We start from the raw sequence: 72,089 nt of genomic DNA on the forward strand, positions 1-72,089 counted from the left end.
TGGGAGCTGGTGATGGACAGGGAGGCCTGGCGTGCTGCAGTCCATGGGGTCACAAAGAGTCAGACACGACTGAGCGACTGGACTGAACTGAACTGGCCTGGGACCCAGGGTGTGCTCTGGCCGTGACTTCTTATGCCTTTTACTTGGTCTTCCCTCTGGAGGCTCCCTGGGGTCTCAGTTCACACAGCCCTCTCGCTCCCGTTCACTGCGTATGTGTTGTCCAGGATACTCGGCCTCCTCGGTGGCTCCAAGGTGGGCGTGATCACTGAGGTGCCCTTAGAGATGCCCCCGATCCGGTCGAACCAAGTCCCACTCACTCCACAGCACTCCAAGCTCAGCTTCACCAGGACGCTCATGCAAGCAGGCTAAGTGCCGTGCCAGGAGGGCTGGGCACTGAGCAGGGTGCAGCTGGGGATTGTACCAGGCTCAGTGGTGCTTACCAGGCTTTCTCTGGGGCCATGGTCTGGATCCCAGCAAGCCACTAGAGCATCTGCTCTCATCTCAGCTTCTGCTCAGAGCTCTCCCCCACAGAATTTAGGCTTCTAAACAGAAGAGAGTAGCTTCTTACTAGAAGCACATGTCTTTGCTAAAAGTGGTCCTGCCTGTAGAGAACCTTGCGTGGTCCCTTGTCTGTGCTCACATGAGAGATCCTGGGCGGGATCTCCGGTATATCACTTCTCACACTACGCTGTAATTAAGAGTGTGTGAGCTGTGTGGGAACAGAAGCTGCTTTGTAACTATCATTCATTTGTTCCTTTGTTCATTCAACAAACATTGAGCCAGCCACTACAGAGTTGTACCTGGAGATACATTGGAGAACAGGACTGAAAAGGAGGCATAGATGGTTGGATGGATAGATGAATGGGAGGAAGAGTGGGAGGATGGGTAGCTGGAAGGATGGATACACAGATGAACGGATGGATGGATGGGTGGTGAGTGGATGGATGGATGGATGGATGGATATAATTGTGACTGATTCGTGTTGATGTATGGCAGAGATCACCACAATATTGTAAAACAATTAACCTCCAATTAAAAAAAATGAGCAAACATAAAAAAAAAAAGATCAGTGTAAAAGACACCACCCGTTTATGAGGTGCCAGGAGCCCTGCTGGTGAGGTGGTCAAATGTCCTCTAGCCCACCTCTTTCTTTCACTTATTGCACAGCGACTCCATTTTATGTATTATACATGAGAGGCACAGAGATGTTATGTAAATTAGACAAGGTCACACAGCCAGGAAGTAGTGGTACAGGGAGCCAAGTGATCTCGTGTTTTTAATGTTGTTGTGATTTGAGTTAGAATCACTGTGGATGGTGACTGCAGCCATGAAATTAAAAGGCACTTGCTCCTTGGAAGGAAAGCTATGACAAACCTAGACAGTGTTTTACAAAGCAGAGATATCATGTTGCTGACAAAGGTCCATATAGTCAAAGCTCTGGTTTTTCCAGTAGTCATGTATGGATGTGAGAATTGGACCACAGAGAAAGCTGAGAGCCAAAGAACTGATGCTTTTGAACTGTGGTGTTGGAGAAGACTCTGGAGAGCCCCTTGGGCTGCAAGATCAAACCAGTCAATCCTAAAAGAAATCAACCCTGAATATTCATCGGGAGGACTGATGCTGAAGCTGAAGCTCCAACACTTTGGCTATCTGATGTGAAGAGCTGATTTGTTAGAAAAGACCCTGCTGCTGGGAAAGATTGAAGGCAAAAGGAGAAGGGGGATGACAAAGGTTGAGATTGTTAGATGGCATCACTGACTCAATGGACATGAGTTTAAGCAAACTCTGAGAGATAGTGGAGGATGGTGGAACCTGGTGTGCTGCAGTCCCTGGGATCGAAAGAGTTGGACACGACTGAGTGACTGAACAACAACAAAACTGAGTTAATATATGCCAAGTACTCATATTGCTTATATGTTAAGTACTCATATTACAAGTACTCCAAGTCCCTGGAGTGGAAGAAACATTTGTAACCAGCAAGCTATAACTGCTGTTATTTCAAATGCCCTATTCCCCTCCCCAGCCAGCTCTCTGCAGTCATAGAAGTCATGCTCAGACAGATCCTGCCCAGCTGTCTACCCAATATGGTGAGTTTGCCCAAGTGGGCCCTGGGCAGACCCTAGAGATTCCCTGGAGAGGCTTTGCAGCTGGAAGCACAGAGAGGCAGCCAGGGCAGGCAGTTTTATCTTCAGACTCCCCAGCCTCTCCAGGCTTTGTTGTCCTGCCCTTTGTCCAGGCCCCTGTGGTGGGGGAAGGGACATTTACTCTAGGATTGACGTGTGCTAAGCAGTTTACACCTGCAGAAGAGGAAGATTAGTTTTGTGTTTATAAAAACTCTGATAGAACCACTCACTTCTACACAACCAGTCAGAGGCTGGGCTGTGCTGGGCTGGAAGGAGGCCCAAGTGTCCTGTCACACAGGCCTCTGCTCATGTGTATTTCAGCTGTGCCCAGTGGTCCGATTCTGGATGCACATCATCAATCAACAGTTGAGCTTCCTAAAACGTAAGTTGTGTTATGGACCTGAGACCTGCTCTCTGGCTTGGACTATTGCAGTAGCCAGCTACCCACTCCTGTTTTCTCCCTTTCGTGGCTTCCAGAGAGGTTTTTCTGAATCACATCTCTCTGCTCAGTCTTCCCTAGGAGGATCAAGTTCAAACCCCTCAGGCTGGGAGTCAGGTCTTTCCTTATTCTCCTATGTGCCCCTCAGGCTGCTTCAGCCTATAGATCTCAGCCATCGCATACCCTCCATGCCCTTTTGAGATGTTACAGCTTTGCTCCCGATGTCTTCCCACGCCCTTCTTCTACACCTGGAAAATTCCTGCAGCCCTTCAAGGTGTGACTCTGATGCTTTGTTCTCCAGGTAGAATGACTCCCTCCTCAGGACTCCCACGCTCACCTACCCATCACTTGTGCCAGACTGTTTAGTAATTGTCTGCTTCTTTGCTTCCACTAGAACAGTAGATCCCTGAGATCAGGGACCTCTGCATTATATTCTTTCTGGTGTTGTTTCATAGTTCCTAGTTAGGCACAGAGGAGGCACTCTATATTTATTGACACTTTGTTGGAATATGAACTGGAAATGAAAGGGAAGAACATTGATGAATGGAACAAAGGACAAAAGCAGAAACATGTATGGAAGAATAAGTGGAGCGATGGATGGATCGGTGGACAGATACATATAAGGAAATGTGGACAGAATATGATGGAGGGAAAATGGAAAAAGGGGAATATAAGTGGATAGATGAATAGATGGAAAGGAAATAGAAGGAAAGAGAGAGAAAATAATTGATGGATATAAGAGAAACTGGAAAGATGAAAGATGATGGAGGGATGGAGGGATAGATGGATGAATGGATGGAAAGAAAATGGATAAAATAATGAAAGAAGGAAGAGAGGATGGTTGGATAGAAGGATGAATGGGTGAAAGGGTTCGTGTGTGGACAGGAGGGTGAGTGGATGAATGGAAGGAAAGAAGGGTCTCTTACTATTGTGTGGGAAGATGAATGGTGGAGAGGTGTGTATAGATGATATATAGATAACAGAATGGGAGAAGGAAAGAAAAAGAAAACTATAAATATGGATGGAGGATGAATGGATACAAGGAAGGGAGAGGGGAACATTAGGTGGGTAGATGGAAAGACGAGGAGAAAGATAACGGTAAGGGAGATAAGGACATATGAATGGACGGATGGATGGGTGGATTACCACCTGCCAAGGTGAGAATGCTGTACCCTCTTGTGCTAGAAGATGGTAGGACATTGGGGTTACAATGTATCTTCCAGCAGTTTTTTTGAATAATCTTCTTCCAGATAAGTCTGTGTATGACAGGGACAAATGAATGAGTTTTATAAGTCTGTGTTTCAGTCAACTTAACCTCTTGTCCTGCCTTCTCATCGCCACCACTCTCCCTCTCTCTTGATCAGATGTCCAGTCCTTTGGCTTGTTTAGGAACCTCCACTCTCCTTTCTCCAGGCTGCCCACATCATCTGAGCCGTATTACTGCCTGGACTTTCAGGTATGAGCATCAAATGGTGGCCCCACAAGTCCCCCTTCCTCTCCACGTTTGTTCTCTCATCTGTCAGATCAGGGTGATTATCATACCCATATAAAGTTATCCTAGGGGCTCCCCAGGGGCGCTAGTGGTAAGGAACCACCTGCCAACACAGGAGATGTAAGAGACTGCGGTTCAGTCCCTGAGCCGGGAAGATCCCCTGGAGGAGGGCGTGGCAACCCACTCAGTATTCTTGCCTGGACAATCCGTGGACAGGGAGCCTGACAGGCTGCAGTCCGTAGGTCTGCCAAGAGTTAGACACGACTGATGTGACTTAGCATGTACAACATAAAGTTATCACAGATATCACTTCCAAGACACACATTTTCCCCACATTGTAACATTTCTAAACTTGGCGTGTGTCCCATATTCAATGGTATGCCACAGTCAATTAAAAAATTTTCTTGCTGGCACATTGAATAATCATCAATGATATTCTGGCGTGCATGAAATATAGTACAATGACTAGATGAGAAGATATCTGTGATTTGTCCAGTGCAGAGGAGGAACTAAAACACTAGTGGTTTACTCCTCTTTGCCCTTGACCTAACTGTTTAAAACCATCAGGTTAGTTACTTGGCATGACAATATGTGGGGACCCGAGGATGGAGAAGCGGCCCATGGGGGCCTCAAATGCATTCTTCCCCTCTGAGCTTCTTTTAAGCATTAACATGATACTGCCAACTCCCCTTCCCCGACTAATGGGAAGTCCTGAATTATGGGAAATGTGCTTTGTTTCACAAGTAGAAATTTCAGGGGTCTTGGGATCAATAGCCCCTGTGCCTGCCAGCGCTCAGCTGTTCAGGAGAAGAGTCAAAAGTCCAGATTTTAGGAAGAGTTCTGCCACCCCGTCTAACCTGGGCAAATCCATTCACACCACTGAGCCTTCTCTTCTCTATCTGTGGTCCTTATATTGCAAGGTTGTTGTGAGAATTAAATGAGAGATGCAGCTCTTTGGCACAGTAGGTGCTCGGTTAATGTGGGCTTTCTGGTTTTTCCCAGGACAAACACTTCCCGGCCTCTTACATTAGCTGGCTCATTGAACCTAACTTTTTTTCTTCTCATATCTAGCCCTACTACTATCTCCCAATCCCCCCACCCCTCCTCCATCTTTACGTTGAACTGTTCTTTCTCAAGAATCCTGAAAGCAAGTGTAAAATATTGGGACCATGGACAGCCCACTGGGCATAGATTCTGTGCTTTGATCAACACTGAGCACTAAGCTGGCTTCCTGGGTGGCAAATCCCCAGGGACCAGTGTCATGGTAGGGATCCCGAAACCGCCCACTGCAGTGATGGTGGTGGTGGGAGTCCAGGCTGCCATGTGCCACAGTGACTCTTGCTAGAGACAGGTGTGTGGAGCGGCCCATGCTATAGTGATGAGTGTGAGTGGGTCCCGGGGGCAGCCCACATCAGAGTCACCAGTGTCAGCCCGGGGCTCCTTAACTCCATGGTGAAGAGATTTGTCCTGAGATTCCCGGAGTCACCTGCTCCATAATGATAAATCTTTTAGTGAAATTTCTGATTATTTTTTTTTTACTCCATGATGATCAGTATTATAGGATTCCTAGGCTATGTCACCAAATAGGGAAGACTACTATGATGGATTCCTAAAATATTTCGCTCCGGTGGTCAGTTCATTGAACTATCTCATTCCATTAGTTTTCTAGGCCAGACCCTTTCCTTGGAGGCTGTTCTTTGTATTGTGGTCCAGTCCCCACCCTATCCCACTTAATGGTAAAGGACACTGAGGTGAGAATCTTAGGATATTTCACTTATGTATTGTGAGAAGCTTTCCAGTAGAGCCAACTGGTTTCTGAGTCTTAAAGGAATTTGTTGGACTTCTCTGGTAGTCCAGAGGTTAAGAATCCGCCTTCCAAAGCGGGGGACATGGGTTCGCTCCCTGGTGGGAGAACTAAGAGCTCACAGGTCCCAGGACAGCTAAGCCCATGTGTCGGAACTAGAGGGCCCCGGCACCACAACTAGGAGCCGACGTGCTATAGAGCCCGTGCTCTACAACAGTTCCCAGATCACGCCACAAGGGGGAGCCATGATGCTGCAAATTCATGTTTCTTACACTGACGGTCATTTGCATAAAGCAGCATATTCTTTTATGCCGGGCTCTATTCTGGGCAGAGGAGCCTGGCCGGCTCATGGGGTCCATTGGGGTTCATAGCGGTTCATGGGGTCGCTAAGAGTTGGACAGCACTGAGACTAAACAGCACAGCCCTGTTCTGGGCACTTGGTCTTCTTGATCTTGTTTCATTTTCAAAGTTTGACTTCAAGTTCAATATCCTTAGCTCCATCTTAAAGATGGGAAACACAGTCTCAGAGAAGTGATGTAATTAAACGTGTGGCTGGGAGTCAGAAATCTTGGGCTCAGACCCCAATTCTTCAGCCTAGGGGACACAACCTCAGTCTCCCCCTTTGAAAGACAAGGATAATAATAGCAACATTATGATAGTTAATTGACCTTGTGTGCATGCTAAGTCTCTCAGACGTGTCCCACCCTTTGCGACCCTATGGACCATAGCCCACAAGGCTCCTCTGTCTGTAGGATTCTCCAGGCAAGCATCCTGGAGTGGATTGCCATCCCCTCTCCAGGTGATCTTCCTGACCCAGGGATCGAACCTGTATCTCTTATGTTTCCTACATTGGCAGATGGGTTCTTTACTGATAGACCTTGGCTGTTTATTTTATGCCCAGTCCTGTGCTGTGCTCCTTACACGGACCATTCCATGTATTCCTCACAACCATCCTAGGAAGTGGCTGTTAGGATCCCTGTTTTGCAGATGAGGAAACGGAGTCTTAGAGAGACTGCCTGGCCCACTCCCACACAGCTAGAAGGAGGCAGAGTAAGTTCGAACCCAGGTCTTCCAGTGAGAGCAAGAGGAGCTGGAGGACAGGTGTGTTAGGGCCTCAGGGAGGAGAGGTGCCCTGAAGGTTCTCCTTCCTGCCACGTCCATGCTGAGTCCCCCATGTTGCTCTGGCCTTTTCCCCACTGGTGCTGCAGGGAATTGGGATTCATGAAGCTGGGCCCCTTCACCACCCCCTGGTTCTACAACTCCCCCTGGGAGGAGGGACTCATAGGGTGGCAGCCAGCAGACCACGTCCTGGAGGTGTCAGGCTGGGGCATTGAGACCCGCAGTGACGGGAGGGTCCCAAGCCCCCAAGGGTCTCCCCACACCCAGCACACCGTGCATAAAGTGATCTCAGAGCCCAGGCCTCTCTCTTCTCCTTCGTGCCCCTGGGGCGCCTGCCTGAAGACACTCTGACTGTGATGGCTCTCAGGGCCCTTCTGGCCCAGGGATACACGTGACAGCCTTTGTTTTGTCAATCTCCTTTTGCCAGCACATCTCTGTGAACAACCCGAGAATCCCCGTGGGCGCGGAGGAGAGTCACATGGAGCCAGATGGGGTTACAAAGAAGGAAGAGCAAAGGGGTCAGAGCAGCCTTCGGTTCTTGCGGAAGTATCTGCGGGGCCCTCAACACCCGACGCCCCTGGCCCAGAATCAGTGATCCCGGGAGGCCTCCAGATGCCAAAGGACCCACAGTGGGAGGCTCTCAGGAGAGAACCCCACCACGACTTTCCTTCCTTCAGGCAGCGAATAGATTCAGCTCACATCTACGTGAATCTGATTTATGCAAATCTGAAACAGTGTCCTGCAAAATACGAATGAAGTTTCACGTTGTGAACAGAAAGTTAATTTTTCTCATTGTTAAGAATGCACAATGGAACACGCTCCAGGCCCTCCTTTATGGAAAAATCAAGGTCCCTCCCTCAAGTCCACAATCCCTCCAGTTTTCTCCTCCCCTCCCTCTACAGCTTCACAGCCAGTTTCCCCAGAGCGGGGGTTTCTCAGCCTGGAACAGCCTTCTCAGCCCCCGACTCTTGTAAAAATGCAGCGTCTGGTCAGTTGGTCCGGGCCGCCGCCTAAGATTCAACGTTTCCTCAAAACTTCCTGGAGAAGCTGATACTGCTAGTCCACAGGTTACCCCTCAAGCAACACATTTGTTTGGGACACGTTCACACCTCCACCCACCCATTTTCACTGGTCACCCTACCAACTCAGCGCTCATCAGGCACTCAACAATCTCCACGTGGAGGAAACCACGTGTCAGCCTCATCTTACTTGATTGCACTACAGACATCACTTCCTCCTCCTTGAAATCAGTCCTTCCCTTGGCCATGCTCCCTTGCCTGTTATCCCACCCTGCTAAGCATTCTACCTCTGCCCCTTTGCAGGCATAATGTTTTCATATTGGCCAATCAGTGTATTTCTTCACCCCCACCACTGTGATTGGCTCAGAGCTCGGCATGTGATCCCAGCTGGACCAATGGGGATCAGACCTAGACTTTTGAAGGGATAATAGGAAAGAGATAGTGCTCTTTCTGCCAGGGTTGTTAAGAGAGAAAGTGAGCCTGATGGCCTCTCTACTACCCTTTGGGGAGGGTCAGTTTGAGAATGAAGCCACTGAAGAAGAAAGGAGATCCAAGTCACAGAGAGAAACCATCCAGAAACTTTCCTTTGAGCATTTGGATTCAGCCATGTCTGAAACCCTTTGACCTTTGAGTTAACATGAGTCAATGACTCCCTTTCACACTTAAGTCCGGGTTGTGTTTTCCGTTACAAATAACCCAATAATCCTGACAGATGCCATTGGCGAGCAAATTTCAGCTCATTCTGTGTAAGCCATCCTGGGAAACAAGAGATGAATCTCAGACTTTGACCTCCCAGAATCGAAAGTTGTGTGCGTGTGTGTGTGTGTGTGTGTGTGTGTGTGTGTGTGTGTGTAGAAAAGGAAGAGACCTATTGAAAAGCTATAAGGTAGAAAATTAAGAAGGGCCATCTGGGTGGATCAATGAGGATTTCATACGGGACGTGTCGTGAAGGATCGGGGAGATTTGCAGGGTGTGACATCCTTAGACCTGGGACTGGGAATGGGGAGCAGTTGATGGAAAGCAGGGCCGGGAAGGCAGAGAGGAGGCCCCGGCGGGGCGGGGGCGGGGGGCGGGAGTGGTCCAGAGAGATGAGAGGCCTGAGAGCGACAATGAGAGAGACCCCCGCAGACCGAGAGTTCTATTTTCTCTGCATTTTCCTCCCTTTTAGTTCAGAAGGGGCCACCACATAAGGCTCCAGGACGATGTATTCTCTTTTTAATTCAATGCATTTCCAGTGCCTCCCAACCAGGATCAGCATCTGATGTTAGAGAGGAGGTTCAGAGAGCCGACTTGCCTAAAATCACCACCTCTAAGAAGCAGGGTCAGGAAAGAGACCCTGTCCTGGTTCTCAGTCTCAACCCTCCCCCCTCAGCAGAGTTAGCTTTTCTGAGCACTCACCATGTACCAGGCACAGGATTCACGGCTTTCAGACTTAAGTCTTACCTAATCCTCACACCAGTTTTAGCAAATGCACTATCATGAGCTCTCACTTTGCAAATGAGGAATGGATGCTCAGAAAGTCCATGTAACTTGTGCAAGGTCACGCAGCTAGTCAGCAGCAGGGCTAGGATTCCAGCTGAGGTCTGGCTAATTGTCAAAAGCCCCTGGGAGACAAATATACTCACAGATGCCCCAAGTTTGGGGATTCTGCCAACATCGGTCTTTTGTATTATCTGTACTATCTCCAACTACATCATAATGTTGTATGGTTTCTTCTTTCAAGTCCCAAACTGCTCAGTTAAACTCAATTCAGTGTTTCTGAAAGGCTGTCCTCAGGCCCAGGCTCTGCCAGGGACAGCAGCTAAGGCAGCAAGAGGGAAAATTCTGACCATTTGCATCAGGTTTTCAACGTACAGAACATGTTCAAGAACGTTACCTGCTTTGGGGAAAATAGTTGTCATGTTTGCCTGCACCTGGTGAAAGAGGAGAGTGAAAAAGTTGGCTTAAAACTCAACATTCAGAAAACTAAGATCATGGCATCTGGTCCCATCACTTCATGGAAAATAGACGGGGAAACAATGGAAACAGTGACAGACTTTATTTCCTTGGGCTCCAAAACCACTGCAGATGGTGACTGCAGCCATGAAAGTAAAAGATGCTTGCTCCTTGGAAGAAAAACCATGACCAACCTTGATAGCATATTGAAAAGCAGAGACATCATTTTGCTGACTAAGGTCCATGTAGTCAAAGCTATGATTTTTTCAGTAGTCATGTATGAATGTGAGAGTTGGACTATAAAGAAAGCTGAGCGCTGAAGAATTGATGCTTTTGAACTGTGGTGTTGAAGAAGACTCTTGAGAGTCCTTTGGACAGCAAGGAGATCAAACCAGTCAATCCTAAAGGAAATCCATTTCCTTCTCCAGGGAATCTTCCCAACCCAGGGATCGAACCCAGGTCTCCCACATTGTAGACAGACACTTTACCATCTGAGCCACCAGGGAAGTCCTAAAAGGAAATCAGTCCTGAATATTCATTGGAAGGACTGATGCTGATGCTGAAACTCCAATACTTTGGCCACCTGGTGTGAAGAACTGGCTCATTTGAAAAGACCCTGATGCTGGGAAAGATTTCAGGCAGGAGGAGAAGGGGATGACAGAGGATGAGATGGTTGGATGGTGTCACCGACTGGATGGACATGAGTTTGAACAAGCTCTGGGAGTTGGTGAAGGACAGAGAAACCTGGCATGCTGCAGTCCATGGGATCACAAAGAGTCAGATGCGACTGAGTGACTGAAAGGACTGACTGCTGATGGGTGCTGAGGGCTGGGACACAGATGAGTGCTCTTTGGGACCCCAGAGCCTGGCTTGGGGCAGGGCCAGAACAGAAGTTCCAAAAATATATGATGAGTGGATGGATGATAGGATGAGTGGATGGATGGAAGGGTGGGAGGAAGGATGGATGGATGGAATTCTGGATCTTTCCTCTACATTCTCTAGTCAGCCAATTGGTCTGTTGATTAGCTTACTCTTTTCATTTTAATTCAATGTGGTGTTCATTGGGACCTGGACTGAAGACAATAAGAGAAGAAGGGGCAGAGGATGAGATGTTTAGATAGCATCGCCAATTTAATGGACATGAATTTGAACCAACTCTGGGAGATAGTGGAGGACACAGGAGTCTGGCAGGCTACAGTCCATAGGGTTGCATACAGCTGGACACGACTCAGTGACTGAACAAAAACCACCACAAACTAGGCCCTAGGTGGCTGCCGGGGACACAAAGATGGCAGAACTAGGGTCCCTGACCTGAAGGAGCCTAGCAGGGGGGAAAGGGCTAATACACATTCTTTCAACCGACAAACTCTTATGGAGTGCCTCCCCTGAACAAAACTTGGGCTGAGTGATGCCAAGGAAACAAAAAAATGAATGAATCAGAGTGCTTCCTATCCTTTGAGGGCTCAGACAGTCCAAGACAGATGCCAATCATTAAGGTGACAATGACAGTCACCTTACAAACAATGTGTTGTAAATGTCTCAGAGCATGGACTCTGGGACCAGGCTACCTAGGTTCAAATCCCAGCCACTTACTGGGTGGGTGGCCTTGAGCAATTTACTTTACCTTTCTGTGCCTCAGTTTCCTTGTCTATAAAATGGGGACAAACTATTACCTGCCTCTGGTGGTTTGGAGGAGTAAACAATGAGATCACACTTTCCTACCAGTTATGAGCTGACCTCAATGACTCCTCTGTTGCCCTGGAGGCTGGCCCATCTCTGGGACGAGGACCAAGATTCATTCATCTTTGATGAATGGGCTTGATGCAGGAGGTGCTCAATAAACAGTTATTGAGTGGATGAGTGGTCCCAGCACAAAACTATTAACATTTGTTAAGTGAATGAGTGACTAGATAGATGGACGTGGGATCCAGTTCTCTTTAGTAGGAGGCATCTGGAAGATGATGCAGGGAGAAGACAGACAAGAGGTCCAATTCTGGGAGGTCAGGGGGCTGTTGCCCTCATTCTCTCGTCCATTCATTCATTCACACATTGAGACCGTCAGTGCTGGTTAGCCAAGCCAGGTCCTCTGCGGTCTCTGCCCTCAATGATCTGGTCAGACGGGGCATGGCTGATGCCCTTTTCCCACACCCTCTCTCTTTCCTTTGCTCTTTCTTCCTTTCCTTCCTCTCACTGTTTCCATCCTCTCTTTCTTCTTTCCTCCCCCAAACATCATTTGGTTCCTACTCTGAGTCAGATCCTATGCCAGATCTGAGGGACCCAAGAGTGGAAGAGAAAAGGTGTTTGGGCTTCACGGGACTTGGGAAGGAGCCAGACCCATTGAACTTTCCTTTCAACTGTGTAGTGACTCTTCTCTGGGAGGTTTGGGCAAAGTGCTCAAGGGGCTTTTCACAGAGCAGGGGGAAGAAGAGCCTGGGGGTGGGGGATGAGACCTCCTTGTCCATCCATCAGTCCATGAGAAGCAGTTGTGCATTTTCTAGGGCCCGACACCTGGGAGAGCTGTTTAACCCAATAGGTGTTCCAGACACAGAGCCCAGGGTTTAGGAAAATGTTTGCAAGCTGAAAAAACAAAATGTGTTACCTTCAAAACCAGAAAAATGTCAAAACAGCTCAAAGTTTAAATTAAAGGTCTTCAGACTGTAACATTATGACAGCTTTATTAATTGTTATATTTAGCAGTCATGAAAATTACAATACATTTGAAAATAGTTGTTACTTTGATTTCTGTATTTGTCAAGAATTCCTGCGGAGGCAATTCAAGTGTGAGAAATGGAGTCTTTTATAAATTGGATGAATTGTTCCTGTCTGGTTGATTTCAAAAGCAAAATGATAGTTCTTTCAGCTTTTTTTCATAGCAAAGTGAAGAAATTACATTTGGTGGATGGGAGGAGGGTACACTTCTGTAAGTCTACCTCAGTGTTAGTCAGGGTTTGGGGAGGGGGTCCCTGGGGGTGAAACCTGGGAGCTGAGTGGGAACCCTGAGCCTCAGCCAGCCCTGCCTCTGCCTCTGTGAAGCCTCAACCCCACGCTTGCCCTCTCTGGTCTCGGTAGCCTGGATGACCTTCTAGAATCTTTCTTGCCAGGAAGCTGAGCTGTGTTCAGAAAAAGATACCAGCTCAGAGCTTAAGGGCTGAGTCAGTGGGATGAGGAAGCTGCCCTGGCTGAGGATTAGCTGTCATGCCAGGGGTAGGATGTCCTAGTCCTAGGACAGCTAATCCTTCATGCTTCATTGGAAAATTTCAATGAGAAATTCATCTCACGACCCTCGTGGCTGGCGCTTTTGGCCCTGAAAAGCAAATATCTTCCGTGCAAGGAAATTCCTTGTTCCCGGAGAGGGATGAAGAGACAGGATGCACGGGAGGAGCTGTCATCACTTCTGTCTCCAGGATGGCCTGGATGAACCTGCCTGGACTTCAGATGGCCTCTGAGGGAACCAGCCTCCCTGCCCACCTGTGCCCTTTGCTCTCCAGGGTATGGAGAGTGGGCAGAAATGGGCACCGATGTATCCCGCATTGTGCTGGCCCTGGACTGGTATCTTCTTGTTGCACAGACACAGCAGCCTGGAGAAATACTGAGCCTGGTGTTAGCTCCCAGAGCAGATGCAACAGGCTCAGAGGAGCCCATCAATGAGGAGACAAGCCCCTGGCCAGCCAAGTCCATGTTCTTACCACTATACATACCAGTGGTCACTGGAACAGGGAGGGACCAGAGAGAAAGGAGGGGTGGGTTCTAATGCAGCAGAAGTGCCCAGTGTCTGGGGAGAGGTAGATAGGCCCGGAAAGTACTTGAAAACAGAGCAACGTGCTCTCCCTCAGGGAAGTCACCCATGGGCAGGGTCAATGATCTCTGTGTTATGATAACAGCAACAACACATCAGGGAACATGTGTTCATCAGCCATGATCAAAAGGCATTGTGATCACAAGGGGACACATCAGGCAACAAAACAGATGAGATCCCTGCCTTGTGGGGCTCCCACTCCAGCAAGTGAAGAAGAAAGCACATCTTTAGGGACTCTGTGTCCAGGTTTAGACATGTTAACTGTGTATCTTTCAGACCAGTTCAATTATGTAGGTATACCCATTGTGCCCACTTTACAGGTAAGTAAGTTAAGTCCCTGAAAGAGAAAGATAATAAGGCTAGTAAGTAGCAGAGCCAGGATCTGAGCCCAGGCCTATCATACTCTTAAGAACTGCACACACTGCCCCTTGTTGCCCTCACTGTTCTCTTGGGCTCCTGAATGCTGCATCAGGTCATCACTCACTACTGTTAATTGCAGTAATAGTAATGATGACGGGCTTCCCTGGTGGCTGAGTGGTAAAGAATCCCCCTGACAATGCAGCAGATGCGGATTCGATCCTGGGGTCGGGAGAAGGAAATGGCAACCCATTCCAGTATTCTTGTCTGGGAAATCCTATGGACAGAGGAGCCTGGCAGGCTACAGTCCGTGGGGTTGCAAAAGAATTGGACATGACTTAGGAATTAAACAACAACAAAGTAATGGTGATGTTCACTATTATTCATGGAGTATCTTCTCTAGTCAGGACTGGGCTGGGTTCTCTACTGACCTGTCCTCACTTAGTTCCCCTGCAGCCCTACTAAGGTAGAGGATATTCCTATTCTTGTTTTACAGTTAAACAAACAAACAAACCCAGAGCTACCAACAGCTCATGCAACTCAATATCAAAGCAACAAACAATCCAATCAAAAAACGGGCAGGGCACCTAAATAGACATTTCTCCAAAGAAGACATATGGATGGCCACAAGGCATGTGAAAAGATATTTGATATCACTAATTATTAGAGAACTACAAACCAAGATTGCAATGAGGTAACACCTCACACTGGTTAGGATGAGCACCATCAAAAAATCTACAAACAATAATCGCTGGAGAGGGAGTGCAGCAAAGGATATTCTCCTACACTCTTGGTGGGATGTAAGTTGGTAGTTAGTACAGCCTCTATGGAGTACGGTATGGCGATTCCTTAAAAAACTAAGAATAGAGTTACCATAAGACCTAGAAACCCCACTCTCGGGCACACACCTGGAGAAAACCACAATTCCAAAAGATACATACACCCCAGTGTTCCCTGCAGCACTATTTACAATAACCAGGACATGGAAACAACCTCAGTGTCAATCAACAGAGGAATGGACAAAGAATACGCAGTACATAAATACAATGGAATATTACTCAGGCCAAAAAGGAAGGAAACTGTGCCATTTGCAGAGACCTGGATGGACTTAGAGATTGTCATGCAGAGTGAAGTAAGTCAGAAAGAGAAAAACAAACATTGTGTATAGGTTCATGCATGTGGACGCTAGGAAAACGGTGCTGATGAACCTATTTGCAAAGCAGAGATAGAGACACAGATGCAGGGGACAAACTGTGGTTACCAAGAGTGGAAGAGGTGGGTGGGATGGACTCAGTCAGTTCAGTTCAGTCGCTCAGTCGTGTCCGACTCTTTGCAACCCCATGAATCGCAGCACGCCAGGCCTCGCTGTCCATCACCATCTCCCGGAGTTCACTCAAACTCACGTCCATTGAGTCGGTGATGCCATCCAGCCATCTCATCCTCTGTCATCCCCTTTTCCTCCTGCCCCCAGTCCCTCCCAGTATCAGAGTCTTTTCCAGTGAGTCAACTCTTCCCATGAGGTGGCCAAAGTACTGGAGCGATGGACTAGGAGATTGGAATTGACATATGTACAATTCGAGGTATATAAAACTAATGAGGGACTTCCCTGGTGGTCAGGTAGTTAAGACTCCATGCTTCCAATGCAGGGGGTGAGGGTTCAATATCTGATCCAGGAACTAAACTGCAGCAAAAATAAATAAATAAAATTAAATAGATAACTAATGAGAACCTATTGTATAGCACAGGGGATAAAAAGAAGAAGGTACAATCTACTTGTAAGACATATACTGCTAAGTCGCTTCAGTCGCTTCAGTCGTGTCCGACTCTGTGCGACCCCCCGGCAGCCCACCAGGCTCTTCCGTCCATGGGATTTTCCAGGCAAGAGTACCGGAGTGGGGTGCCATTGCCTTCTCCGAGACATATACTAAGCTAATCTGAAAATGGCATTCCAATATATGTTAGGTGCAGACAAATACTATTTGATCCCACTTATACAAGGTACCTAGAATAGTCAAATTCATAGAGTTAGAAGATACATAGGTAGATGCCAGGAGTAAGACTGTGGGCAGGAGGAGAAAGGGGAAACAGAGGATGAGATGGTTGGATGGCATCACCAACTCAATGGACATGAATCTGAGCAAACTTGGGGGAGATAACAAAGGATAGGGAAGCCTGGTGTGCTGCAGTCTATGGGGTCACAAATAGTCAGATAAGACTGAACTGAATGGAGGGGCTGGGAGAAGGAATAGGGAGTTGGTGCTTAATGGGGACAGAGTGTCAGTTTAGGAAGGTGAAAAATTCAGGAGACAAATGATGGTGAGAGTTGTACAATAATGTGAATGTAGTTAGTGCCACTGAACTGTACAGTTAAATGTGTTTAAAATATTATGTTTTATATTCTAGTCAAAGCTATGGCTTTTCCAGTAGTCACGTATGGATGTGAGAGTTAGACTATGAAGAAAGCTGAGCACCAAAGAATTGATGCTTTTGAACTGTGGTGTTGGAGAAGACTCTTGAGAGTCTCTTGGACTGCAAGGAGATCCAATCAGTCCATCCTAAAGGAGATCAGTCCTGAATATTCATTGGAAGGACTGATGCTGAAGCTGAAACTCTGGTACTTTGGCCACCTGATGTGAAGAACTGACTCATTTGAAAAGACCCTGATGGTGGGAAAGATTTCAGGCAGGAGGAGAAGGGGATGACAGAGGATGAGATGGTTGGATGGCATCACCGACTTGATGAACATCACTTTGAGTGAACTCTGGGAGTTGGTGATGGACAGGGAAGCCTGGTGCAGCCCATGGGGTCACAAAGAGTCAGATACAACTGAGCGACTGAACTAAACTGAACTGATATTATGTGACTTTTCCTACAGTAAAAATTTTTTAAAAAGAATTATAGTTTATATCTACCACCACCAGCAACAACAAAAACAGAGCTCAGAGACGTTAGGGCCCTTGTCTTCTGTCACACAACCAGCAAGGGAAGACTGGGAGGCACACCCAAGGATGACTCTAAAAGCAAGCTTATTGTGCTGTTATAAATGAAATGCATGCATTTCTAAATATGTACACCTTAATCAGCAATAAAGAAAAATGCTTCTGCAGGCTGTAATAGAATTGTTGAGCATCTGCGTGTCAGGTCCTGGGGGTGATGCCCTATGGTCCTGGTCCTCATGGCCTCAGAGAGTGGGCAGTTATCACTGTGCCCAAGGAGCGGATGGGATTCCTGCAAAGCAAGAGTGCCAGGTGCGCCATCTGGTGGGAATGGGGCAAAGTAGCCCCAGATGTGCCTGGTCACCTCTCAGAGCCCTGAAGTGGCAGCTGTCTAGCAGAGAACCACTGCTCATTTTGCAGTTAGAGGAAATGGAGATCATGGGAGAAAATGAATGTCTTGGTCAGAGTCACAAAGCGGGTTATTGACAGAACCAAGAGTGGAACTCAGACCAGGGTCTCCTTCTTCCTCCAGCACCAGGCAAGTCCCAGGGTCCCACCCTCCAGGAGCATGTGGTGACACCGGCTGCAGGCACCTTAAACATGACCTGGTCCTACACTGGCCAACATGCAGTGTCTCCACTCTCTCCTCCTGAATTTATGGAAGGCATTGCCAATCAGTCCTCCTCTCCAAGCCCAGGAGCTTCCTGGCAGGGCATCTTGGCAGAAAGCTCCATCCAGGCCCTACAGTCAATCAGGGTCCTACTTAAGACTCCCTAACTTGACCTCAGAAGGGAAATGGGCAGAGTGAGAAACCAACTGTGCCAAGGGCTATATATTAGCACCCAAGGGTGCCAGAATTTGCGGACATAGGTATACTGTAGATCTGAGCCCATTTAAGCTCACTTAGTCTTTAGTGAATGCAAAAATAGGAAAAGCAGTTGAGATAGATTAAGCATGATGGCTACTTAATCTATCCACTACAGCCTCTCCATAACCCTGTGCAGTGGGGTCATAAACAGACGAGAAACTGGAGGCAGAGGGGAGTGAGGTGACCAGACACCAGCAACAATTGTTATCACCACCATCACTGTAGCAACTGTGTTGCCAGGGGCCTACACACATTACCCCACCACTTCTCGCAGCATCCCTGGGAGGAGAGGCCCATAGTTAGTCCCATTTCACACTTAGGGGACCTGAGGCTCGGGGAGATGAAGCTCCTTGTCCCGGCCACACAGCTAGCAACAGGCAAAAAGAGGATTCCAACCCAGTCTGCCCAACCCCAGATTTGGGGTATTGTAATTCCCATTTTTCTTTTGAACTATGATGTTGGAGAAGATGCTTGAGAGTCCCTTGGACTGCAAGGAGATCATACTAGTCAATCCTAAAGGAAATCAACCCTGAATATTCATTGGAAAGGCCAATGCTAAGGCTGAAGCTCCAACACTTTGTCCATCTGATGCGAAGAATTGGCTCATTGGAAAAGACCTTGATGCTGGGAAAGATTGAGGGCAGGAGGAGAGGGGGAATCAGAGGATGAAACAGTTGGATGGACATTAGTTTGAGCAAGCTCTGGGAGTTGGTGATGGACAGGAAGCCTGGCGTGCTGCAGTCTATGGGGTCACAAACAGTCAGACACAACTGAGTGACTGAACTGAACTGAATTTCCATTTTGCCACTCGGCATGGAGTTGTTTTGCCATTTTACAATGAGGCAGCTGAAGCCTGGGGCCGACATCAGGTCCGAGCTCACTACATCACACTTGGTCCCTTGGGCTGTGGTCCTGAGTCGGGAACTCTCTCTTCACAAGATTTCAGCACAGCCCCCAGCTCTGTGTCCACAACAAGCAAAAGAGGAACCCGGTGTTTGCAGAACTGAGCACAGACAACCTGCGAGTCTGCTGACCAGTCCAAGGCTTGGCTGGATGGGGTCCACTATGTCCCAGGTCCAGGCTTGGGCACCTGCCCTGTGCTCTGATGATGGGACCACAGTCAGTATGAGGAACACTAGCTCCCCAAGCCTCTGGCCCTATCCCTACTTTGTCCTGGCTGCAGTCATGTCAAGGACAGGGTTACAGGTCCCTGCTGAGGTGCAGGTGGGTAAACGGAGGAGGCTGACTCTGGGTGACCCAAAGCTCTCTACTGGTGCCCCCAGCCTAATGCCACGTGGGCACCCATCTGTGCTTCCTGGACTGGGAGTTCTGGGTTGACATAGGCCCAGTGCACCAGGCATTACAACCAACTCAGTCAGAGTCAAGGAATAAACACGGTATTCAAGTACGACTTTCCTGCCCCACCAGCTGGCCTCGACGTGATCTGAGTGAAAGTCCTTCCCTGAGAATGCAAACGCTAGGTTCCTGTTCTTGTGAAACCCGGGCCAGTCACCTTTCTTTCCTAAACCTCAGTTTCCTCAGCTGGAAAACGGGGCTTCCAAACCTCCGTAGGGGGTTGCCATGAGCGCCAATTGTGATAGTACACCTGCAGTGCCTGCCCCTACTGGGTTCTGGATTCTGGGGCCAAAGAGTGCGACTCGCTGCTGCCCCCAGAGGCTGAGAGTAGGAACAGCCAATCTCAGTGGTAGAGGATGCAGAACTGGGTGAACTCCCCAGCTCTGATCCTTCCTGTCGAGAAAGTCATCTTCCCCTATGAATCTCATGTTCCTCGGTCAAGAAATGAGTGCAGTAACACCCCTGCCTGGTTGCTGACGAGGTGAAACAAGATGAAGCAGGATAAGCACCTAGGGTTGTGTCATGTCTAGGCAGTGGTGGGTTCCAGAGGATGGCGTGGGGGTCACAGCTCTTAGAACTCAAGGTTAAAAGTACCTTTGAGCCACACTAGTCCAGTTGCTTCCTTTTTTGGCCACCTGTACTTATACTTCCGTACTTGTGTTAGTCACTCAGTCATGTCCAACTCTTTTTGACGCCATGGGGTGTAGCCCAGAAGACTCCTCTGTCCATGGAATTCTCCAAGCAAGAATGCTGGAGTGGGTTGCCATTTCCTTCTCCAGGGAAACTTCCCAACCTAGGGATAGAATCTGGGTCTCCTGCATGGCAGGCGGATTCTTTATCATGAGAGCCACCTAGGAAGTCCTGGGAAGGGTGGTGAGGGTCATGTCTAGGCAAAGTGGGTTTCCAGAAGATGGCGTGGGGGTCACAACAGTTAGAACCAAAGGTCAAAAGTACCTTTGAGCCACCCTAGTTCAGTTGCTTCCTTTTCTGGCCAGCCATCCCAGAGCCCCTGACCCTGAATATCTAGAGAGGAGCTCAGGCATCTGTAGTTTAAACCAACTTTAGATAATTTTATTTAATCTTTGTTTTAAAATAATTGACCTCCAATTGAAATAAATAGATTTATTTTAAAAAGAAAAAATAAAAATAAAAAGTTATTACCAAGCAGAAAATTTCAACAAGCCTAAAAGATGTCCAATGGAAGAGGAGAATAAGTTTCGTTAATTCACATGGAGTTTTGGATGCGTCCTTCTCCTTCTCTGGACCATAAGCTCCCTAGTCTTCCCAGCTAGGAGGTTAAGTGGAACTCCAAGATCTCCTGTGGCTTTGATGTCTTTTATGTTTCCGATGTGGTTAGTTGACCCTGGGGTTGTCGTCTAAAGGGAGGAGGTGATGTAAGTCTTAATGTGTTGTGTCAGGACTTAAATGTTAAGTCAGGACTTACTGTGAGTTTGAATGGCAGGACCAAACTCACACTGGCTTCAAGAGCAGAGTTCTATAAAGAGGGAATGGTCTGTGCAGAGGGCAAAGCCAGCAATGATGTTGGTATTCTTCTGGAAAAGAAGGAAGACAGTAGGGCTATGGAGAGAGAGGTAGGTGAGTTTGGGGTGGCAGTGAGTAGATGACACAGGGGCCATGATGGGAACTTTGGTTTAAGGTGAGAGTTTTAACTTCTGGCAGCTGCACTGAGAGTAGAGGGGCTGGGGGCAGGTGTGCAGAGAGATACCGCATATATGAGGATATATACGGAGGCAGACCATATTCACTCTCAGGAGAAACTCTACTGACTAAATGGAGTGGGCAGATGGGGAGGGTGAAGCAACCTGTTATTGCAAACATTTGTCCCGAGACTGGTTTCACTGGGAGGGATATTATGGAGAGCACTCAGACATAAAAGGAGGTCTGGGAAGAATGACTTCACTCATCACTCATCCTGATGCTATGGACCACAAGCCTAGCCCCATCTCTGTCTCTGTCTTACGGGCTGGCTGCTTTCCCTCTCTAAGCTGAGTTTCCAAATGCTGATAAAATTAAGCTGGATGATCACTATGGATCCTTCTACCAGAATATTCTCCAATTCATCCATTCTCAGTTTTTACCCCAGCCCTCTACCCACATAGCCACCATCTTGGTAGCTGGAAGCTCCATGGGAACCTGCTCTTAGTCTTGGCAAAAAGTCCTCTCCATAGCAATCCAGTTCAAGTATCTTGGGTGACCTTTGCTTTGGAAGTCTCTCTGTTCACTCTAGATGGCTCTGGATCCACCCACAGCTTGATTCTGGGGGCAGCTTCTCACCCCATTGGCACCAATATAAGTTAAGGGCCCTCAGCACCCAGCAGAATTCCAGGAGGCCATGTAGAGAAGCAAGGATTTTTAAATATTTTTCTTCAAACCTGTGACTGGTGGGTTTCCCTGTTAATGTCACTCGACATAGAGGCCTACAGAAGGTTTTGGGGACGAGAGGCATAGGGATGAAAATGAAAGCGTTAGTCCCTCAATCATGCTCTACTCTGGGACCCCATGGCCAGTAGCCCACCAGGCTCATCTATCCATGGATTTATCCAGGCAAGAATACTGCAGAGGTTTTCCATTTCCTTCTCCAGGGGATCTTCCTGACCCAGGGATCAAATCCAGGTCTCCTGCATGGCAGTCTGCCATCTGAGCCTCCAGGGAAGCCCTTTAGAAGGCCCTGGGGGCAGGAGGCAGAGGGGTGGGCCACTTGAATTAGCTAAATATTTTGAATAGAGCAAATTAAGAAATAGATTTAATTAGGAGAAATGTCAACTTGATGACGAATGCAGCATCATGATGAGGTGCCCATTTATCTGTTCATACTTTTATTCAGCTAACTATTTTGTTTACTGTATTAGGTACAGGTTTTCTACTAAGAGTTGGGAATTCAACCATGAAATAAGTCACAGTCCCTCCTCTAAAGAATTCACATCCTGGTGGGAAAGGGAGCAAAGCTGTCACTAATTGGTACCCAGGGCTGTGAACAGTGAATGAAGGCAGCAAGATGGTGGAGAGGGGCCCCCTAACTTAGACTCTGGGGAGAGGTCTAGAGGACATGATGTCTTACTGAAGCTGGAAAATCAGTAAGAAGGCACTCAGCTAAAAATGGAAAGAAGAGGAAAATGTTCCAGGCAGAGGAACCAGCATGTGCAAAGGACGTTTAGTAAAGAGAACTGACCTGGAGTCAAGTGTGACTTATCACATGGTAGCTCCTTCATCCACCGGTTGTTTGTCTCTGGGCAAGTAAGTTTCTCTGGCTTCCTGACCTGGGCTGCCCGTCTGTAAGAGAGGAGATAACCACGTCTATCTTCAAGGACTGCTGAGTGTAAGAGTGATAGGTGCTCATCCGAGATCCCATTTCCCTGTGGGTAATTCTTACTCCTGATCCTCCCATGACTGTCCAGGTATCAGGACGAGATGTTTCAGCTTTGGAAACTTGTTCTCTTGTGTGGCCTGCTTGCCGGGACCTCAGCATCTCTTCTTGACAGTCTTGGAAAGGATGTTCTGAGGAAGCTGAAATCTGGTGTTGAGAAAGGACTTGACAACCTTGACAGCGCAACAATGTGATGATCAACAATGGATGATCAGTGGCACCTAGGAGCTTGCTTCCTAAATACTATGCCTGTATTACCCAAGGCTGCCAGCAGGGGCTGTTACTTATGTTCAGTTCAGTTCAGGCGCTCAGTCGTGTCCGACTCTTTGCAACCCCATGAATTGCAGCACTCCAGGCCTCCCTGTCCATCACCAACTCCCGGAGTTCACTCAAACTCATCTCCATCAAGTCAGTGATGCCATCTAGCCATCTCATCCTCTGTCGTCCGCTTCTCCTCCTGCCCCCAATCCCTCTCAGCATCAGAGTCTTTTCCAATGAGTCAACTCTTCTCATGAGGTGGCCACAGTACTGGAGTTTCAGTTTTAGCATCATTCCTTGCAAAGAACATGCAGGACTGATCTTTAGAATGGACTGGTTGGATCTCCTTGCAGTCCAAGGGACTCTCAAGAGTCTTCTCCAACACCACAGTTCAAAAGCATCAATTCTTCAGTGCTCAGCTTTCTTCACAGTCCAACTCTCACATCCATACATGACCACTGGAAAGACCATAGCCTTGACTAGACGGACCTTTGTTGGCAAAGTAATGTCTCTGCTTTTCAATATGCTATCTAGGTTGGTCATAACTTTCCTTCCAAGGAGTAAGCGTCTTTTAATTTCATGGCTGCAATCACCATCTGCAGTGATTTTGGAGCCCAAAAAAGTAGTCTGCCACTGTTTCCACTGTTTCCCCTTCTAAGAGAGGTGACTAACTGGTTCCTGGTTCATTTGTTCATTACTTTTCCGGAAACAGGTATTTCTTAACTGAATATAAATTTGCATCTTATATTGTGGTAAACTTTCCTAATATATTCATAGGATAAATTCCTAAAAGTGACATTTCAAAAGTTCAAAAGTTATGCATATTTTAAGTTACAGCACATATTGACAAATAATCCCGTATGTTAATAGTTTCTCCAATCATCTGTGAGAGTATCTTTTTTTCTACTTCCCTGGCAGCACTGGTTTGGTCAACTGAAATTTTTTCCGGTCTCACAGATGTAAGGTTATAATTCATCTCAGCATTTCTCTAACTATGAAAGAATTCACCCATGTTTTTCATATTTTCTTAGCCATTTATGCATTGTAACTTAAATATTTATTTAATTTGTATCACATTTTCTGCTGCATCATTCAATTTTCTTAGTAATTTGTATTAACTAATTGGAAAGGGATTCCCACCTAGCCTAGGTAGCTTTAAAATTACCTGCCTTTTTAGTTAATCGTATTTCCTTGTAATTCTGATTTTGTGAAAGAACTTGGTCTTCTTTTCACTTTTTGGAAACATTACTACACATTGCTAAGCATTCTTTATAGGAGAAACTCACTTCTGAAAATGACTCCCCTTCAAAACTTACCAGGGCTTGAGAGTGACTGAGTGATAGTCGCTCAGTCATGTCTGGATCTATGCGATCCCATGGAGTGTAGCCTGCTGGGCTCCTCTGTCCATGGAATTTCCAGGCAAGAGTGCTGGAGTGGGTTGCCATTTCCTTCTCCAGGGGATCTTCCCAACCCAGAGATTGAACACAGGTCTTCTGAATTGCAGGCAGATTCTTTACCATCTGAGCCACCAGGGAAGTCTGGCAATTTTAAAGACACAGGAGGGACCCACATTCCAATTTCATTGCTGATAAAACTGAGCTCAGAAGCAGAAATATCTGCATCAAAGCCACCTAATAAGTTAAGGGACCAGATGTAGTTTCCATCTCTGCATCATTTTAACTAAGTACTGTCCATTGCAGAGCCACATTACAGTACTTTGATTGCATACTTTTCTTGCAGCCTTTTATTATTCTTTGAGCTACTTGTTTCCTTGTTGTTTCTCACTCAAAGTATTTTCTACAGAGGTTTTCTTAATACTTTTCTTTTTTTTTTTACCTTTTAATTTATATTTATTTATTTATTTATTTTTAAATTTTAAAATCTTTAATTCTTACATGCATTCCCAAACATGAACCCCCTCCCACCTCCCTCCCCATAACATCTCTCTGGGTCATCCCCATGCACCAGCCCCAAGCATGCTGCATCCTGCGTCAGACATAGACTGGCGATTCAATTCACATGATAGTATACATGTTAGAATGTCATTCTCCCAAATCATCCCACCTCTCCCTCTCCCTCTGAGTCCAAAAGTCCATTATACACATTTGTGTCTCTTTCCCTGTCTTGCATACAGGGTCGTCATTGCCATCTTCCTAAATTCCATATATATGTGTTAGTATACTGTATTGGTGTTTTTCTTTCTGGCTTACTTCACTCTGTATAATCGGCTCCAGTTTCATCCATCTCATCAGAACTGATTCAAATGAATTCTTTTAACGGCTGAGTAATACTCCATTGTGTATATGTACCACAGCTTTCTTATCCATTCATCTGCTGATGGACATCTAGGTTGTTTCCATGTCCTGGCTATTATAAACAGTGCTGCGATGAACATTGGGGTACATGTGTCTCTTTCAATTCTGGTTTCTCGGTGTGTATGCCCAGCAGTGGGATTGCTGGGTCATAAGGTAGTTCTGTTTGCAATTTTTAAGGAATCTCCACACTGTTCTCCATAGTGGCTGTACTAGTTTGCATTCCCACCAACAGTGTAGGAGGGTTCCCTTTTCTCCACACCCTCTCCAGCATTTATTGCTTGCAGATTTTTGGATCGCAGCCATTCTGACTGGTGTGAAGTGGTACCTCATTGTGGTTTTGATTTGCATTTCTCTAATAATGAGTGATGTTGAGCATCTTTTCATGTGTTTGTTAGCCATCCGTATGTCTTCTTTGGAGAAATGTCTATTTAGTTCTTTGGCCCATTTTTTGATTGGGTCGTTTATTTTTCTGGAGTTGAGCTGCATAAGTTGCTTGTATATTTTTGAGATTAGTTGTGTGTCAGTTGCCTCATTTGCTATTATTTTCTCCCATTCAGAAGGCTGTCTTTCACCTTGCTTATATTCAAATGTGCCTTTCTACCTTGGCCAAGTCACTTCCTCTATCAAATTCCTCTTTTCTCTGTCCATTAGGACTCTCTGTCCTTGTTTGTTCTCCTCTATGAGTCATCTCTTTCGAGGCTTTATGCAAAGCTGTCATCCAGGGACCCCAATTTACCACTTTCATAATTTAGATCCATATATTTTCTTTGGTTCTTGATTTTCCATTTCTTGTTCTATTCTAAGTTTACTTAGTTTGTATGACCAGCTCATTAGTGCTTCATTACTAAAGCCAATGTGCAATCAATACCTATTGCCTGCTCAGTTGGTTGATTGCTTTGTTGATAAATACTGAGTATGTATTAGCGTGAAGGCAGTGTAAAGAGAACAAGGTCTCCTATCTGTGTGATTTTGATCCATTTCTTAAACTTTTGATCTTTTATTTCCTCATCTGAAAGTGCAGATAATAGTAATACCTATTCTGTGGAGTTATTACAAAGATTAAATGAAATGACATAGGCAAATAGTCTCATTTAGTACCTGGTGCCTAGGAGCTGCTTCATAATTTGTGTTCCACACTAAATGGAGACTGTTTTTGCAGCTATCTTTCAGCAATTGAAGACTGATTTCATGTTGCCCCAGGAATCCAATACTGCTGAGGAGGCCCAGGAGATGACTGAGGATACTAAGAACTTGTTGGAAGAATTCATTTCTGGAATTTTAAAAGTAGCGAACAGGCTTATAGGGTGAGTTGATTGTTCATTTGGAGATTTTTGTCCCAGAAAATAGAATTCATCTCTTTGGGGACATAATTTTAATGTCAAAGACAGAAAGATGAATCAATCTTGTGTGTTCTTGCAGAGGGCTTCCCTGGTAGTCCAGCTGGTTGAGAATCCACCAGCAATGCAGGAGACCCCAGTTCGATTCTTTGGTAGAGATCTGCTGGAGAAGGGATAGGCTAAATATATACACACTGCTATATATACAATAGAGAACTAACAAGGACCTACTCTATAGCACAGGGAACTGTACTCAATATTTTGTAATAACCGATAAGGGAAAAGAATCTGAAATAAAAATACCTCTGTACCTATATCGATGTATCTGAGTCACTTTGCTGCACACCTGAACCTAATGAGAAGTGAAAGTGTTAGTCGCTCAGTCGTGTCTAAGTCTTTGTGACGCCACGGACTGTAGCCCACCAGGCTCCTCTGTCCATGAAATCTCTAGGAAAGAATACTGGAGTGGGCTGCTATTTCTTTATCCAGGGAGTCTTCCTGACCCAGGGATCAAACCCAGGTCTCTGGCATTGCAAGCAGATTCTTTACTCTCTGAGCCAGCAAGGAAGCCCCACACCTGAACCTAACACAACTTTGTAAAGCACCTATGTATCAATTTTAAATAAACATGCTGGCTCTGGCACATATTCACCCTTGGAGTCTTGAGGGAAATCACAGCTGTCTGATCCTCAGTCTGCCATACCATCCAATGGAGAGAATGCAACCCCTGAGCAGGGTTCTCATGAGACAGAAGCAGGCAAGGTCCATGAGGCTCAAATGCTCAGCACAACACTGGCATAGAGAAGAGCCCAGCAATGGCTGTCAGGAGGAATGACAGGGTGAATGTGGTTTATGCACAGGGTGAATGTCAGTAACCTTCATATCCTGGATATCACATTAGAAGTGACTTCTGAAAACACCACCGAAGTGATCATCCCCATCATTGCTGAAGTCAATGTGAAACCGTGAGTATGCCTTAGAATCCGAGGTTTGGGATGGCCAATAGATCTCCAACCTGGAATCAGGCACTTTTCAGCTGCTGCCTTAGTCTCCAAATCAGTAAAATAAGGAGGTCTTTGCAACTCCTAAATCCAACCTTTAAAATGTTCTCAGAAACTTTGCCCATAACTAAATCTCTGTTTAAAAAAATCCTCCATGAAATATATTTCCAAAGTTATAACACTTATCTAATAAAGTTTGAGAATTGAGACAATGTGAACATGTAACTCTTTGGCAAATTTCCTCCAGGATCATTTTGTCTCTCAAGATTCTCTTTAAATAGCAGTGACTAGTATGGGCCATATAGCAGTGTACATTATGTAATGAAGATCATCTGAAAATTACATATAAAATATGATTTCTAAGTATTTTAATTACTTTGAAGATCCAAAGAGATAGGAAAATGAGGATGTGTAAAAGTACGCTATGACTTCATCATTCATTAGTGATGAGATCTTGAGATAGTTCCTAAACTTTTCTATACCACATGTTTCCTCATTCTGAAAACAGAGATAATGACAGTGCTTTTTTTCATGGTATTGCTGTCCAGATTAAATGGATTAACACAGGTAAAATGCTTTTTGTGAATATATAATGTAACATTTTGCTTAAGAAGTGTTAACTCTTATTTTTTTTAATTCATTGGTGTGATACTCTACAGAAATTTCACATGAGCCAAAACTTTATAACCTGGAGAAGAAACTCCTAATGTAAGAATGTTGATTCCATAAAGAATACAGACAATATTGACATTGTCCATTTGTTGTTCAGTCACTAAGTCCTGTCAGACTCTTTGTGACCCCGTGGACAGGCTTCCCTGTCCTTGTCAATAGACATCCCATATAATGTCCATACAAGAGAGAGACTAAAGTGGGCAACATGAAGGGACTTCTCCATCTCTGTTCACTGTAAATCTTACTTCCTATAGGCATCTTTTGGGTGAGATAGTCCACTTGGGCCTCAACTTGGTCCTCCAGGTTACTGTCAGCATTAAAACTGATGATATTGGTGTCTCTACAGTGGTCATGGCAGAATGCAGAAATGACCAACGCATCATCTCGCTCACCGTGCTGGGCAGGTCAGGTCCACAAATCTCAGCAGAGTGGGGAGCTCAGAGGAGTTGGGACCCTTAATTTCAGCCCTATTCCTTACCTGGGAGGGAGCAGAGTATGGTAAAGAAGAGGTCAGACTCTGGAGTCAACCTAGCTTTGCCACTAACTTGTGGTTTTGGAATCAATTTAGCCTCTAGAAGCTTCAGTTTTCACATCTGTAAACTGAGGATGGTAATAATACCTAACTCATAGCCTCCTGCTTATTTAGCTTATATGCAGAGTACATGATGGGAAACGCTGGGCTAGATGAAGCACAAGCTGGAATCAAGATTGCCGGGAGAAATATCAGTAACTTCAGATATGCCACCCTTATGGCAGAAAGTGAAGGAGAACTAAAGAGCCTCTTGATGAAAGTGAAAGAGGAGAGTGAAGAAGTTGGTTTAAAGCTCAACATTCAGAAAACTAAGATCATGGCATCTGGTCCCATCACTTCATGGGAAATAGATGGGGAAACAGTGGCTGACTTTATTATTTTGGGCTCCAAAATCACTGCAGGTGGTGACTGCAGCCATGAAATTAAAAGACGCTTACTTTTAAGGAAGGAAAGGTATGACAATCTAGACAGCATATTATAAAGGAGAGACATTACTTTGCCAACAAAGGTCTGTCTAGTCAAGGCTATGGTTTTTCCAGTAGTCATGTATGGAAGTGAGAGTTGGACCATAAAGAAAGCTGAGTGTCCAAGAATTGATGCTTTTGAACTGTGGTGTTGGAGAAGACTCTTGAGAGTCCCTTGGACTACAGGAAGATCCAACCAGTCCATTCTAAAGGAGATCAGTCCTGGGTGTTCATTGGAAGGACTGATGTTGAAGCTGAAACTCCAATACTTTTGCCACCTGATGTGAAGAACTGACTCATTTGAAAATGAGAAAGATTGCTGGGAAAGATTGCAGACAGGAGGAGGGGACAACAGAGGATGAGATGGTTGGATGGCATCACCAACTCAATGGACATGAGTTTGGGTAAACTCCAGGAGCTGATGATGGACAGGGAGGCCTGGCATGCTGCAGTCCATGGGATTGCAAAGAGTCAGACACAACTGAGTGACTGAACTGAACTGAACTGAACATAGCCTCCTGTGTTGTCCAAATGATAAAATGCGAGTGTTTAGCATGCAGCTGGACACATACTAAGCTCTCAGTAATAATAATATCCATGCTGTCTTTCTGTGTCTTTCTTCCCCTTACTGAGACAGGAGTGTTGACCTCTCTAACCATAACTGAGAATTGGTGTATTTCACCTTTCAACATTATCTGTTTTTGCTTCATGCTTTTTGAAGCTCTGTTGTTAGATGCCTGCACATTTAACATTGTTTTGTCTACTTGAAGAACTGACTCTTCTCGTAAATACATAATGTCCCTCAATAATCATAATGATAATAATAATAATTCACTGTGTTTAGCTTCTTGCCTCTAGTTAGGAAGGGAAAGAGAAGTAGTAAATGCCTACTATGGGCTCTAATTCAGATTGTCTCCAAATTATCCTCCACACACTGGGAAATTCCCAAAATGAGATCTTGAAAACTGAATCATCTTCATTTAAATCACCGATCTCCGGTATCCTATCAAATCTACATCTTAAACTGTGCGCTTGATAGAGCATGTTTAGCCCAGGGAAGAGGGTGGAAAGAGAAAGGCTGATCCTGGTCTTGGCTGGGAGAGAAGAAATGGTCTGGAAACTGAAGGCTAGAATAGATTGTCCTTGTCAGAGAACAATGCCGAGCCATGAGCAGAGGTCAGTTCATCCTGCCTGAACAAGGGATCCGATCACTGGTTGCCTACAGACCCCCAGAACCACAGACAGGCTCTGCAGCCTACCATCATTTGGAAAGACTGAGACGTAAGTCCAAATGCCTGAGCCCTGTTGGACACTGCCTAGTCTATCATGGCAGGGAAACCATTCTGCCTTCCGGGTATCAGTGTCCGTATCTGCGAAATGGCATTCCACTCTGCTGCTCCAAACCTTCTGGGGGCTTTTCTCCCTACTTTGGGTGGAATCTCAGGTCCTCCCAGGGTCATCTGGGTTCTGCCTGGTCTAGATCCACACCTTGCCCTCGCTGCTCTAGAGATGCTAGCTTTTGCTCTGTGGCTCAGACAAGACTCCTTCCACTCAAGACCTGTGCATGGCTGCGCAGACACCTAGGGCACCTTTCCTGCATCCCATTTCCATGTATGTCACACCGTTTAGGGTCTGAAACAAGGTTCCTCCTCTTCACTCACTTAAGATTCTGCTTGTCACAAGTTGTTATTATATATTCAATCGCATGCTTACTCCATTCTTTCCTCCAACCAAAAATGTGTGGAGCATCTGCTCCATGCCAGGCAGGCACCATACTGAGAGCTCTGGAGAATTTGCTGGTGATTGCCGGCAAGTTGCTTGTTTTCATGGAACTTAGTCTCTGGAGGGAAACATAGACAGGCAAGCATTCAGTCCAGCAGTAAAGAGCCCACAAGGAAAATATTCGACTGCAATCATCCCTGGGCAGAATAGCACACCTAGCAGGGCGCTATGACACAAAGCCATCCTTTAGACAGTCACGAGGGCTGCCCTTAGGAGGTGACAGTGATGCTGAGAGCCAAAAGTGGAAAGGAGCCAGCCTTAGGAAAACATGTTTAATATTGGGTTGGCCAAAAAGTCTTTTGGGTTTTCCATAAGCTGTTACAGAAAACTGCAAATAAACCTTTTAGCCAACGCAGTATTTAGGTACCAGGAGTTGCTTGCGTTTTGCTCATCACTGTGTCCCCAGTCAGGCTTGGTTCTGAGCACATATTTGAAAGTGAAAGTGAAATCGCTTAGTCGTGTCTGACTCTTTGCGACCCCATGGACTGTAGCCTATCAGGCTCCTGCATCCAAGGGATTTTCCAGGCAAGAGTGCTGGAGCGGATTGCCATGAATGGATGACTGGATAGATGGACGAATGGATGGATGGATAGAAGAATGGATGGGTGGAAGAATGGATAACTGGATAGATCAATGGATGGATGGATGAATGAGATCTCAGGGTTGTGATGAGTCTCTTATGAGCTACTGGGGTGGCTGTAGTCATGGTGGGAATGTCTCATGAGCTACTGCTTGTCAACCATGGGGTTCTAAGTGACGATCTCCCTGGGCAGAGGCTCAAGTCACCTGACTTCAAGATGCTCCACCATCTTCCACCCTCTTCCCACTACTCCTGCTTGGCTGCTCTGCCAACTTCACTGAGCTTTATCAGTTTCCTCTCTTCTCCAGGTACATTGGACTGCTCAACAGGGTTGTGGACTTGCAATCAGTCTCGTGAATGAGGTGTTGTCCCAGGTAGCACACTATGAGGTGAGTCTCCCACGGCTGGAGGTACAGAGCCAGGCCTGGTGGGGGCAGGTGTGACTTTCCCTGGTGGGCTCTACTCTCTGGCACCTTCCTTTCTGAGAGGCCAACTTCCTTTGGGCCAGCCAGTTGCTACCTGCTCACCTTTACTCAGCCCGGCCTGGGGAGGAGGTGAGCAGGGGCCTGACATGAGCTGAAATCACTGGGTCCCACACTAGAACCATTTACCATACCCATAGACTGCCAGCTGGTCTTATAGCTAATATTTTTCTTCACTGAACACAATTTTAATTCATTTAAATATGAAAACTATACATACCTTAGTTCAGATCCATGAGCATCATATTAAAAACTGAATGTACCATGTGCCCCAAATTCCAAAGATTCTATAATAGTCACTCTGGAAGGCAGATGGGAATCTGGCTTTATTAAAAAAGGTCCTCCATGTTGTTCTGTGATTTACTGAACTTGAGTCATGCTCAAACTGTGGTCCTCAGACCAGCTGCGCTGACCTCCCATGAATACACCTTAGAAATATAGACTCTTAGGTCCTACCCCAGACCTGCTGCTCAATAATTAACATTTTAACAACATCCTCAGGGAATTGTAGATACACAAAACTGTAGAAAACACAAAAACATTTCTCTATGGTTCCTGGGGCCCCGTTTAACTCTATAAAGTTTCAGGTTCCAGAGGTCAACGTTTCTAAGAGCATAGGGTTCTGGAATGTTAAAAGTCTAGATTCTTTAAGGTTCTAGGATGCTAATGTTAAAGGGTAGTATCATCATACCCATTTTACAGATGCACTGAGCTCAGAGAGATGGAGTGACTTGTAAGAGGTCCCATGGCTGTCAAGTGTGACCTGCTGGACAGTGGCATGTCTAATTTCTATTCAGCCTTCCATTGCTGGAGGCTGAGGACTGCTACTGATTTGTTCTTTCAGAGGAAGTTTATAAACCCCAACACGAAAATGAATAGAACAGAGGAAAACTGCTGAAAAGTCTGCCTGCTGGTGAGGGCTGGCCTCTGGGCCCTGGGCTGAGGGAGGATGAACACCCCCTCCAACACACACACACACACACACACACACACACACACACACACACACGCTTATGCACACACGTGCACATGCACACACATGCACACCCACACACATGCACGCACACACGGGCCTGTGGAGAAGCAGAATCAAAGCTTGGCTTCTCCTCTTTCTCTAGTAGCAAACTGAGGCCTGATGTTGGTCACATCGAGTCCTGACCTTCAGTCACACACTCAGACTGCACTTAATTCTGTTTCCTGACAGAGTCCAGAACAGTCAGACTGAGCTTTGACTGCAGTTGTTGACTGAGCTCTGACCCTGGTCATGCATAGAGAGCTGACCTGTATCTCAGTCTGATCCATTCCAATCATACACTGAGCCCTGAACCCTTTCTCCTCTGGGCCCTGATCAATCTTTTCACTTTGGCCATTGTTGCTAAGGTGGAGGGGTGGGAGGGTGAGGGGATGAGGAGGGCTCAGTGCCAGGTGCCGGAGAAAGACCCCAAACCACTGGTGCCAGTCCCTCCCCGAGCCTCTGAGCTTGCAGGATTAGGGGGGAGGTACTCCAGCTGCTGTGCCTGGTGAACACAGGAACCAGTAAGGTCTCTGGGATGCCCATGCCTCACACCGGGGTCTCCCTCCAGGTTGATTCCCAGGGACTTGACTGAATCTCTGTACCGTCTCCCTCTGGGACTGTCGGTGCTGCCACCATCCCCCAGGAGTGACAACTGAGCCCAGTCAAGGACACTCTCAGATACGCCTCCTCGCAGTCAGGACACCCTATGCTCCTCGCCCTCCACCCCCAGCAATAAAAAGCCATTTCTGCACCTCCTGTGTGGTCCTGGCCTTCCTTCCATTGGGATTTCAGGAAAGGTGAGGTATGGGCAATCAGGCCAGTAGAGACCTGGATCCAAAGCTGGACAGGAATTTTGGGATTATCCAACCCCGCTTCCATGTCTTTCAAATGGGACCACTGTGGCCCAAGATGGGCAAGAAAGTGACCCAAGGTCACATAGAGGCAGCCTCACTCTGCTTCTTCTAACACCACCACCATGATGGAGGGCTGCTTTCACCAGCACACCTGTCCTCATGACTCCCTGACAGCACCCTTCTTCCAGGAACACTGCTCTTGTCCCCACTGAACAGATTAGGAAACTGAAGCTCACAGAGGACAAGTGAATCATTGAGGTGACAGGGTAGCAACTGGCAGGGGTAGGATTTAAACCCATGGCGGTGGGATCCCTTGTTCAGAGAGGTGACGTCCCGTCTTCCAGTACTCAGCCACCTCTCACCAGCTCCAATCAGGTCCCGCTGTCCTGGCCTTGATCTCTCTTACCCAGGACTGATGAGATTCCTCTCGTGGCCCTTCTGTCTCCTCAACATGCAGGTCCTCAGCTTCCCCTTGGCCTTGGAGTGGGGAGCAGAGCAATCCTTACTCACAACTGTGTCACCGCTGCAGAGGACTGACCCAGGCTGTCACCTCAGGGTCCCCCAGCCTTTCCTTTACAGGAGGCCATCTGATTTTCCTGCCAAAAGGCCCAGGGAACATTTGCCCATTTTCCCAAGGAGCAATCTCAGTGCTGTGTGCAATTCTGTGAGGGAAGAACCACTGTTGTTCTCAAGGGAGACTCGGGGTAAGAGAGGCTAGGGTCACACAGAGGCCTGTAGCAGTGGCTACTTCACTCAAGGGCCTTCTGTCTGAAGGATGTCCCACAAGGCCAAGCCACCACAGGGGGCCTTGAACCCCTGGGGCAATTGGGGGCCTTGAACCAGCTCTCCCAAGAGACCTCAGTTCAGGCTGTGCCAGGGCTGCTGACACACGTGAGGTGAGAGGTTGGACAGAGCGGAGAATGACCTGGCCTCTGCTGTTGCCAGCTGCGTGATCGCAGGCAACTTACTTACCCTCTCAGAACCAGTCCTCTCACCTGCCCAATGGAATTAACAGTAAAACCTCCCTCATTGTGTTGATGTGAGAATTAAATGAGTCAAGAGTGGAAAGTGCTTTACCAGAGTCTGACACTGGTGAACGCAAATGAATGTCAGCTTCTGCACACTGGAATTACTGTCAGACAGTGCTGAGAAATCCCATATTCAATCATTATGCACTGTATCTCATTTGATTCTAATTTGTACTGATTGATGCAGTGAATGGCTCTTGGGGAATGTTTGGTTACTAAATCTCTAAAAGGAGAGGTGAAATGACTTCTCCAGGGTCACATAGCTGGTCAGAGGCAAAGCTAGCTGATTTCATGTGAAGTCAGTCTGTTCTAGAGCTGGTTCTTCCCCTGCTGGCCATAGCAAAGGGATGAGAGTTTTCCTTTCTGTCTATATTTTGTGACAATCCCAACTCCCACAACAGTACACAAGGAGGTCTCAGAATTCAGGACTTCTCCTGAGCAGTAGCCCACTTGAGTCAGAGCTGAGCCTTTGTCCAAGCTGTTCCATCCCCCTGGTCATCACGCCTTCTTCCCCTCCAGCTTCTCAATCCCCCTCAGCTCTAAGACTCTGCTCAGGAGCTGTCTCCTGGTAAGTGGGGGCCACTCCTCAATGTTTCCCCAACTAAGAGATCATGTTTTCCAGCTGGTAGTTCTACCGAGGAGAAGGCAATGGCATCCCACTCCAGTACTCTTGCCTGGAAAACCCTATGGGTAGAGGAGCCTGGTAGGCTGAAGTCCATGGGGTTGCTAAGAGTCGGGCAGTTCTACCCAAGCTACCTTGTCATTATTGTCCAGTATAGACAGAGGGTTCAGAAAGTGTCAGCTCTCATGATTATGGTTTACACTTTTTAAAATACTTTTTTTCTCTCATTTTTTTCTGAGAAATAATTGACATCATCAGTGTATCAATTGAAGACAACAGTTTGATTTCTGTGTATTATGAAATGATTATGACAATAGATTAAGGTAACATTCCTCATCTCATATAGAGACAATAAAAAATAATGAAAAAGAAAAACACATTTTCATTGTGATGAGAACTCTTTAAGTTTGTTCTCTTAATGTTTCCATATATCATACATCGCTGTGTTAGCTCTAGTCATCCATTGTACATTACACCCCCAGTACTCATTTGTTTAGAATCTAAAATATGAAAAAGTAGCAATAAATGCCTATATTAAGAAGCAAGAAAAACCCAAATAAGCAACCTATCTCTATACCTTAAAGGACTAGAAAAAGAAGAATAAATTAAGCCCTAAGTTACCACTCAAAGAATACAATAAAGAGTACAGGAGGAGTATTTGAAATAAAGAAGAGAAAAATAATAGAAAATATTAACCAAAATATAAACCAAATTAATATTGCTCCATTGAAAATTTAAAAGAAATGGAAAACCTTTAGCTAGATTTCATTACTCACAATGGCGCTTTAGGTTTTCACATGTTGCCTGGGTCTACTTTGTCCTCAAGATAGAATTTAGAAACAATTATCTAGCAAAGTGCACTAGAAAAAGAAGCTATACACTGGGATGACCCAGAGGGATGGTATGGGGAGGGAGGTGGGAGGGAGGTTCAGGATGGGGAATACATGTACACTTGTGGCGGATTCATGTTGATGTATGGCAAAACCAATACAATATTGTAAAGTAATTAGCCTCCAATTAAAATAAATAAATTAATATTAAAACACACACACACATATGGAAAAAAAGAGAAGCTATACAAAGGGGATGAGACCATGTATCATTACAGTGCCTTGATGCAAGTGTGCATGAAGGCTTCCTTGCCACAATCTTTCCAGTTTAAATATATTTCTTGCTTCCTATTGTTTAATTTGTTGAAACCAATGTTCAGTTCAGTTCAGTTGCTCAGTCATGTCTGACTCTTTGTGACCCCGTGGACTGCAGCACTCCAGGCCTCCCTGTTCATCACCAACTCCCAGAGTTTACCCAAACTCATGTCCATTGAGTTGGTGATGCCATCCAACCATCTCATCCTCTGTCGTCCCCTTCTCCTCCTGCCTGAAATCTTTCCCAGCATCAGGGTCTTCTCAAATGAGTCAATTCTTCACATCAGGTGGCAAAAGTATTGGAGTTTCAGCTTCAACATCAGTCCTTCCAGTGAACACTCAGGACTGATCTCCTTTAGAATGGACTGGTTGAATCTCCTTGCAGTCCAAGGGACTCTCAAGAGTCTTTCCCAACACCACAGTTTAAAAGCATCAATTCTTCAGTGCTCAGCTTTCTTTAGAGTTCAACTCTCACATCTATACATGACTACTGGAAAAACCATAACCTTGACTAGACAGACCTCTGTTGGCAAAGTAATGTCTCTGATTTTTAATATGCTATCTAGATTGGTCATAACTTTCCTTCCAAGGAGTAAGCATCTTTTAATTTCATGGCTGCAGTCACCATCTGCAGTGATTTTGGAGCCCCCAAAAATAAAGCCTGCCACTGTTTCCACGTTTCCCCATCAATTTGCCATGAAGTGATGGGACCAGATACCATGATCATTGTTTTCTGAATGCTGAGTTTTAAGCCAACTTTTTCACTCTCCTCTTTCACTTTCATCAAGAGGCTTTTTAGTTCCTCTTCACTTTCTGCCATAAGGGTGGTGTCATCTGCATATCTGAGGTTGTTGATATTTCTCCTGGCAATCTTGATTCCAGCTTGTGCTTCATCCAGCCCAGCGTTTCTCATGAAGTACTCCGCATATAAGTTAAATAAACAGGGTGACAATATACAGCCTTGAGGTACCGTTTTTCCTGTTTGGAACCAGTCTGTTGTTCCATGTCCAGTTCTAACTGTTGCTTCTGATCTGCATACAGAGTTCTCAAGAGGCAGGTCAGGTGGTCTGGTATTCCCGTCTCTTGAATTTTCCACAGTTTGTTGTGATCCACACAGTCAAAGGCTTTGGCATAGTCAATAAAGCAGAAATAGATGTTTTTCTGGAACTCTCTTGCTTTTTCCATGATCCAGCGGATGTTGGCAATTTGATCTCTGGTTCCTCTGCCTTTTCTAAATCCAGCTTGAACATCTGGAAGTTCACGGTTCATGTATTGTTGAAGCCTGGCTTGGTAAATTTTGAGCATTTCTTTATTAGCATGTGAGATGAGTGCAATTGTGTGGTAGTTTGAACATTCTTTAGCATTGCCTTTCTTTGGGATTGGAATGAAACTGACCTTTTCCAGTCCTGTGGCCACTGCTGAGTTTTCCAAATTTGCTGGCATATTGAGTGCAGCCCTTTCACAGCATCATCTTTCAGGATTTGAAATAGCTCTACTGGAATTCCATCACCTCCACTAGCTTTGTTCATAGTGATGCTTCCTAAGGCCCGCTTGACTTCACATTCCAGGATTTCTGGCTCTAGGTGAGTGATCACACCATCGTGATTATCTGGGTCATGAAAATCTTTTTTTGTACAGTTCTTCTGTGTATTCCTGCCACCTTTTCTTAATAGCGTCTGCTTCTGTTAGGTCCATACCATTTCTGTCCTTTATTGAGCCCATCATATTTTATTTTATTTTTTAAAAATTAATTTATTTATTTTAATTGAAGGCTAATGACTTTACAATATTGTAGTGGGTTTTGCCATACATTGCCATGAACCAGGCAGGGGTGTACATGTGTCTCCCATCCTGAACCCCCACCCCCCACCTCTCTCCCCATCCCATCCCTCAGAATCATCCCAGTGCACCGGCCCTGAGCACCCTGTCTCATGTGTCAAACCTGGACTGGTGATCTATTTCACATATGGTAATATACATGTTTCAATGCTATTCTCTCAAATCATCCCACCCTCACCTTCTCCCACAGAGTCCAAAAGTCTGTTTTTTACACCTGGGTCTCTTTTGCTGTCTCACATATAGGGTCATCATTACTATATTTCTAAATTCCATGTATATGCATTAATATACTATATTGGTGTTTTTCTTTCTGATTTACTTCACTCTGTATAATAGGCTCCAGTTTCATCCACCTCATTAGAACTGATTCAAATGCATTCTTTTTAATAGCTGAGTAATATTCCATTGTGTACCACAGCTTTCTTGTCCATTCATCTGCCAATGGACATCTAGGTTGCTTCCATGTCCTAGCTATTTTAAACAGTGCTACGATGAACATTGGGGTACATGTGTCTCTTTCAATTCTGGTTTCGTTGGTGTGTATGTCAAGCAGTAGGATTGCTGGGTCATATGGCAGTTCTATTTCCAGTTTTTCAAGGAATCTCCACACTGTTCTCCATAGTGGCTGCAACAGTTTGCATTCCCACCAGCAGTGTAAGATGGTTCCCCTTTCTCCGCACCCTCTCCAGCATTTATTGCTTGTAGACTTTTTGATAGCAGCCATTCTAATTGGTGGAGAAGGCAATGGCAACCCACTCCAGTACTCTTGCCTGGCAAATCCCATGGACAGAGGAGCCTGGTAGGCTGCAGTCCATGGGGTCGCTAGGAGTCAGACACGACTGAGTGACTTCACTTTCACTTTTCACTTTCATGCATTGGAGAAGGAAATGGAAACCCACTCCAGTATTCTTGCCTGGAGGGTCCCAGGGACAGGGGAGCCTGGTGGGCTGCCATCTAAGGCTGCCATCTATGGGGTCGCACAGAGTCGGACACGACTGAAGCGACTTAGCAGCAGCAGCAGCAGCAGCAGCAACATTCTGATCAGTGTGAGATGGTATCTCCTTGTGGTTGTAATTTGCATTTCTCTGATAATGAGTGATGTTGAGCATCTTTTCATGTATTTGTTATCCATCTGTATGTCTTCTTTGGAAAAATATCTGTTTAGTTCTTTGGCATATTTTTTGATTGGGTCGCTTATTTTTCTGGAACTGAGCTGCATGAGCTGTTTGTATATTTTTGAGGTTAATTCTTTGTCAGTTGCTTTGTTTGGTATTATTTTCTCCCATTCTAAAGGCTGTCTTTTCACCTTGCTTATAGATTCCTTCATTGTGCAAAAAGTTTTAAGTTTAATTGGGTCCCATTTGTTTCACTCTGGGAAGTGAGTCATAGAGGATCCTGCTATGATTTATGTCAGAGAGTGTTTTGCCTATGTTTTCCTCTAGGAGTTTTATAGTTTCTGGTCTTACATTTAGATCTTTAATAAACTTTGAGTTTATTTTTGTGTATGGTGTTAGAAAGTGTTCTAGTTTCTTTCTTTTACAAGTGGTTGACCAGTTTTTTCCAGCACCACTTGTTAAAGAGATTATTTTTTCCACTGTATATTCTTGCCTCCTTTGTCAAATATAAGGTGTCCACAGGTGCGTGGATTTATCTCTGGGCTTTCTATTTTGTTCCATTGGTCTATATTTCTGTCTTTGTGCCAGTACCATACTGTAGCTACCATGCTGCTTCTGCTGCTAAGTTGCTTCAGTCGTGTCCAATTCTGTGCGACCCCATAGACGGCAGCCCACCAGGCTCCCCCATCCCTGCGATTCTCCAGGCAAGAACACTGGAGTGGGTTGCCATTTCCTTCTCCAATGCATGAAAGTGAAAAGTGAAAGTGAAGTCACTCAGTCGTGTCCGACTCTTAGCGACCCCGTGGACTGCAGCCCACCAGGCTCCTCCATCCATGGGATTTTCCAGGGCTGTAGCTTTATAGCATAGTCTGAAGTCAGGCAGGTTTATTCCTCCAGTTCCATTCTTCTTTCTCAAGGTTGCTTTGGCTATTTAAGGTTTTCTGTATTTCCATACAAAGTGTGAAATTATTTGTTCTAGTTCTCTGAAAAATACCATTGGTAGCTTGATAGGGATTGCACTGAGTCTATAGATTGCTTTGGGTGGTATATTCATTTTCACTATATTGATCCTTCTAATCCATGAACATGGTATAGTTCTCCACCTATTTGTGTCATCTTTGATTTCTTTCATCAGTGTTTTATAGTTTTCCATATATAGGTCTTTTGTTTCTTTAGGTAGATTTATTCCTAAGTATTTTATTCTTTTCATTGCAATGGCGAATGGAATTGTTTCCTTAATTTCTCTTTCTGTTTTCTCATTGTTAGTGTAAAGGAATGTAAGGGATTTCTCTGTGTTAATTTTATATCCTGCAACTTTACTATATTCATTGATTAGCTCTAGTAATTTTTTGGTGGTGTCTTTTGTGTTTTCTATGTAGAGGATCATGTCATCTGCAAACAGTGAGAGTTTTACTTCTTCTTTTCCAATTTGGATTCCTTTTATTTCTTTTTCTTTTCTGATTGCTGTGGCCAAAATTTCCAAAACTATGTGGAATAGTAGTGGTGAGAGTGGGCACCCTTGTCTTGTTCCTGACTTTAGGGGAAATGCTTTCAGTTTTTCACCATTGAGGATAATGTTTGCTGTGGGTTTATCATATATGGCTTTTGTTATGTTGAGGTATGTTCCTTCTATGCCTGCTTTCTGGAGAGTTTTTATCATAAATGGATGTTGAATTTTGTTGAAGGCTTTCTCTGCATCTATTGAGATAATCATATGGTTTTTACCTTTCAATTTGTTAATGTGATGTATCACATTGATTGATTTGTTAATACTGAAGAATCCTTGCATCTGTGGGATAAAGCCCACTTGGTCATGATGTATGATCTTTTCAATATGTTGTTGGATTCTGTTTGCTAGAATTTTGTTAAGGATGTTTGCATCTATGTTCATCAGTGATATTGGCCTGTAGTTTTCTTTTTTTGTGGCGTCTTTGTCTGGTTTTGGAAGTAGGGTGATGATGGTGGCCTCATAGAATGAGTTTGGCAGTTTACCTTCTTCTGCAATTTTCTGGGAGAGTTTGAGTAGGATAAGTGTTAGCTCTTCTCTAAATTTTTGGTAGAATTCACCTATGAAGCCATTTTGTCCTGGGCTTTTGTTTGTTGGAAGATTTTTTATTACAGTTTCAATTTCTGTGCTTGTGATGAGTCTGTTAAGATTTTCTATTTCTTCCTGGTTCAGTTTTGGAAGGTTATACTTTTCTAAGAATTCGTCCATTTCTTTGAAGTTGTCCACTTCATTGGCATATAGTTCCTGACAGTAGTCTCTTATGATCCTTTGTATGTCTATGTTGCCTGTTGTGATTTCTCCATTTTCATTTCTAATTTTGTTGATTTTATTCTTCTCCCTTTGTTTCTTCATGAGTCTGGCTAATGGTTTGTCTATTTATCTCCTCAAAGAACCAAGTTTTAGTTTTGTTGATTTTTGCTATAGTCTCCTTTGCTTGTTTTTCATTTATTTCTGCCATAATTTTTTAAGATTTCTTTCCTTCTACTGACCCTGGGGTTCTTCATTTCTTTTTTTTTCCTAGTTGCTTTAGGAGTAAAGTTAGGTTATTTATTTAATTTTTTTCTCTTGTTTCTTGAGGTAAGCTTGTATTGCTATGAACTTTCCCCTTAGCACTGCTTTTACTGAATCCCATAGGTTTTGGGTTGTCTTGTTTTCATTTTAATTTTATTCTATGCATATTTTGATTTCTTTTTTGATTTCTTCTGTGATATGTTGATTATTCAGAAGTGTGTTGTTTAGCCTCCATATGTTTTTATTTTTAATAGTTCCCCCCCCCACCTGTAGTTAACATCTAATCTTACTGCACTGTGATCAGAAAAGATGCTCAAAATGATTTCAATTTTTTGAATTTACCAAGGCTAGATTTATGGCCCAGGATGTGATCTATCCTGGAGAATGTTCCGTGTGCACTTGAGAAAAAGGTGAAATTCATTGTTTTGGGGCGAAATGTCCTATAGATATCAATTAGGTCTAACTGGTCCCTTGTATCATATAAGGTTTGGGTTTCCTTGCTAATTTTCTGTTTAGTTATCTATCCATAGGTGTGAGTGGGGTATTAAAGTCTCCCATTATTATTGTGTTACTGTTAATTTACCTTTTCATACTTGTTAGCATTTGTCTTACATATTGTGGTTTTCCAATGTTGGGTACATATATATTTATAATTGTCATATCTTCTTCTTGGATTGATCTAGTGTCCTTTGTCTCTTTTCACGGCCTTTATTTCAAAGTCTATTTTATCTGATATGAGTATTGCTATTCCTGCTTTCTTTTGGTTTCCGTTTGCATGAAATATCCTTTGCCAGCCCTTCACTTTCAATCGTATGTGTCCCTTGCTTTGAGGTGGGTCTCTTGTAGACAGCATATATGGGAGTCTTGTTTTTGTATACCTTCAGCCAGTCTTTGTCTTTTGATTGGGGCATTCAACCTATTTACACTTAAGGTAATTATCGATAAGTATGATCCCATTGCCATTTACTTTGTTGTCTTGGGTTTGGGTTTATAAACCTTTTCTGTGTTTCCTGTCTAGAAAAGATCCTTTAGCATTTGTTGAAGAGCTGGTTTGGTGGTGCTGAATTCTCTGAGCTTTTGCTTGTCTGTAAAGCTTTTGATTTCTCCTTCATATTTGAATGAGATCCTTGATGGGTATAGTAATCTGGGTTGTAGGTTTTTCTCTTTCAACACTTTAAGTATGTCCTGTCATTCCCTTCTGGCCTGAAGAATTTCTATTGAAAGATCAGCTGTTCTCCTTATGGGAACCCCCTTGTGTGTTATTTCTTGTTTTTCCCTTGCTGCTTTTAATATTTGTTCTTTGTATTTGATCTTTGTTAATTTGATTAATGTGGGGTTAATTTGATTAATGCATGTGTGGGGAGTGCTTGCAGTGTATGGACCACAGTAGGTTTGCCCCAGCTCATGGCGCCTGTGCTTTCCCAGTCTACACTGCTCAGGCTCCAGGTTGCTCTGAAGGGGAACTGTCCAAGGAGGGCCCTGAGTTGCGTGCACTTCCCAGGTCTAAGCCACACAAATTCAGGTTCTCAGGTATTCTACAAAGGCACAGACTCAGTTGGGCCTGCATTTTGCGCTCTTCCCAGGTCTGAGGAGCTCAGGCGACCAGGTGCTTGGCGAGCTCACTGTCCCAGGTGGTCTGTGCATCTTAATCACCTCCCTGGTCCCAGCTGCTCAGTTTCCTGGGTGCGCCGCAAGACTGCCATCTCAGGTATGCTGTGTGTCTCCTCTGGGGAGCTGAACTCAGGCTGTGACCCTCCTGGCAGATGTCAACCGTCCAGGATCCCAGGAAGACTTGGTTAGCAATGGGGAGTCTGCTCACAGTTTGGTGGAGGATGTCATCTCTGGGGCTGAGATTGCCTCTCGCCTTCCAGCTCTGGCTGTCACCTGCCTGCCTCTCTGCCTCCAGCGTGGGGATGGGCCAGTCCGCAGCCGACTAACTCCCCTTTGGTATTTGCTCAGTCCTTTGTTCTGTGAGCTGGCCAGTCTCTGCCTTAGGTTAGAGCTTTTCACAGGAAAGTTCTCTCTCCTTTTCCTGTCTCCCTGGCTATCCCACAGTTTGGGTTACTATCTCACTATTAGCTCTTTCAGATTGTCCTCAGAGCATTTAGACCCGGTCCTTACCCTAAGCGTGCAACCCATGCCTCCCCAGTTCACTGGTGGCAGACGTGAGCGTCTGGGCTATTTCTCTGCTGGGAGTTGTGGTTAAAGCACATATTCTCTGTGTATTTTTTTCCCCCGTTCTGATTATGTTGCCCTTTGGGATTCCCAGACTCCCCATAGACCCGCTGGTGAGAGGGTTTCCTGGTGTTTGGAAACTTCTCCTCCTTCACGACTCCCTCCCTGCAACAGGTCTCTATCCCTAACTCTTGTCTCTCTTTTTGTCTTTTATGTTTTGTCCTACCTCCTTTCAAACAGAATGGGCTGCCTTTCTGGGTGCCTGGTGTCCTCCACCAGTGTTCAGAAGTTGTTTTGTGGAAGTTGCTCAGCATTCAAATGATCTTTTGATGAATTTGCAGGGGAGAAAGTGGTCTCCCCGTCCTATTCCTCTGCCATCTTAGGACCACCCCTCTATTGAGCCCATGTTTGCATGAAATGTTCCCCTGGTATCTCTAATTTTCTTGAAGAGATCTCTAGTCTTTCCCATTCTATTGTTTTCCTCTATTTCTTTGCACTGATCACTGAGGAAAGCTTTCTTATCTCTCCTTGCCATTCTTTGCAACTCTGCATTCAAATGGGCATATCTTTTCTTTTCTCCTTTGTTTTTTGCTTCTCTTCTTTTCACAGCTATTTGTAAGGCCTCCTCAGACAACCATTTTGCTTTTTTGCATTTCTTTTTATTGGGGATGGTCTTGATCCCTGTCCCCTGTACAATGTCATGAACCTCCGATCATAGTTCATCAGGTACTCTGTCTATCAGATCTAGTCTATTAAATCTATTACCCACTTCTACTGTATAATCATAAGGGATTTGGTTTAGGTCTTACCTGAATGGTCTAGTGGTTTTCCCTGCTTTCTTCAATTTAAGTCTGAATTTGGCAATAAGGAGTTCATGATCTGAGCCACAGTCAGCTCCCAGTCTTGTTTTTGCTGGCTGTGTAGAGCTTCTCCATCTTTGGCTGCAAGAATATAATCAATCTGATTTCAGTGTTGACCATCTGGTGATGTCCATGTGTAGAGTCTTCTCTTGTGTTGTTGGGAGAGAGTGTTTTCTATGACCAGTGCATTCTCTTGGCAAAACGCTATGAGCTTTTGCCCTGTTTCATTCTGTACTCCAAGGCCAAATTTGCCTGTTACTCCAGGTGTTTCTTGACTTCCTACTTTTGCATTCCAGTTCCCTATAATGAAAAGGATATCTTTTTTGGGTGTTAGTTCTAAAAGGTCTTGTAAGTCTTCGTTAGTCAGCTTCAAATCCTGCCATTCAAACCCACAGTAAGTCCTGACCACATATTTGTAGACTCACGTCTTTCTCCTCCATTCTGATGTCTACTCTAGGGTCATACAACCACATTGGAAACACAACAGACATCAAAGTCACAGGAGAACTTAGAGGTCATCATTTTACCACTTTGCTTAAAAGTCTAGGGAGACTGACCCAGAGAGAGAAGAACTCATCTCTGGCCACCTGTGACTTGAACGCTACTTATTTTATACTTTCTATTTGCATTTGTTCAGTTCAGTTTAGTTCAGTCAGTCAGTCCTGTCCGACTTTTTGTGACCCCATGAACTGCAGCATGCCAGGCCTCCCTGTCCATCAGCAACTCCTGGAGTTTACCCAACTCATATCCATCGAGGCAGTGATGCCATCCAGCCATCTCATCTTCTGTCGTTCCCTTCTCCTCCTGCCCCCAATCCCTCCCAGCATCACGGTTTTTTCCAATGAGTCAACTCTTCTCATGAGGTGGCCAAAGTACTGGAGTTTCAGCTTCAACATCAGTCCTTCCAATGAACACCCAAGACTGATATCCTTTAGAATGGACTGGTTGTATCTCTTTGCAGTCCAAGGGACTCTCAAGAGTCTTCTCCAACACCACAGCTCAAAAGCATCAATTCTTCAGTGCTCAGCTTTCTTCACAGTCCAACCCTCACATCCATACATGACCACTGGAAAGACCATACCCTTGACTAGGCGGACCTTTGTTGGCAAAGTAATGTCTCTGCTTTTGAATATGCTGTCTAGGTTGGTCATAACTTTCCTTTCAAGGAGTAAGTGTCTTTTAATTTCATGGCTGCAATCACCTTCTGCAGTGATTTTGGAGTCCCCCAAAATAAAGTCTGACACTGTTTCCCCATCTACTTCCCATTGCATATATTAGATTTCTTGGAATATCTACTTGGGCAATAGTGTGAGTCAGTCATGTCTGGCTGTTGGTGACCTAATGGACTGTAGCCCACCAGGCTCCTCTGTCCATGGGATTTCCCAAGCAAGAATCCTGAAGTTGTTTGCCATTCCCTCCTTCAGGAGATCTTTACATCCCAGGAGTCGAACCCAGGTCTCCTGCACTGCGTGTGTATTCTTTGCCATCTGAGACACCAGGGAAGCCATTTTACAACAAAAATTAGACAGCATTAACAATAACTTTGCTTAAACTATAGATACCTGAACCCCTTCCTTGATACTTAGGGTCAGGTGTTCCCAGATAGGCTGGCACCAGAGTGTCTGGCCAGAAATGGAAACAACTGGACCAGATGGCCCGAAGGTATTTTCTACCTTGAGTTCTAAGAGCTGTGACACTGCCCCCCCATGCCATCCTCTAGAACCCCAACTCTGCCTAGATTTGACCCTCACAACCCTACATCTTATCCTGTTTCATTTCAACATGAACCAGGCAGGGGGTGTTACTGTCCTCATTTCTTGGTGTGATGCTCAGAAGGGGAGGAAACTTGCTCAGGTTTGAACAGATGGGAAGGGGCAGATCTGGAGAGGCTTCCCATCCTTTCCCATTGGCTATTCCAGCTCACAGGCTCTGGAAGCAACAGTGAGTCACAGTCGTTGACCCCAGTCCAGCACCCAGGAGAGGGGAGCAAATGGCTGGCCCAGGGCTTGGCACTGCATGTCCACTTTCACCAGTGGTGCTCACGACAGCCCACTAAAGAAGCTTTGAAAACCCCTCTTTTTCACTTGAGGAAACTCAGGTCAGGGAAGGGAGGTGAATGGCCCAAGGACCCAGCTTTGAGTCCAAAGGGAAGGACCTTTCACCCAGATCACATTGAGGCCATGGTAGGGCAGGAGTGTCCTTGGACTTGAATATCTTGTTTATTCCTTGACATGTGCTGTCTGGGTTGGTTGTTATGACTGGTGTATTGGGCTCCTGGCAATCCAGAACACCCGGTCCAGGAAGCCCACATGGGTGCCCACTTGGCATCAGGCTGGAAGCACCAGTAGAGAACTCCAGGTGACCCAGGGTCAGTTTCCTCCAGTCTCCAACCTGGGTCTCAGTAGGAACCTAATGAACACAGCCAGGACAAAGTAGGGGCAGGGCCGGAGGCTTCAGAAACTTGCTTTCCTCACCCTAACTGTGGTCCCACCATCAGAGCACGGAGCAGAGAGAAGGTAGCAGCCCAGGTGCCCAAGCCTGGGGCTGGGACATGGAGGACCACATCCAGCAGAGCCTTGGACCCATCAGCAGACCACCCTCCACACTGTCTGTGCCAAGTTCTGCAAACATCTGAGGTCCCTCTTCCCCTGGTTGTGGGCACAGAGCTGAGGCCTGTGCCAAAATCTTGTTAACAGAATATTTCTCACCCGAGGACCACAGGCCAGCAGATCAAGAGTGATGTAGTGAACGCAGACCCAGTGATGGTCCCAGGCTTCAGCTGCTCCATTGTAAAGTGGATAAACAACCTGGTACCTGGATCCCCATGGCAAAATGGAGATTAAAAGGATATTGAGGGATTGGTGGGAAGATCAGCTCTGGGGTCAGACAGATGGGATTGAATCCTCTCTTTTCCTGTTGCTGGCTCTGTGGGCTGGACAAGGGACTTCATCTCCAAGTCTTGGTTCCCTTCTGTGTGAAATGAGACTAAGTATGGGACTCTCCTCCTAAGTGTGCTGTGAGAATGTGGTGGGATAATGTGGGTAGGCCCCTGATACACAGTTACAACAGTAATGATGATTATAAATATTCCTGGTGTCTGATCGCTTCACTGTCCTCCACCTCAGGTCTCCTATCTGTACATGACCCCACTGCGCAGGATTATTGAGAGGGTAAAGTGAGTATATCAAGCACTCAGTATGCTTTATGCTTAACCAGTGGCATCTACGTTTCTTATTTTGTGTGCTATAAAGACAACATGAACTAGATGGGCTGAGGCTTCCACTACACCTGTGTCTACAAATTCTGGTTCCCTTGGTGGCTGGTGTATAGTCTTTGGGAGGTAACATTCCTCACTAAGCTTCAGCTTCCCATCAAGGACCATGCTAGAGACTCTTAAGAACTATGGCCTCTAGTACACCTCATGGATTGTAGTTACTGGATGGGGCTTTCTGGAGAGAAACCCTCCTAGGCAGTGGTTTGGAGGGCAGGTTTGATCAGTGATGTCTGCCACAAGTTCAGGAGGGGAGAGCAGAACCACAGCATAATCCAGAACAGGTCATCTCTAATGGCCCATCCAGCTGATGATGGACACATGGACAGAATATGTTCATGGAGGTTAGGACTCTGGAAGCTGCCTAGTGCTGTGAGATGGAGGAAGGACTCTGATCTAGGTTCCAGTCTTGGTGCAATTAATAACCTACTTTGTGACTCTGACTAAGATGTTCATTTTCTCCCAGGGTCTCCATTTCCTCTAACAAGAAAATGAACAGAGGTTTCCTGCTACACAGCTGAACCATCAGGGCTTTGAGAGATGGTCAGGAACATCTGGGGGCTACTGGCTACATTCCCACCAGCTGGAGCAATGTGTTTAGGGGAGAAACCTCAGGCAGCCAGGCCCACGCACTCAGCCGCTACACATACCTGTGGTCACCAGATCAGGGAGGGAGAGAGAAAGGAGGCATGGGTTCTAATGCAGCAGAATTGCCCAGTGTCTGGGGAGAGGCAGATGTGCATGGAAAGTACTTGAAAACAGAGCACCAGGCTCTCCCTCAAGGAAGTTACCTGTGGGCAAGGTCCCCAATCTGCGTGTTATAAAAACAGCAACAACAACATGTCAGGGAACATGTGTTCATCAGCCATGATCACAAGGGATTATTATGACACAGGGGACATGTCAGGGAACAAAACAGACAAGTCCCTTCCTTGTGGGGCGCCTTCTCCAGTCGAAAAGTGAGGAGAGCACATTTCTAAGAACTGTGTGTCTGAGTTTATACATGTTAAATGTGTACCCTTCGATCAGTTCAGTGAAATAGGTTCACCCATTGTGCCCAGTTTATAGGTGAGTAAGATGAGTCTCTAGTGGCTCAGATGGTAAAGAGTTCACCTGCAAAGCAGGAGACCTGGGTTCTATCCCTGGGTTGGGAAGATCCCCTGGAGGAGGCCATGGCAACCCACCCCAGTATTCTTGAGTGGAGAATCCCCATTAACAGAGGAGCCTGGTGGACTACAGTTCGTGGAGTCACAAAGAGTCAGACACGACTGAGCAACTATGTGCAAGCTGAGTCTCTGAGAGGCAAAGTCACAAGCCTATAATAAGTAATGGAGCCTAATGGGGTTCCCACTCCATTGGAAGAGCAAGGAATGCACATCTTTAGGGACTGTGTGTCCAGGTTTATGCATGTTAACTTATGTACTCTTCAGACTGGTTCAATGAGAGAGGTACGTCTATTGTGCCCACTTAAAGGTGAGTAAGCTGAGTCTCTGAGAGGGAAAGTTCACAAGGCTAGTAAGTGGCAGAGCTAAGATTTGAACCTGGTCCCATCATACTTTCAAGAACTGCACATACTGCCCTTTGTCACTCTCCCTATTTTTCTGGGCTGCTAAATGCTGCCTTACGTAACCATTGACTACTATGTATTATAGTAATAGTAATGATGATGATCGCTATTATTCATGGAGCAACTTCCCCAGCCAGGGCTAGGCTGGGCTCTCTCCTGATGCCTCACTTAGTGCCTGCCCTGAGCAGCTCTTCTAAGGTAGAGGATATTCTAATTCTTATTTCACAGTTGAAAGAAAAGAAACAGAGCTTAGAGAGGTTAGGGAATTTGCCTGCTGTCACAATGCCCACAAGGAAAAAGTCTGGAATGCACACCCAAGGATGACTCTAAGAGCAAGCTTATCATGCTGTCATAAACAAAATGCATGGATGTTTAAATGTGTGTACTTTAATTAATCAGGATTAAAACATGTTTTGATAGGCTGTAATAAATATTTATTGAATATCTGCTCTGTGTCAGGCCCTGGTTATGTGATCTTAGCCTTTATGGCTTGAGTGTGTGTGTGTGAGTGCCTGTGTGTGTGTGTGTTAGTCATTCAGTTGTGTCTGACTCTTTGTGACCCTATAGACTGTAGCCCACCAGGCTCCTATGTCCATGAAATTCTCTAGGCAAGAGTACTGGAATAGGTTGCCATTTCCTCATCCAGAGGATCTTAACCTACCCAAGGATTGAACCCTGGCCTCCTGCATTGCAGGCAGATTCTTTACTGTCTGAGCTACCAGGGAAGCCCATGGATTCAGAGAGAGGGCAATTATCACTGTGTCCAAGGAGCTGGTGGGATTCCTGCAAAGCAAGAGCACAAGGTGCTCCATCTGGTAGCAGGTAGTCCCAGAAGCTCCTGATCACCTCTCAAAACCCTAAGGGGTCAGCTGTCTAGCAGGAAACCTCTGTTCATTTTGTAGTTAGAGGAAACAGACTCGGAGAAAAAGAACGTCTTTCTCAGAGTCACAAAGCAGGTTATTCACAGAGCCAAGACTGGAACCTGGTTAGGGGTTTTCTCCTTCCCCCAGCACCAGGTAGGTTGTAGAGTCCCACCTTCCATGAATGTGTGGTGTCGATGTGCTCATCGCTGGCTGAAGGGTCCTTTAGACATGATCTAATCAGACAGTAGCAAATGTGTAGTTGTTACATTCTCCCCTCCTGAACTTCTATCAGTCATCACTAATCAATCCTTCCCTCCAAGCCCAGGATCAACCTGTGAAGACTTCTTACCAGAAAGCTCTATCCAGTCCCTATAATGAAGAGTTGTACTTGAGACCATAGTATTCAGTCATTGCCTACTTGGCCCCAGAAAGGAAAGTAAGGCTTAGTGAGGAATCACACCTTCCAAAAACTATACACCTGCACCCAAGGGAGCCAGAATTTGTGAACACTGGTATACTGGAGACCTGAATCTATTTTATCTCATTTAGTCTTTACTCCACATAAAAATAAGAAATGCAGTAGACAGTGATTAAGCGTTAGGCATATTGGATCCTTATCTTCTCACTTAGTCCTCTCCATAACCCTCTGGGGGTAGGACCACGTACAAATGGGAGACCTGAGGTGGAGGGGAGTGAAGTGATGAGACAATAGAAACTATTGTGATCATCATCATAGTTGGTGTTACTGCACATCAGGGACCAACCTCACACTCAGCCCTTCATATGCCTTATCCTGCTGCATCCTCACTGCACATCTGGAGGAGAATCCCATCTTTAGTCCCATTTCACACACAGGGGACCTGAGGCTCTGGGACCAGGCTGCACAGCCTATAGTAAGAAAAGAGAGAGGATTCGAACACAGCTGGCCCAGCACTGGAGCCGGGATATGAGCACCACCCCCTGAGGGCCCATTTAATTTCCATTTGCCACCAGGATCCAAACACAGGTTGATTAACTATTTTACCAGCTGAAGCCTGGGGCCAATACCAGGTCTGAGCTCAGTACATCACACTCAGCCCCTTGGGCTGTTTTTCTGAGTTGGGAAAACTCTCTTCACAAGATTTCCTGTCTGTGTGACCCTGAGCAAGTTGTCCTTCCCTTCTGAGCCTCATGTTCCTCAGCTAGGAATTAGGGCAGTAACACCCCCTGCGTGGTTGCTGATGAGGTGAAACAAGATGAAGCAGGATAAGCCCCTGGGGCTGTGACGGTCATGTCTAGGCAGCAGTGCTGGGGTTCTATAGGATGGCATGGGGGTTACAGCTCATAGAACTCGAGGCAGAAAGTACCCGTGAGCCATCTAGTCCAGTCACTTCCATTTTTGGCCAGATATTCCAAGTCCCTGACCCTAAGTACCTAGGGAGGGGCTCATGCATCTCTAGTTTAAGGAAACTTATTAGGTGATTTTTGTTAGTCTTTTTGTCTTTAAGGGCTATTGCTCAAAGCGGAAAATGCCAACAGACTTCAAAGAGATGAAATGAAAGAGGAAAATAAATGGGGCTCAAGTCATGTGTAGCCTTGGATGAATCCTACTTCTCTGAGCCACAAACTCCCAAGACTTTCCAGCCAGGAGGTTAAACTGATGAACTCTTCCGAGGCTTTGATGTCTGTTATGTTTCCAATGTGGTCTCTCAAGTAGTGATTATTTAAGTGACCCTCAAGTAGTCATCAGAATGAAGGAGACAGATGTGAGTCTACAAATGTGTTAAGTCAGGACTTACTTTGAGTTTGAATGGCAGGACTGAATCAGCACTGGCTTCAACAAAAATAAAAAATAGGGAGGGTAAAATGTATTTAAACTGGAAAGTCTAGAGCACAGAGGATTTCAGGCACAGCTGGTTCAAGGCACTGAAAGCACACATTGTCTCATTCCCTTTGTATGGCTCCATTTTCTAGTGAGCTTTGCTGGATAATTGTATCTAAGGACAAAAATCTGTGGAAACCCCATGTCCCTTTTATTGGTAGTGAGCTCTTTTAACCAGAACGCTGGTAACACGGTCTCCATGATTCTGTAAAAAGTACCCCTTGTGTAGGGAGGAAAATATAGATGTTCCCTTCATATGGGTTTAGCGTGTGCTGTCTTGTTTTTGCACATATGCATGCATGCATGTTGAATGTGCATGTCTTAATATGTGTAAGTATGAATGTTCTTGCTCAAGAGTCCCACACACACTGTCGGGAATATGAGCCAGAGGACCTCAGAAAGATGGGGGCATGATTTCTTTCCACTTTGGTAGATTTAGTCTAGTGTGCACAAGACTGGGAGCCCTCCAAATGCTTTAGCAGAAGGGGGACCTTGAGTGTGTGGTGAAGTTCTGTCTTCATGTGAGTTGGAGCCAGTGAAGCTGCAAAGGAGTGAGTGACCTTGAGAATACGGCTTCTTGGAAAGCAGAAACTTGAGGTACATGTGTGCCAGCCCCAGGCCCACCACCAGGGATCAAGTGCATCTAGCTAATTTCACCTCAAAGCTCAGCCATGAGAGGTGGCCAACAGCAGTGAGAGAGCTGGCTTTGTCCTGGGTGTGGCCTATGATGAGAAACAGCACCCAGCACCAGCCACTGCCTCCAGGACCCCATGGCCAGGGGGAGGTGGGATCTTGGGAGGTAGGAAGGGTGGGAAAGGGAAAGAGGCAGGAAGCCTCAGGTAACTATATCTCCATGGGGCAGTCAGACTCAGGGAGAAAGAAAAGCTGGCAGGCAGAGTCATATAAATGCGCAGCAATGATCTTTGAACAAGAGACTAAGGAAATTTAGTATCATGGCTCACAGTCACATCAAGTCACACAGGATGTTAGCAGTCATCTGGAAAAATTACTGGGCATCTTTGATGATGGGGCCCTTATCACATTCCCAGGGGGGTGGACAGCTTTATAGCGTGCTCCAGAGATGCTTGTAGCATTCCAGATAGAGGTCAGTGTCTTGGGGCCCAAGTGAGAGAAATCCCCAGAGGAAAGAGTGGTAACAACTTGCTGAGGGCAGAGAACAAGGGAAAAAGTCAAATGATGGTTATTTGCTGTGACAGAAGCCAACAAGAAACTGAGCTCGGGGAAGATGGGAAAGGACTGCCTCAGGTGAGCCGTCACGGAGGTTGTGCGGTGATGTTGAGAGCCAGAGACAGCCAGGGAGGAGATTTCTGAGAAGAGGGAATGGTCTGTGCAGAGGCCCAAGGCAGCAAAGAGGCTGGATCTTTCTGGAATAGAAGGGAGACAGTAGGGGCTCTGGAGGGAGAGGTAGATGGGTTTGGAGCAGCAGTGAGCAGAAAATGCAGGGGCCATGATAGGAATGGGGGGGTGGTTTAAGCTGAATGAGAACCTTCTGGATGCTGCATTGAGAGTAGAGGGTTTGGGGGCAAGTATCCAATGGGAGACCACATATAAGAAGGTATTATGCCGGCAGATATTGTTGTCTCTCACAGGGAACTCTACTAATTAAATGAGTAGGCAGATTGGGGAGGGTAGTATTGAGCAAGGCATGATGGCAAACATTTACCCTGAGTCTGGTTCTATTGTGAGGGAGGGTGTGGAGAGCACTCAGAGATCTGAGATTAGGAAAGATGGGAAGATTGGGGAAAAGTGACCTCAATATTCACTGACCTTGACTCCATGGGGCACATTTCTAGAACCCATCTCTGTCCATGTCTTACTGGGTGGCCACAACCTCAAGCTGGTTGCTTTCCCTCTCTGACCCTGAGTTTCCAAATGATGACAAAATTAGGATGGAAGATCACTATGGGTTCCTCTACCAGAACATTCTCCAATTCATCCATTCTCAGTCCTTACCCCAGGCCCCTGCCCACAGTGGCCGCCATCTTGGTAGCTGAAGGCTCCATGAGAACCTGCTCTCAGTCTTGGCACAAAGTCTTCTCTGTATCCATCCATTCCAATTCAAGCATCCTAGGTGACCTTTGCTTTTGAAGTTTTCCTGTGTTCACTCTTTGTTGTTCAGTCACTCAGTTGTGTCTGTTTCTTTTTGACCCCATGGACTGCAGCATGCCAGGCTTCCCTTTTCTTCACTATCTCCCAGAGTTTGCTCAAACTCACGTCCACTGAGTCAATGATACCACCCAACTATCTCATTCTCTGTCATCCCTTCTCTTCCTGCCCTCAGTCTTTCCCAGCATCAGGATCTTTTCCAAAGAGTCAGCTCTTCACATCAGGTGGCCAAAGTATTGGAGCTTCAGCTTCAGCATCAGTCCTTCCAATGACTATTCAGGGTTTATTTCCTTCAGGATCAACTGGTTTGACGGGTTATTTTCTTTGAAGTCTCTGTGGATGGCTCTGGACCCAGGGCTTGTTTCTCTGAAGAGCCTTCCCTCCCATCACCACCATATAAGGGCCATCATCACCAAGCAGAATTCCAAGAGACTGTTCAGAAGAGCAAGGTTTCTGTAAGTATTTTCCTCCAAACCTGTGAATGGTTGGCTCCGTGCTTAATTTCACCCCACATGAAGGTCTTCAGAAGGCTCTCGGGTTAAAAGGGAGAGGGATGGGGCCACTTGAATTAGCTAATATTGTCAGTATAGCAACTTAAGAAATCAATTATATTAGAAGTTTCAAACTGGTGAGTGGTGTGGGGTCATGATGTGGTGCCCATTTATTTGTTCATACTTTTATTTGACAAATCTTTATTTTGTTGTACTGTATTAGGTGCATGTTTTTTACTATGAGTTCAGAGTTCAACAGTTGGGAATTCTATAAGTCACAGTCCCTATAAGGAGTCACAGCCTGGTGGGAAAGGCAGGCAAGTCATCACTAGTTTGTTCCAAAGACTCTGATCCGAGAACGAAGGCAACAAGATGGTAGAGTGGGACCCCTGTCCTAGACCCTGGGGAAGGGCATAGAGTGGGCTTTATAGAGGACATGATGTCTTACTGAAGCTGGGACTCAGTAAGAAGTGACTTAGGTAAAAATGCAAAGACGAGGGAAATGTTCCACACAGAAAAGCCAGAATGTGCAAATGTCTTCTATATAAAAAGCATTGAACTTTCAAGTGTGACTTTTTAAATAGTGTCTCCTCAACTCGGTGGTTGTGTATCTGCAAGCAAGTTGCTCTTGATTTTTAACCTGGGCTGCCCATCTCTAAGAGAGCAGATAGCCACGTCTATCTTCAAAGACTGTTGAGTGTCAGAGTGATAGGTGCTCATTAAAGATCCCATTTCCTGTGGGTAATTCTCACTCTTGTTCCTCCCATGATTGTCCAGGTGTCAGGACAAGATGTTTCAGCTTTGGAAACTTAGCTTGCTCACTGGGACTTCAGCATCTCTTCTTGACAACAATGTTGTAAGAGAGCTGCAATCTGCTCTTTAAAAAGAACTTGAGACTGATGACAGTGCATTTGAATGTGAGTCAGCAAGCGGGATGATCAGTGGCACCTAGGAGCTTGCCTCCTAAAAGCTATGCCTATAATACCAAAGGCTGCCACAGGGGGCTGCTCTTTATGGGAGTTATTTTGAGAGAGGTGGCTAATTGGTTCCTGGTTCATTTGTTTATTATTTTTCTAGAAACCAGCTGTGCTTAACTAAATGTCACTTTACATCTTGTATTAATATCATGGTAAACTTTTCTAATATATGCATAGGATAAAATCCTAAAATTGACATTTCAAAAGTTCGAAAGGTATGCACATTTTAAATTATAGGGGATATTGTGCTGGTGGCTCAGCTGATAAGGAACCCACTTGTCAGTGCAGGAGACACAGAGATGTGGGTTCAATCCCTGGGTTGGGAAGATCCCCTGGAGAAGGAAATGGCAACCCACTTCAGTATGCTTACCTGGAAAATTCCATGGACAGAGGAGGCTAGCAGGCCACAGTCCATATTGTTGCAAAGAGTCGGACACAACTGAGTGTGTATGACACACATTGACAAATAATCCCCTATGTTAATATTTTCTCCAGTCATTTGTGAAAGTACCGTTTCTTTCTCTCCCTTGACAGCACTGGTATGGAAATATTTGCAAGCCTCTCAGATGTAAGGATATATAATTCATCTCACTTAGTATTTCTCTAATTTTGAAAAAATTCACTGTTTTTTCATATTTTGTCATCTACATATTTTAAATTAAATATTTTATTTATATTTGTAGCATATTCTTCTGTTGGGTCATTCAATTTTCTTACCTAATTGGAGAGTAATCCCTACCAAATCTAGGTAGGCTTAAAACAACCTGCCTTTCTAGTTAGTCATCTCTCTTCTTAATTCTGATTTCTTAAGACAACTTTGCTTTCTTCTCATTTCCTGGAAGCATTACCAGCACACTGTCAAACATTCTCTATAGGAGAAACTAACTTCTGAAAATGACTGCCTTTAAACCTTACCAGGACTTAGACAACCTTCAAAGATACACTTTCCAATTTCATTGCTGATAAAACTGAGCTCAGAAACAGAGTGTCTGCATCAAGATCACCTAGCAAGTTATAGGACCAGATGTAGCTTCCATCTCTGTTTGAATCAATATAATTAGGTGATACTGTCTGTTGCAGAGCCAAGTAGTACTACTATGATTACATATCTTTTCCTGTAGCCTTTTGCTTTTCCTTGAGCTAGTTGTTGCCTTGTTTCTCATTTGACTTTCTTTCAAAACATATATTCTTAATTCTTTCTAAATGTGCCATTCTACATCTATCATCACTTTATCAGATCCCTTTTTCTCTGAAGGGCCCCCATTAGGACACTCTGTCCTTCTCCAGTATGACTCATTTCTTTACAGGCCTGCTGTAAGACTGTTCCTGGGAATCCTATTTGCCACTTTCATGAGTTGGAGCCATAATTTTTCCTTGACTCTAGATTTCCTATTTCTTAGTTTTTTCTAAGTCTGTTTCATTTGTTTGAGTATCCCATTAGAGCTTCACTATTAGAAGCTGGTGTTCAATCAATATCTATTACTTACAAAGTGGATTGGTTGCTTTGTTGATGAATGTTGAGTATATATTAGTATGAAGGTAGCATAGAAGGAACAAGGTCTCCTAGCTGTGTGACTTTAGGCCCATTTCTTAATGTTTTGATCTTTTATTTCCTCATATGAAAGCGCATTTAATAGTAATACCTACTTTATGAAGTTGTTGTAAAGACTGAATGAAATAACAGAGGCGAATAGTCTCATTTAGTGCCTGGTGCATAGGAGCTGCTTCATAAGTTGTGTATCACACTAAATGGAGATTGCTTTTGCAGCTGTCCTTGAGAAAGTGAAGGCTGATTTTGAGTCGCTCCAGGATTTCACATGTTTGGAGAAAGTAGTTACTGATAAGATCCAGGAAGATGAGATCTTGCTGGACAAGAACATTACTGAAAATCTTCAACTAGTTGTCAGGTGTTTGCGGTGAGCTGATGTTGAGTTCATATTGGAGTTCTTTGTTCCAAAAGAGAATAAATATCTTTGGGGAGGTAAGTTTAAAAACAAAGACAGAAAAGTGAAAACAAACAAACAAACAAACCGTGTGCATCCCTGAGAGTGGAACTGGTGTGAGGCCAGCTCTTCTAGAATTTGGGAGAATTAGAGGCAGGGCTGCAGGACCTATCAAGGGGCTTAAAGGTCTAGGCTTTCTTATGTGGTTTCAGGTTCAGGATGAAAGTTCCCTTCATCCTTGTCTTTAACTATTTGCTGGTGTGTAAAGTCGTTTTTCCAAGGAATAAAACTTTTCTTCCCGAATATAGCTGAGTGTAAAAATTTGAATGACCTCAGGACAGAGAAAACCAGAATTCACACCGCATAGGTGGGCCCATACATGAAGTCTGGGAGCCAAGCAGTTCTGGGTTCAAAATCCGGCTCTGCCAAAAATAATGAAATAATGCCATTTGCAGCAACAAATGGAAGGATGTAGAGATAATCATACTAACTGAAGTCAGAGAAAGACAAATATCACATGATGTCACTAATATGTGAAATCTAAAATGTGATGCAATAAACTTATACAAAATAGACTGGTGGACATAAAAAAACAACTTATGGCTAACAAAAGGGAAAGCAGTGTGGGAGATAAATTAGGAGTTTTGCATTAACACATATACACTTCTGTATTTGAAGTAGACAACCAACGAGGACCTACTAAATAACACAGGGAAGTATGCTCAATATTTTGTAACCACCTATAAGTGGAAAAATGTGAAATGAAATGTATCTCTATCTCTACCTATGTATACCTGTATCTGTATCTATCTATTGGAAAGTCCTATGGACCAAGGAGCCTGGTGGGCTACATTCCATGGGGTTGCAAATAGTCAGACATGACTGAAGTGACTAGCACACACACACATATCTGTCTATCTATCTATCTATCTATCAATATGTATCTGAATCACTTTGCTGTACACCTGTATCTAACACAACATTGTAAAGCAACTATAGTTCAATTTTTTAAGAAACCAAATTCTGACTCTGGCACATGTTCACCTTGGAGTCTTGGGGGAATTACAACTGTCTCCTGCCATGCAATCCAGTGGAGAGAATCCAACCTCTGAACTGGGTTGTCATGAAAATCAAAGCGGGCAAAGTTAGTCAGTCTCAAATGCTCAGCATGAGACTGGCATAAGCAGCAATGGGCTGCTATGAGGAATGACAAGGGTGAGTTGTGGTTTTTGCACAGGTTGACAATCAAGAGCATCACCATTGGGAATATCACATTCCAAGGGACCCCTGAAGGCAGAGGCATTGGCCTGAGTATCCCCATCACTGCTAAGGTCACCCTGACCCTGTGAGTATTGGTTAGAATCGGAGGTTTGAGAGATGCAGTGGGGTATGCCAATAGATCTCCAATCTGGCATCAGGTACCTTCCGTGCTTCTGACTTGGTCTCCCAATCTGTAAAAGAAGGAGACCTTTCCAGGTCTAAGGGCTTCCTTGGTGGCTCCATATGGTAAAGAATCTGCCTGCAATGTGGAAGACCTGGGTTCAATCCCTGGATCGGGAGGACCCTCTCGAGAAGGAAATGGCTACCCACTCCAGCATTCTTGGGCTTCCCTGGTGGCCAGAGGGTGTATCCCCTGGAGAAGGGCGTGGATACCCACTCCAGTATTCTTTCCTGGAGAATTCCATGGACAGAGGAGCCTGACAGATTGTGGTCCATGGGCTTGCAAAGAGTTGGACACAACTGAAATCCTAACATTTAAAATGTTCAAGAAACATTGGCCATAACCAATCTTTTTGTTAAAAAAATCTTCCATGAAATATATGTCCAAAATCATAACACTTATCTAATTATAAAACTTGAAATTTGAGAAGAGAGAACATTTATAACTTTGGTAAAGTTTCCTGCACTGTCATTTTCTCTCAAGATTCTGTTTAAATGGTAGTGACCAGTATGGACCACATAGTATTGTATAGTATGTAATGAAGAGCATGTGAAAATTATATGGAAACTGTATTTTTTAATAACCTTAAAGATTCAAAGAGATAAGATGAAGATATGCGAAAGAGTCTTTATTAACTAAATGCACTATGATTTCTTCATTTATTAGCTATGAGATCTTTGGGGATAGTTACTTAACCTCTCTATACCAAGTGTTTCCACATTCTGAAAATGCAGATAGTAATTTTCTGTTATGGTAGTTACTGTCATGATTAAATGGATTAATCCTGGTAAAATACTTTTTGTTTGGAATACCTAACACAGAATTTGTGCTCAAGAAATGTTAGCTAGAGAGGCAGTCCTAAGATGGTGGAGGAATAGGACAGGGAGACCACTTTCTCCCCCACAAATTCATCAAAAGAACATTTGAACGCTGAGCAAATTCCACAAAACAACTTCTGAATGCCGGCAGAGGATACCAGGCACCCAGAAAAGCAGCCCACTGTCTTTGAAAGGAGGTAGGAAAAAATATAAAAGATAAAAAGAGAAAAAAGAGGTAGGGACAGAGAGTCATCCTGAGAAGGGAGTCTTAAAAAAGAGAGAAGTTTCCAAACATCAGGAAACACTCTCACTGGCAATTCTGCGTGAGCCTTGGAACCTCAGAGGGCAACATAACCGGGAGGAAAAATAAATAATTAATTAAAACCCACAGATTCCATGCCCAATGGTAATGCCCAGTGGAGAAGCAGCACAGATGCCTGCATTCGCCACTAGCAAGTGGGGGCTGGGAAGGGAGGCGCAGGCTGCATTGTTTAGAGTAAGGACCGGGCCTGAATGCCCTGAGGGCAATCTGAGGGAACTAACTTGGGATAGCCAGGCTGTGGGATAGCTACCATGTGGAAAGCCCTAACTAAGACACTGCCAGGCCCTCTCACAGAACAAAGGACTGAGCAGAGCTAGCTGGCTGCAGACTGGCCCATCCCCCACCGGAGACAGGCAGGCAAGGACAGCCAGAGCTGGAAGGGGGCAATCACAGACCCAGAGAGGCATCATCTACCAAACTGCAAGCAGGCTTCATTGCTAACCAAGACTTCTTGAGACGGACGGTCGACTTCCGCCTGAGAAGGTGCGCCAGTTGTACACCCAGAAAACTGAGTGGCAGGGACGGGGGAAGGCGATAAGTCACAGCGACTGCGCTCACCAAAAACCTGGTTACCTGAGCTGCTTGCACCTGGGAAGGCCACATAATGCAGGCCCAACCGAGTCTATGCCTCTGAGGAGTACCCGAGTACCTGAACCTGAGCAGCTTAGACCTGGGAAGTGCATACAACCCAGGGCCAGCCTCAGGCAATTCCCAGCAGAGCAACCTAGAGCCTAAGCAGTGTAGACAGGGAAAGCACACACATCGTGAGCAGGGGCAAACCCAGTGTGGTTGAGACACTGCGAGCACACGCCAGTGTTATTTGTTTGCAGTGTTCCTCCCTCCCAATAGCACAACTGAACAAGTGAGCCTAAAAAAGTGTCCACTACTGCCCCCTTGTGTCAGGGCGGAAATTAGACACTGAAGAGACCAGCAAACAGAAGAAGCTAAAACAGAGGGAACCGCCTTGGAAGTGACAGTTGGAGAAGTCTTGAGGCTACTGTAAGAATAAGACTGAAAACCAGAGGCAGGAGGCTTAAGTCCAAATTCTGAGAACACCAGAGAACTCCTGACTCCAGGGAACATTAATTGATAGGAGCTCATCAAATGCCTCCATACCTACACTGAAACCAAGCACCACCCAAGGGCCAACAAGTTCCAGAGCAAGACATACCATGCAAATTCTCCAGCAACACAGGAACATAGCCCTGAGCTTCAATATATAGGCTACCCAAAGTCACTCCAAACCCACTGACATCTCATAACTCATTACTGGACACTTCATTGCACTCCAGAGAGAAGAAATCCAGCTCCATCCACCAGAAGACCGACACAAGCTTCCCTAACCAGGAACCCTTGACAAGCCACCTGTCCAACCCCACCCACAGTGAGGAAACTCCACAATAAAGAGAATTCCACAACTGCCAGAATACTGAAAGGCCACCCCAAACACAGCAATATAAACAAGATGAAGAGGCAGAGAAATACCCAGCAGGTAAAGGAACAGGATAAATGCCCACCAAACCAAACAAAAGAGGAAGAGATAGGGAATCTACCTGATAAAGAATTCCAAATAATGATAGTGAAAATGATCCAAAATCTTGAAAACAAAATGGAGTTACAGATAAATAGCCTGGAGACAAGGATTGAGAAGATGCAAGAAAGGTTTAACAAGGACCTAGAAGAAATAAAAAAGAGTCAATATATAGTGAATAATGCAATAAATGAAATCAAAAACACTCTGGAGGGAATCAACAGTAGAATAACGAAGGCAGAAGATAGGATTAGTGAGGTAGAAGATAGAATGGTAGAAATAAATGAAACAGAGAAGAAAAAAGAAAAACAAATTAAAAGAAATGAGGACAATCTCAGAGACCGCTGGGACAATGTTAAACCCCTCAAAATTCAAATCATAGGAGTCCCAGAAGAAGAAGACAAAAAGAAAGGCCACAAGAAAATACTTGAGGAGATAATAGTTGAAAACTTCCCCAAAATGGGGAAGGAAATAATCACCCAAGTCCAAGAAACCCAGAGAGTCCCAAACAGGATAAACCCAAGGCAAAACAGCCCAAGACACATATTAATCAAATTAACAAAGATCGGATATAAAGAACAAATATTAAAAGCAGCAAGGGGAAAACAACAAATAACACACAAGGGGATTCCCATAAGGATAACAGCTGATCTTTCAATAGAAACTCTTCAGGCCAGGAGGGAATGGCAGGACATACTTAAAGTGATGAAAGAAAATAACCTACAGCCCAGATTACTGTACCCAGCAAGGATCTCATTCAAATATGAAGGAGAGATCAAAAGCTTTACAGACAAGCAAAAGCTCAGAGAATTCAGCACCACCAAACCAGCTTTCCAACAAATGCTAAAGGATCTTCTCTAGACAGGAAACATAGAAAGGGTGTATAAAATCGAACCCCAAACAATAAAGTAAATGGCAACGGGATCATACTTATCAATAATTACCTTAAATGTAAATGGGTTGAATGCCCCAACCAAAAGACAAAGACTGGCTGAATGGATACAAAAATAAGACCCCTGTATATGTTGTCTACAAGGGACATATACAGACTGAAAGTGAAGGGCTGGAAAAAGATATTCTATGCAAATAGAGACCAAAAGAAAGCAGGAGTAGCAATACTCATATCAGATAAAATAGACTTTAAAACAAAGGCTGTGAAGAGAGACAAAGAAGGATACTACATAATGATCAAAGGATCAATCCAAGAAGAAGATATAACAATTATAAATATATATGCACCCAACATAGGAGCACCACAATATGTAAGACAAATGCTAACAAGTATGAAAGGGGAAATTAACAATAACACAATAATAGTGGGAGATTTTAATATCCCAACACACCTATGGATAGCTCAACTAAACAGAAAATTAACAAAGAAACACAAACTTTAAATGATACAATAGACCAGTTAGACCTAATTGATATCTATGGGACATTTCACCCTAAAACAATGAATTTCACCTTTTTCTCAAGCGCACACGGAACCTTCTCCAGGATAGATCACCTCCTGGGCCATAAATCTAGCCCTGGTAAATTCAAAAAAATTGAAATCATTCAAAAAAATCTAGATTCTTTAAGGTTCTAGTATTCTAATACTCTGAGGTTTTAGGATTCTAGTGTCCTCTGGTTCTCAGACTTGGGCCTTCTAGGTTTCCACTGTTCTAGAATCCTAAGGGTCAGAAGTTCTGAGGCCCCCAGTACTGATCATCTTGGTGGGTAGCAGGCAGGGTGCCCACAGCAGGTAATAACCAGTCCTCTTCCTTCTCTGTCTCTCCTCTCCCTCCTCACCTCCTGACCTCTTTCTTTCCTTCTGTCTTTCCACTTCTCTCTCTCTGTCTCTCTCTCTTTCCCTAGATCTGTGTGACCCTCAGCTGTGCCCATGATTCCGCAAACTCCTTGAAAGCCTGGATGCAGATTGTCTTAAGAAACTCGTTGGTAAGTCACAGCCTGACTCCTTCTGCAGCCTCACAGGAGGGCACAGTCCGCTCTGTGCCTGGAGCACTGGCAGGTCTGGTCAGGGGTCCCTGGAGAAGCTGAGGACCCTTCATCTTATCTTGAGCAAGTCTGGACACTGTGGATAGAAGGGTCCCCACAGACTGAGGGCCTCTGTGGGCCTCTGAGAGCTTCTGCTGCCCTCCTTTAACAAACCAGTAGAACCCGCTGCCCAGAATGGTGTGAGAAAAAGGGCAGGCCAGATCTGAGTTCAAACCCTGGATCTGCTACTCAACCACTATGGGGTGGGGATCAATTGGCTCCATGTCTCTGAGCCTGGGATTCCTCCTAGGTGAAAGGAGATTGTAAACATGGCTGAGCTGATGAGTGGATTTAAAGAAAAAGCAGAAAAAGCTTAATATCAAGTAGGCATTGATGATAAATACCATCCCTTCTCTTTCCCTTCTTATGAGGTGCTAGGGGTTTACTTCCAGTCCCTGGAGGCTTTCCTTGGCTTGGGTCTCTGGCATGACTGAGGTTGCTGGGGCTATGGGGTAGCAGTAATGGGGTGAGTGACAGGTCAGGGTCCTGAATACAGTCCTTCTAGAAAACAGCCACAGGCCCAGTTCTTGGGTGATCACTCTGTGCTTCCTGTTCACCACTTCACTGGATCCCTGCAACAGTCCTGTGGGGGTGGGCAGTGTCATCATGCCCATGTTTCAGGTGATCTAACTGAGGCTCAGAGACTTGGAGTGACATGTGAGTGGTCCCATGGCTGTCAGCCTGACCGTCTGGATGATGACAGCCCCTGGTGTCTGATTTCTATTCAGCTCTCCAGTACTGGAGGCTGAAAACTGCTACTGAAGTCTTTTTTAAAAAACATAAATTTATTTATTTTAATTGAAGGTTAATTACTTTACAACATTGTATTGGTTTTGGTCTTCTTTCAGGTGAACTTTGGGAAGCCCAGCAGGGACAGTGAGGAGCACAGATGAGGAAACAGCTGCGATGCTCACCTGCTGGTGAGGACTGGGCTCGGGGCCTCGGGGTGAGAGATGATAAGCTCCTCCCCCCGCCATACACACACAGGGGCCCGTGGAGAAACAGCAGTAAGCGTGCCTTCTCTTCTTTCTCTAGTAGCAGACTGAGCCCTGGTCTTGTTCATAGACCCAGTCCTGACCCTTAACCACACATCCAGATGGCACTTGATTCTGCTCCCTGACTGAGCCTGGAACAGTCAGCCTGAGCTTTGACTCCAGTAGCTGATTGAGACCTGACACTGGTCACAGAAGCTGACCTGCATCTCAGTCTGATCCCTGATCCTGGTCATACACTGAGCCCTGAAACCTGGCTCCTCTGGACCCTGATCAGCTTTTTTACATCAGTCATTATTGCTAAGGTGAGGGGGTGGGAGAGCGAGGGGATGAGGAGGGTTCAGTGCCAGGTGCCAGAGAAAGACCCCAAACCACAGGTGCCAGGCCCTCCCCGAGCCTCAGAGCTTGCAGGGTTTGTGGGGAGGCACTCCTGCCACCATGCCTGGTGAACGCAGGAGCTGGTAAGGGCCCCGGGGTGTCCATGCCTCACACTGGGGTCTCCTTCCAGATTGAATCTTGACTGAATCTCTGTACTGCCTCCCTCTGGGACAGTAGGTGCTGCCACCATCCATCAGGAGGATCAACTGAGTCCAGTCAAGTACACTCTCAGATACTTCTCCTCGCAATCAGGACACCCTGTGCTCATCACCCTCCACCCCAGCAATAAAAAGCCATATCTGTACCTCCTGTGTGGTCTCTTGCATTCCTTCCATTGGGATTTCAGGGATGGGGAGATATGAGTAATCAGGGCAGCGGAGAACTGGATCTGAATTTGGAAGGGACTTTCGGAATTATCTATCTACAACTTATTGTCTTACAAATAGGAACACTGAGGCCCAGGATGGGCACGAAAGTGACCTGAGGTCACACAGCGACAGCCTCACTATACTTCTGCTAACTTCTGCTAACACTCTTCTAATGGAGAATTGTCTTGGCCAGCACACCTAACCTCATGATTTCCTGAGGGCACCCTTCTGCCAGGAGACCCTGCTCTTGTCCCCATTGGACAGATTATGAAACAGACTCCAAGAGGATAAGTGACTCATCGAGGTTACAGCACAGCAAATGGCGAGATTAGGATGTAAACCCATGGCTATGGGATCCCTTGCTCAGAGAGGTGACATCCTGGCTTCCATACTCAGCCAGCTCTCCCCCAGCCCCTGCAGGTCTCTCTATCCTGGCCTTGGTCTCTTCAGCCTAGGACTGATGGGGTTCCTCTTGTGGCCCTTCTATCTCCTCAACGTGCAAACCCTCAGTTTCCCCCTTTGCCTAGGAGTGGAGAATAGAGACCCCTTACTCACAGCTGTGTCCCCTCTGCAGAGGACTGACCTAGGCTATCACCTCAGGGTCCCTGGTCCTCTTCTTCCCTCAAGGGTGTCTGGCTTTCCTGCCAAGGGTCCCAGGGAACATTTGCCTATTTGCTGAGGAGCCATCCCAGGGCTGTGTGCAATTCTCTGAGGGAAGAACCACTGTCATCCTCATGGGAAACTTGGGCTGAGACCAGGGCCACACAGAGGCCTGCACCAGTGGCTGCTTCACGTATGGGCCTTCTGTCTGATGAAGGCTGCCTCACAGAGTCAAGTCATCTCAGGAGGCCTTTGAGCCCCTGGGGCAGCTGGAGGGCCTTGGACCAGCTCTCTGGAGCTCTCCAAAGAGGACCTCTCAGTTCAGGCTGTGCCGGGGATCCTGACACATGTGAGGTGAGAGGTTGGACAGAGCTGAGCTTGACGGGGCCTCTGTCCTTTGCCAGCTGTGTGATCTCAGGCAACTTACTAGAACCACAGTTCTCTCACTGCCCAGTGGAGTCAGCGGCAAAACCTCCCAATTGCAAGGTTGTGATGATTAAATGAGTCAATGAATGGAAAATGCTTAACCAGAGTCAGACACTGGTGAGCACAAGATGAATGTTAGCTCGAATTACTGTCAAACAGTAGGAGAGACCCATATTCAGTCTCTATACATTGTATCTCACTCAGTTCTTATTTACACTGAGTGGTGCAATGAAGGATCCTGGCGGAGGTGTGGCAACTGAGTCTCAAAGAGGGGGAGTGACGCCTCCAGGGCCACGCAGCTGGTCAGAGGCAAAGCTAGATATCATGTGAAGACAGTATCCTGCAGTTCTGGTTCTTCCCCTGCTGGCCATAGCAAAGGGACGAGAGTTTTCTCTGAGTCTGTATTTTGCTACAATCCCAAGTCCCACACAAGTACACAAGGAGGGCTCACAGTTCAGGACTTCTCTTGAACAGTAGCCTACTTGGGTCAATGCTGAGCCTTTGTTCAGGCTGTTCCACCACCTGGAACATCATTCCTTCTCACCCTCCAGCTTTTCAACCCTCCTCAGCCCACCACACTCTTCAGGATCTGTCTCCTGCTAAGTGGGGGCCACTCCTCAATGTTTTCCCCAAAAAGAGACCATACTTTCCAGCTGGTAGGTGTATCCAGGCCACCTTTTCATTATTGTCTCATACAGATAGAGGGTTCAGGAAATGTCAGCTCTCATGATTACGGTTTACACTTTTTAAATACTTTTTTCTTTTTCCATGTTTAGTGAGAAATAATTGTTTTTCATCACTGTATAAGTTAACAGCAATTTTGATTTCTGTGTATTATGAATGATTACGACAATGGGTTAAGCTAGCATTCATCTGCTCCTATAGATACAATAAAAGATAATGAAAAAGAATAACAGTTTTTCCTTGTGATGCAAACTCTTAAGATTTGCTGTCTTAACAACGTTCCTGTATATCATACATCACTGTTAGTTATAGTCATCATGTTATGCATTACATCGCTATTACTCATTTATTTAGAACTTAAAATGAGAAAGAATAGCAATAAATGCCAACATTAAGAAGCAAGAAAATATAAGAAATGAATCGCCAGTCCAGGTTCGATGCAGGATACTGAATGCTTGGGGCTGGTGCACTGGGATGACCCAGAGGGATGGTACGGGGAGGGAGGTGGGAGGGGGGTTGAGGATGGGGAACATGTGTACACCTGTGGCGGATTCATGTTGATGTATGGCAAAACCAATAAAATATTGTAAACTAATTAGCCTCCAATTAAAATAAATAAATTTAAATTAAAAAAAAAGAAGCAAGAAAAACCCAAATGAACAAGCTAACTCTATATCTTAAGGGACTAGAAAAAGAAAAATAGACTAAGCCTAAGTTACCATTGAAAGAATACAATAAAGATTTTGCAGGATTAAATGACATAAAGAAGACAAAAATAAGAGGAAATATTAGCCAAAATATTAATCAAACTACTATCGGTCCTTTGAAAATGTAAAAGAAATGGAAAAATCCTTGGCTAGATCTCATGACTTACAAGAGGGCTTTAGGTCTTCACGTGTTTCCTGGATCTGCTTTGTCCCCAAAGATGGAATTTAGACACAATTATATGGCAAAGTTCACTGGAAAATGAAGCTCTAAAAGGGGATGAGACAGTGCATTGTTTTAGAGCCTTGACCCAAGTGTGCCTGAAGTCCTCCCTGCCACAAAAGTTCCAGTTCAAATAAACTTCTCGCTTCCTATTTTTTATTTTTGTTGAAACCAGTGTGACTCAGGACCTGCCATTCAAATCCACAGGAAGTCCTGACAAAATATTTGTAGACTCATGTCTTCCTCCTCCATTCTGATGCCTACTCGAGGGTCACACAACCACACTTGAAATATAACAGACGTCAAAGAGGCAGGAGAGCTTAGATGTCATCATTTTCACCTGTGCTTAAAAGTCTAGGGAGACTGTGACCCAGAAAAGGAGAAGGATTCATCTAAGGCTGCTCGAGACTTGAATCCCACTTATTTTCCTCTTGCTCTTCACATATTTCAGATTTGTTGAAATTATCTACTTGGTCAATATCCTTTTATCAAAAAATTAAACAATATTACCTGACAAGTTTGCTTAAACTTTAGATGCCTGAGCCCCTTCCTAGATGCTTAAGGTCTGGGATTCCTGAATAGTCTGACCCTAAAGGGTCTGGCCAGAAATGCAAATGACTGGACAGATGGCCCAAAGGTACTTCTGAACTTGAGCTCTAAGAGCTGTGACTGACCTTGCCCCCTTCCCCGCCCTGCCTTTCGCTGGAAGTACAGGTCTACCTAGACATGACCTTCACACTCTACATGCTAATCCTGCTGCTCCTCGTTTCATAACAATGGGAACCAGGCAGGGGGTGTTAATGCCGTCATTTCTTGGCTGAGGGGTGTAATGCTCAGACTGGGAGGATGACTTAGTCAAGGTCAAAAGATGGGAAGGGGCAGAGCTGGAGAGCACTCCCAGTTCTGCATCCTCTCCCACCGAGACCGGCTGTTCCAGCTCACAGCCTCTGGAAGCAACAATGAGTCACAGTCATTGACACTGGCTGGCCCTGGGCTTGGCACTGCAAGCCCGCTTTCACCATTGGTGCTAAGGTGCAATCCACTAAGGAGGCAGGGAAAATCCCCTTTTCCAACTGAGGTTCAGGGAAGTGAAGTAATTGGCCCAGGTCTCAGGACAAACACAGATTTCACAAGGATAGGAACCAACATTTGGGCACAAAGGGTAGAACGTTTTACTCAGATCACACCAAGGCCAGCTGGTGTGGCAGGAGAGTCCTAGGCTTGAATACCCTTTTTATTTCTTGACCTCTGCTGTTTGAGTCGGTTATTATGCCTGATGCATTGGGCCCCTGTCAACCCAGAACTCCTGGTCCAGAATGCACAGATGGGTGCCCACTTGACATCAGGCTGGGAGCACCGCTAGAGAGCTCCAGGTCATCCAGGATCCATCTCTTCCAGTCCCAACCTGCATCAGTAGGAACCTGATGAGTGTAGCCAGGACAGAGTAGGGGTAGGGCTGGAGTTTGAGGAGCTAGCATTCCTCACCCTGACTGTGGTCCTGGCTTCAGAGCACAGAGCAGGGAGAAGGTGGCAGCCCAGGTGCCCAAGTTTTGGGATGGGACATGGAGGACCCCATGCAGCAGAGCCTTGAACCTTTCAGCAGACCACTCTCGCTGCTGTCTGTGCCAGTTCTGCAAACATCAGAGCTTCTCATTCCCTTGGAGTGGGGACAGATGAGAGGACTGAGGAAAATCTTGTAAAGAGAATTTGTGGCCTCAGGACCACAGCCCAGGGGTTGGAGAGTGATGTAAGTAATTCAGATCTGGTGTTGGTCCCAGGCTTTAGCTGCCCCTTTATAAATAGCTAAAAATCCTGGTACCTGGATCCCCATGGCTAAAAGGATACAGAGGAGTGGTGCTCAGACCTCAGCTGCAGGTTTGGGCAGACTGGGTTCGAATCTTCTTTTTTCCTGTTGCTGGATATGTGGCCTGAACAAGAAACTCATCTCCCTGAGTCTCAGGTCTCTTCTCTGTGAAATGAGACTAAGTATGGGACTCTGTGCTTCCCAGGTGGTGTTAGTGGTACAGACCCTGCCTGCCAGTGCAGGAGGCGTAAGAGATGTGGGTTCAATCCCTGGGTCGGGAAGATCCCTGGGGTAGGCATGGCAACCCATTCCAGTATTCTTCCCTGGAGAATCCCATGGACAGAGGAGAATGGCAGGCTACGCTGCTTAGAGTCACACAGAGTTGGACACGATGAAGCCACTTGGCTCTCATGCACTTGGGATTCTCTGAAGCATGCAGTGAAGATGTGGTTGGATAATGTGGGCAGGCCCCTGATACATGGTTACAACAGTGATGATGATATTATAATTATTCCTAGTGTCTGATCACTTCACCCCTCCACCTCAGATCTCCTATCTATACATGACCCCACTGCACAGGGTTATGGAGACAATGAAGTGAGGAGATTAAACATCCCATATGCTTTACGCTTAATCATTGGCCACTACATTTCTTATTCTGTGTGCTATAAAGACCACATGAGCTAGATGGGCTCAGACTTCAATAGACATGTGTTTACAAATTCTGGCTCCCTTGGTACCTGGTGTATAGTCTTTGGGATTGTGGTTCTTCACTAAACCTCAACTTCATGTCCAGGATCATGTTAGAGAGTCTAAGAACTGTGGTCTCTAATCCACCTCATTATTTGTAGGGACTAGATGGAGCTTTCTGCAGAGAAGCCCTCCCAGGCAGTCCTGGGCTGGGAGGACAAGATCAATTACTGCCTTGGTTCAGGAGGGGAGAGTGGAATGACTGCATGTTTGCCAGGGCAGAAACAGGTCACCTCTAATGGTCCATCTAGCCAGTTATGGGCATGTGGACACCACATGTTCATGGAAGTTGGGACTCTGGAACCTGCCTAGTGCTGTGTGATGGAAGAGGGTCCCTGGTGTGGGTTCCAGTCTTGGCTCAGTTTATAACCTGCTTTGTGACTCTGAGTAAGATGTTCATTATTGCCATGGTCTCCATTTCTTCTAACTACAAAATGAACAGAGGTTCCCTGCTACACAGCTGAACCCATAGGGCTTTGAGAGGTGGTCAGGTATGTCTGGGGCTACTTGGCTTCTTTCCGACCAGTTGGAGCAACGTGCATAGGGGAGAAACCTCAGGCAGCCATGCCCACACTCTCAGCCAGTACACAGACCTGTGGTCACCAGAACAGGGAGGGAGCAGAGAGAAGGGAGGGGTGGGTTCTAATGCAGCAGAAGTGCACAGTGTCTGGGGAGAGGCAGATTTGTC

General features: G+C 45.4%; 1 protein-coding gene across 1 annotated transcript; it reads left to right on the forward strand.

Annotated features, from left to right (window-relative positions):
• The first annotated feature begins 2,357 nt into the window (after positions 1–2,357).
• On the forward strand, positions 2,358–36,176 carry LOC132657569 (short palate, lung and nasal epithelium carcinoma-associated protein 2A-like). The gene is made up of 4 exons (XM_060397020.1): positions 2,358–2,505; positions 26,362–26,506; positions 27,400–27,504; positions 31,879–36,176. The coding sequence occupies exons 1-4, from the start codon at positions 2,469–2,471 to the stop codon at positions 31,925–31,927; spliced, it is 336 nt and encodes a 111-aa protein (XP_060253003.1). The 5' UTR covers positions 2,358–2,468; the 3' UTR covers positions 31,928–36,176.
• Positions 36,177–72,089: the final 35,913 nt, after the last annotated feature.

This window comes from Ovis aries, chromosome 13, assembly GCF_016772045.2.
Source record: "Ovis aries strain OAR_USU_Benz2616 breed Rambouillet chromosome 13, ARS-UI_Ramb_v3.0, whole genome shotgun sequence".
Lineage (NCBI taxonomy): Eukaryota > Metazoa > Chordata > Mammalia > Artiodactyla > Bovidae > Ovis > Ovis aries.

What these genes read in the sequence shown, in the direction of transcription:
- LOC132657569 (XM_060397020.1), top strand. Translation starts at nt 2,469, where the DNA reads ATGCACATCATCAATCAACAGTTGAGCTTCCTAAAAC. An exon ending in ACAGTTGAGCTTCCTAAAAC is followed by an intron (nt 2,506 to 26,361) that starts GTAAGTTGTGTT and finishes CTGTTTTTGCAG; the next exon opens with CTATCTTTCAGCAATTGAAG. An exon ending in GTAGCGAACAGGCTTATAGG is followed by an intron (nt 26,507 to 27,399) that starts GTGAGTTGATTG and finishes GTTTATGCACAG; the next exon opens with GGTGAATGTCAGTAACCTTC.